Here is a 70,083-nt window from a genome sequence, read left to right as displayed (position 1 = left end):
GAGGATAGTGCTCAAGCTGTCATACTTCCCCCAGCACAGTTACTCCTAGGGCAGCGTAGCTGAAGCTGTGGGTTTATCTTTCTGTTCCTAACTACTCTGACCATAAGCGATTTCGAAGAGGAACGTTTTAAGCCTGGACTTAAATGAAGAGACTGTGTCAGCATATTTAACATGGGTCGGGAGCTGATTCCATAACACAGGAGCTTGGTAGCTAAACGCTCTACCTCCTACAGTACTTTTAGAGACTCTTGGCACCACCAGAAGGCCGGCATTCTGAGAGCGAAGAGCTCTGTTTGGATGATACGGTTCTATAGCATCTTTGAGGTAGGATGGGGCCATGTCATTTATGGCTTTGTAGGTCAAGAGTAGAATTTTGAATTTGATTCTAGACTCGACGGGGAGCCAGTGAAGAGACTTCAGCACTGGCGTAATGTGCTCTCTTCTTTTTGTTCCTGTTAGTAATCTTGCTGCTGCATTTTGAACCAGTTGAAAGCTTTTTATGGAGCTTTTAGGACACGCTGCAAGCAGGGAGTTACAGTAGTCTAATCTAGTCGTTACAAATGCATGGATAAGTTTTTCGGCATCACTTTTAGGCAGGATTCTTCTGATTTTGGCGATGTTGCGCAAATGGAAATAGGCTGTTTTACAAGCTTGATTTATATGAGCTTTAAATGAGAGCTCCTGGTCAAATAAGACTCCAAGGTTTCTTACAGTAGAACTGGAGGCTACACTGACATTGTCCAGTGTGACTATCTGCTCAGATAGAGCGTCTCGTAGATGCTTAGGGCCAAGCACAATGACCTCGGTTTTTTCAGGGTTAAGAAGCAGGTAGTTTAGTGTCATCCAGGTTTTTATCTCCTTCACACAAGTACTAAGTCTGTCTACTTGATCGCTCTGATCAGGTTTCATTGATAAATACAGCTGAGTGTCGTCTGCATAGCAGTGGAAGTTAATGTCATGCTTTCTGATAATGTTGCCTAATGTCAGCATATAAAGAGTAAACAGAATTGGACCGAGTACCAAACCCTGTGGCACACCGTAAATTACTTTAGAGGTTGGTGAGGAGCTCTGGTTTACATTAACAAATTGGAACCTATCAGATAGATAGGATTTAAACCAGCTGAGGGCTGTTCCTCCAACACCTACATCACATTCTAACCTCTGCAGTAGAATGTTGTGGTCAATGGTGTCAAACGCTGCGCTGAGGTCCAACAGAACCAGGATTGAGACCAGTCCATCGTCAGCGGCTAATAACAAATCATTTGTGACTTTAACTAGTGCAGTTTCAGTGCTGTGGTGGGCTCTGAACCCTGACTGGAAAACTTCAAATAAGTTATTGTCCTGCAGGTGGCGACAAAGCTGTTTTACTACAACTTTTTCAAGGATTTTAGAGACGAAGGGAAGATTTGAAATAGGTCTGTAGTTTACCAATAGGTCGGGATCTAGATTAGGCTTTTTCAGAAGAGGTTTAATGACGGCATGTTTGAAGGACTGTGGAACATAGCCACTTTCGAGTGAAGTATTTATTATATTAAGAATAGGGTCTATAATTAGGGGAAGAATGACTTTGAGGAGTCTGCTTGGAATGGGGTCTAGGACACAAGTTGAGCTTTTAGAGGACATAATGGCTGAAGTTATCTCTGCTTGATCAACAGCTGTGAACCTTTCTAGGTTTACAGGTGGATTTATATGGGACGTTAGATTTACAGCTTGGGCTAGTTCAGGGCTAATAGCGGGGGTAATTTCATCTAATTTATCTCTGATTGTTTTTATTTTATTATTAAAAAATAGGAGGAAATCATCAGAGCTAAGTGTAGCTGGGATTGAGGGCTCTACTGCACTGTGACAGTTTGTTAGCCTAGCTACAGTGCTGAAAAGGAATTTAGTGTTACTTTTGTTGACTTCTATTAGATTTGAATAATATCTGGTTTGGGCCTTACGCAGAGCCTGCTTATAGGACAGCAGGCAACTTTTCCATGCTTTTAGGGATTCTTCGGTGTGAGAGCGACGAAATAATCCCTCTAACTTTCTAACTCTTTGTTTATGTGAACGCAGTTCTTGGTTGTACCATGGGGAGGCGCGCTTTGGCCTAATGACCTTCTGTTTTAACGGCGCGACAACGTCAAGAGCAGACTTCAGAGAATTCATGGTCAAGTCGACACATTGATCACTTAAACTGGGACTAAAACTGTTCTCAGCAGGATCACATGACATGTCACTGAATATTGGCTCTATTATTTCTTTGAATTTTGAGATAGATTTTTCAGATATTGTCCTTTTCATTATAACTTTATTTTGTGGGACTGGATGATCTTTAAGAATAAACTGAAAGGTAATTAGGAAATGATCTGACAATATAGGGTTTTGAGGGAGGACAATGAGGTCACTAATCTCTGTTCCATACGTTAGGACAAGATCCAGAGTGTTCTTGTGAGTGTGAGTCGGTTTATTATACCTTCCTTCCTTTGTAGAAAAAGACTCAGTTGTAGTCATCTGGACTCTTTTACTGTTGCTGACCTCAGTCACTCAGTGTACGCTCAAAATGTGTTCACTTTTTTTTTTCTTTAATGTATTTGGGCCTTGTCTCTAAATACATAAAGACAAATTCAAAAAGGCACGACTTACCCCTTAAACTAGACCAAATTATTTGTAGCTTCCCAATTAAACTTTTTAGAACATAAGTAGCTCTCTTTTGCATAATAAAGCTTTAGATAATTGTCATCCCACACATGCCGGCAGTTATTAATCCTGGAGGAAGGCAGAGGGCACCAGAATGAAGACATGTTTTAATAAGACTTGATTAATTTGAGTACATTCTCCAGTTCATCCTCCACAGTCACATCCACAACAAGAAATATCCACAATTATATGAAGCCATCAATCTGTGAGTGTTTCCCTCAGGCAAATATGGTCAACTCCAAAGCATGTGATTTTCTTCTAATTTTATACCACAAACAGGCTTTCTGTGGCAGAAGGATAGCACTTTCAAATACATTAGTAACTTCTGTCAGATGGCACTACTTTGCACAGAGTTCTGGTGTGATTGAGTTTACCTGTCCTGTTCAAATTAAATGGACTGCTCATCTAATCACGTGTTCTGTATTGTATATGATATGCAACATAGTGAAGTCATTGAATATTAACAGTATTGAGCACCAGTCTGTGGCCCTCTGCTTTGTGTACAGCTCTGGATGAAAATGTTTACACGTGCAATACACTAACTATACACTAGTCAACCAAAAAAATACCCAATACTTTTATTAAAACTATGATCATATATTGCTTTGAAGGGGTAGCTTTTTTGCAGTTATTTCACAATGTTGATGTATTAGAATCTATTTGAATTGTGCAGTAGCTTTTTCCTTTTCAGGTAATAAGGATCCAAATCAAGACTTTTATTCAGTATCTACAGCACCATCTAATGTGCAGTAGCGTAGATGTCTGCAGTTGGATGGATGTCAAGGGAGACCAGATCAATGTGCGTGTTTCTCCAAGGAGAGAGATTAATGTGAGACCAGAAACCCCTTGAAAGGCAGTTAAGTAGAACACTTCCCCGAGGGAGATTGTGCATGTCCTAATTAGCAGCTAATGGGGGGACACAGTGACATAACGCTTGTCACTTCTACATATAGACCAGCTTTAATATATACAATGTAAACACTTATGTGGGCCACAGAGAACTCGCACTTCATCTTGAATCGTCAGTTATATATCTGAGCGTGTGTGTGTGTTGTGTATTCACCGAAAGGGAATTATTACAAAATCACTTTATGACAAAGGCTTGACCAAACACTAATCAGAAAAGTACTGTACTAGAGTGACATAGTAAGTACACCGTCCATCAGAAGTCAGAATCTCAAAAGTAGTCACAAAGTAGAGCCTGGAGACATTATGTCATATGTCATTTGACATCATCATGTCAAATGCGAATATTGGTGGTAGTTTGTCTCCTTTAATAATCTTTAAATTCCCTAAATAATGTCAGGGAGCTCTTTACAGCACAGCACCATGTGACTCAGTGAGAGTGTATCATGATAATAAACATCTTAAAATACATTCAATATTTTAAATGACCTAAACTGAAATGCAAACAAACACATTTTAAAAATGTGAAAATAAATAAAAATTGGTTTACACATATATATATATATATATATATATATATATATATATATATATATATATATATATATATATATATATATACTGTATATATATATATATATATATATATATATATATACAGTATATATTGTGATATCATATTATTATACAATATTAGTGACGTTAACCACTCATTTTTCTGAAGTCCCTTACAATGTGGAGAGGTATAAAATGATGACTGCATATTGTGCATGAGGGAGACTTGAGTGTATTGTCCCTGCATCAGGGTAGAGCTTCCTGTTGCAGGCCACAGAGCAGAGAGTGGGAGGACACTCCACTGTTTGGTTTGTCAGACAGCATTAGTCAGACACTCATGTTGTGCTGGGGTTAAAACATGTCTTTGTTTTATTTCTGTTCTGTTTATTTCTGTTGTTAACAGGGGTCATAACACTAATTATTGCTTTGGGAAGAATATGAATTGCACCAGCACCACATGTTTGACCTCTTTTGCACTGCCATTACATTGAGTTTGTGCACTGAACATGGGCAGATTGCACATGATTAAACACAATTTACACTCTGATTTGGCGCCATCGGGAATTCTGCCTATTTGTGTGTCCAGATATTCAATAAAGATTAGATTAAAGAATCTTCATCACAAACGTCATGGCTTTTAGCAGGTTAGCACTAGATAGTAAGCTCCGGTCAGTCTGCTGTGGTTGGTCATTTGAAGTGATTAAGAACACTTTAAGTTTAGGAGCCTGAGCCGACTATCCAGCACTAACCCTTATATCCAAATGTAAGTTTATCTTGTGACCCATTTGGACATCCCAATCTTTAACTCTTGATAATATTAATATTCTATAATTAATACCTTTTATTTTGATATAGCGCTTTTTAAGACACTCAAAGACACTATCTAACAGACACTAACAGTAATAAAAACAGACAATTTAAAGAACACTAAGCAACAATAAATGGAAGACACTACAGGTGAAAAGGAAAGGATCTACCATAGTTCACTCACATAAATGGAAGAAAATGTATTACAAGTTTTTCTTCATGTCATTTTTTATGGATAAATAAAGCATTTTTATATGTAAAAAATGCCACAATATTGCACTTAGTTGGGACATTTAAATCTAAAAAATGTCCAGGACCAGGTTTAAATCTTCTTGCTTAATTTTTTTGACATGGACATTTACAGAGGGGATTTTGGATATCTTTTTGAGTTTTTTTAATAAACTACTGACTGAAAATGTGCCTGAGATTTTTTTTATTTTGCCTCATTTATTACACTTAAGATTAGATTCTGTACGTTCTGTCAAAATCTTGTTCAGTCCAAGATTTGTAAAGTTTTGTGTTTGTAGGTTCTACTTTAAGGCCTGATCTTTATGCAGATCAGGCCTTATGCATTTGGAGAAAATGGCCTTTGAAGTTACATTGCTCCAGAAAAGTGTATGGATGAAGATTCAATGAAAGAATGAAAACAAATTGATTGAATAATTTTATTGTTTTGACATGAAATGTCGCGAGTATGTTGAGAACGAAAACTGACCAAAAAATGAAAAAACAAAACAAAAGCAGTGTTTCACCTTAAAACTGCTCAGAGCAATCACAGAATTGGTTCCCAGAGTGGGAAAGTTACTGCATTAGATGATTGTGTAAGATTGTGTAAGAGGTATGATTTTTGTTTTTGAATTTGAAAGCAAATTAACTTTTCATCAATATGAATATCTGCCTGATCTTAGAAAGGTCACAGATTCAGAATCGATTAACAGCATTATAAATAAGTCAAGTACGGCAGATGCATTGGAGCTATGATGTGGCTTGAGTGACGTTCCCATGGGGTGGTGTGTGACAAGAAGAAGTCGCGAACACTGTTCTGTACTTTTCGAAGATGTTTAATACAGAAGAAACAGTATCAATACAGACATGGTCTGGGCCCCTCCGAGATTGTGAGAAAGCAGCCCCGTCTCTGGGCGTACATCGCCTTATATACTGAAACCGCACAAAGAACCCTAAATAATACCTTGACAGCTATGATATCATCCATGTACAAACTGTTTAGCCAATAAGAGATCAGATGTAAAGAATATCCATATTTGGGTAGGATGAGGACCGAAAAGCCCTCCTCTCTAAAACTGGAGAACTTACAGAAATGAGATCATGAGAAAACACAGATGTATACGAGGCATCTCAAGGCCTCGCAGCCAATGGAGACATTTCTCATTCGGTAGTTAATCAGATGTGGGCCCCTTACATTCCGTGGAATAGACATTTTGGTAGAAACACACATATTCCTAAAAGCCAGCCTCAGAATGAGGCCTAACCTTGCATGGACCTTGTTTTAATACACTTCATATTCCTCCCTTTCTGAGTGATTAAGCTCAGATCAATTAATTAATTAGACACGATCAGCGACAAGCGAAAACCTGCTTGTCGATGCTTACTTTTTTTTAGCCGGAAAAATTCTCTCGCGGCACCAACCGTCAGTTGTTCTGACCGATCTTGGCTACCACCCCTTCTGGCTGTCCTTGATCGTGTTACCTAGTGACCTAAACAGCCTCACTCCTTTAATTATCATTAACTTTAAGAGTAAATTTGTCTTCGATCTTAAGTTATTATCCAATTGAATCAGTCCTTAATCGCTACTGTGTGAGGATATTCGTGTCGCCGCACAACCTAAACATCAGCACTGGATTATCAACAACACCTCAACACATCAACACATCAACACAGGAGTATAATTTATTTCATCAACCCTTTACTTATTTACCCCAATCATTTATTTAACCCTTTTAACATTCTATTATAACTCTTTTCACCACTCCTCTCAGCGATGATTATGTTGTCTTCAAAGGTGTTGGTATGTTGTGACGTTTGGCTCCAGCGTTCTCCTCTGATATTCTCAATGTCCACTCCAGTTATTGTCCATGTCCATTGTCCCTTTTTAACAGCATTTCAGCAGCATCCTGGGAACAAAAATAACTGAACAGTATCTTGTATCTTGCAATCTTTTCATGTAAAAACATCCTCTAAAAAGTATTTTTATTTTTTATGTGAACAGAATATATATATATATATATATATATATATATATATATATATATATATATATATATATATATATATATATATATAAATGTGATAATATAATGGTTAACCAAATGTTATAAGTAAAATAAATCATGGAATGTATAAAACAAAAACAATAGAAAATAAATGTAAAAATGTATGTAATGTAAGGTAGTGTAATGTACTGTAATGTACTCCTCCCTTAAACCAGAACACCCTATCACACACTATGTGTGTGATAGGCTAACCATCATTCATGATCATGTGCATGCATCCCCTTTAAGGAACCATCACCATGAATGATAACTCCTGTTGAGTTAAGCTAATTTACTATTAACTAAATCTAAACCCCATTTCCATTTTAGCTGTTGATGTAATAGTCAATGTTCTTGCTGTTATAACAGACAACTTCATCTTTGGTGTTGTCCTAGTTAATGTTGATGTCAACGTTGACTTTCACTCACAGAGTCATCTTGTACTTAATCATTAATGTAATCATTAATGCAAATATTTCTAAACAGCACCAATCTATAATTTTGTCTTCACCTATAATTTTCTACTGCAACACGCCATTCCTAATTTTTTCTAATCTAAGTATTTCTCCCATTATTATAAAGAATATATCTTCTCTGATTATTTCCTCTTCCGTGGTTTCCCTTAATTCAAGATTTCCCCTTTTTAGTCACTACTAAATTTAGCTTCCTATTTGGTTTTGAACCCAGTTATCAAATCAACTTCGTCAGTGGAAATTGCTTAAACCCTTAGTATAGAGATTAATTTCTGTTGTAATGTCACCACTGTTTTCCCCATTTCAGACCGATTTGTCTGCAATGTCTGTAGATAATTTCTCATCAAATGTACCCTCATATATTAACATCTGTTTGCATCTTGTTCTCTAATAGCTTTAAACTATGGTTCTTACCTCTTGTGCAAACACTGCGTTGACATATGTCCCCGTCACCACTCATGTGGTTTCATTTGAAATTGTAACTCACTTGAATGTTGTCAATGTCAGTGGAAGCTCTTCTCCCAGTTCAAACCTCTATTTTGTTAGATGATTTTCCAACACGCTATTTCTAATTTGTTTCCTACATTAATCTAGTCTTTAATCTAGTTTAATCTCCTTAAATCCAATCCAATTTGATCTAATTTTATTACATTTCTAAACTTATTCAGTTTTTTATTATTCACAAATTCTGTCTTTCACCAGAAAGATTCTGTTTGACAGGCTCCACCTCCTTATGATTTTCTACACAAAACTTCACTACACACAAATTTGGCAACAGATTATGCATCTCTTCTGTTCAAGTTTTGAAAGTAGTTCAAAGTAAATATTGTCTCTGGTTGGTGTCTAATTTTCTCTTAACCTCCTCCCTTGCACCATGCGCTAAGCCATGTGCTTCAAGAATTATTAGAACCAACAGTCTAAAATCAAATCTTTAAAATCTTTAAAATCAAAATCATCTTTAATTTAATATTTCCTTCAAATTCACCTAATATGTGACTTAAAGAACTTCTCCTCACTGCATTTTCACCGGTCACAAGGTTTGCAGCTTCTTCGGCTGTTCTGTTTACTTTGTGAGGCTTTTAGCTCTTAATTTATGTAGTACATTTAGCTATTGCTATTTATCTATTATTTATTATTCTTATATTTTCCAATTCTTCTTGCAGTATAGTAACTTCTTCTGAGACTTTGTCTCCCTTTTTCCCAATAGTTTCTGTAACACTTGATAGAGTCTTTATGACACATTTCTTTATTCAGTGAATAATTATCATGTCATCCATGTCTTGAATGATCGTCCTTTATAGATTCTTGTTCAATTTCAGCCAAATTTTTTCTTCAAAAATGTTCTTAAAAATTTTTAGACTCCGTTTTAGTCCCATGGCCAGTCTTTCATCAATTGTAATCTTCATGAATCCTTGATCTTCCTCTCGGATCTTCAGGGCATCTCTTAAACCCCAAACCCCAGGCCCCTGTAAGGGTTTACCAGGCCTCTCTGTCGTATGGCTGGGCTGTTGTATCTTCCTACGAACCCGCTTCTGAAACCTCCTCTGAAGTCTCCTCTGAAGCTTCCTCTTTCTTTCCTGCACTCACGGGTGTAATGACCAAGCCGTCCGCAATTGTAACATTCTGCTGAAGATCTCTTCGGGTTTCCTTTATTGAAATTACCTCTGTTGTAGTTTTCTCTGCCTCTATCGCCCCAGGTTTGTTGCTGGTTAAAGGCTGGTTTGGTGAAGACAGTCTGTGGTCCCCATGGCCCTGTCTGTGGTCCCCATGGCCCTGTCTGTGGTCCCCATGACCCTGTCTGTGGTGGCAGATTCTGAACCTGGTTTGGTTGTGTTTGAGGCAATGGCTGGTTCACTTGAGGATGATTTTGTATCACCATCGCTTGTCTCTTTTCTTTCTTCTTAGTGTCAACCAAATGCACTTGATCTAGCTTTTCCATCACCCCTTGGTCTTGTACCTTTTTCCGATATAGCTCCACGTGATGAGCTATGTGGTCTGAATAAACACTAATTGTCATGCTTCCAAGGCCAACCACTTTTTCCAATTTCCTTCTTACTGGTGCCGGCAAGTCTTTCTGAATTTTAGCTCGCAAAATGGACTGTTCCATTGGGTTTGCCTCTGGGTTGTTGCCAGTAACATTTCCCCACACCTGATGAGCTTTTGATACGTATGCTCTTGGATTCTCCTCCTGCCCAAGCGGTTGGAGAATGATATTATCTGGATGAACGTTTGTTGGAAACATCTCACTTAATGTTCTCCATATTGTCCCTTTTCGAGCGACGAACAGCTCTGCGTCGTACACTGCTGTCTTCGCATATCGGTTCAGTCCTGCTTTTGTCAACACTTCTTGCATCCCTGCCATGCCAAGGATATTTGCTAGTAGTCTCTTCATATATCCCATTGCAGCTTGTGTCCCTACTAACATACTAACATCTCCTCCAGTTTAGCTATCCAGAGGTGTGCCCCATCTTGGAGTATGGGCAACTTTTCCATCAAATCTGACATATCGACATTTTGCCATGGCTTGTATTCCAAACGTTGTCCTTTTATTATTATTGGGCACATCTTCTGGTTTCTTCCTTTTGGCACTGTTCTGTTGTGCAGTTCATAATGTGAAAGCTCTGAGAACGAAAGTCGATGTTTACTAGATGCTTTTGGTCTGTTCTCTGCATCTCTCCAGGATGTTGAATCAGAATCATCACTCTGATCTTGAGTCTCCTTATTTGAATCCGTTCCATCTTCTGACTCTTCATCGCTGTCCTCTGTTTCAGTGTCATTGTTCTCCTTTTGTGTTTTGTATGTCACCTTTAATGACTTCTTTCCTTTTCTCGCCGCGGCAGCCAAAGTTCTCTTCACAACTGGATCGTATCCACCTGCTGCTCCTTCTTCTTCGTCACTTTTATCATCTTTGGTGGGCATTTTTCTGAGTTTTTGTTCAAGGGTTTTCAAGCTTGACTTCTTCTTCTTCTTGTTTCTAAGTTTTTGATACATTGTTACAGTTGTTGTAGCTTTACCAGTCTCTATTACTTGTTAATTTTCGTCTTCAATTTTGTATCTTCCATCTTGAGTCATCACTGGGAGCTGTGGATATTCTTTTGCAATATCCTTTAATTTCTCGTAAGGTGGAGGCATCTTCACTGTTGCCTGCGTATATGAGGATGATCTATTGATCTCTTCCCTCACTTTGTCCACTATTGGCGTGTTCTTTTCACTCTCCGTCTTCATTTTATCTCTTCGTTCTTTGTTTTTGAACCATTTGATCCCTTCCTTTTCGAACAACTGCATCACTTCCAATTCAATTCTTCTCTTCTCTTTGCGTTTCCGTCCAATTCTTCCTCTCTTTTGGTTGGCTTTGTATGTTTCGATCAACACCTGTAGTATTTTAATTACGTCCTTCACAAGATGATTGTTTATCTTACACCAAATCCACTGTAGTATTTAGTCTTGATGTCGCCATCATGCTATATTTCTTTCTTTAGATTTATTTTATTAAATTAATTTACCTCAACGTAGTGTTTTCTCTAACACTTCCCAAATTATTTAGTCCCTTGGTAACAACTTCAAAGATCGTTTGCCAATCTCAGCGGATGTGAAAGAAATTGGTGTTCAATGTCAATCAAAAATCTGAATTATAACTAAAGAGTAAAAATAAATCTAAATATTTTTATCTAACTAAAGAGTAACAATAAACAAATTCAAAATTATACCTTATCCAATTAACCTTAAGATATGAGAAAATCAAAGCTATATTTTGATTCAATTGAAGTTAAATTTCAGCAAAATCTCAGGATTCGCAGTGGACCAACTAAAAATGTAAAATTCTTAATTCTAGTACTATGTCTTATCGCATGGACAACATCAACAATCTGAAATTGGTGACCAATGTAAATCAGGTCAAAGTTATTTTCTATCTGACTTAACAATACACAATTCCAAAATGTACCTTATTCAATTCAAATTAGGATATTGTAACACTGCTTATTCAAATTAGGATATATACATCTATATATATATATATATATATATATATATATATATATATATATATATATATATATATATATAACTTAATTTTTATCCGATTAAGTAGCATAAAACAATTCTCTTAACTCACAATGGACCACACCAATGCAACAGTTTTCAATTGTAGAGATACGCCTTATCTTATGTAATTATGTGTACCCCAAAAATCAGTCGTTGCCAAGTTTTTGTATAACAGAAGTATGTGATTATAAATGTGTAATTACACAGTGTTTTTTTAATGCAAGAGTTTGTGAATAGAAACAAAAAACTGGCCTTTTCCAAGGTCTTCTCCTCCAGTTGACTGCTTTGTTTCGTCAAACTGTTCCGCTCCGTTTCCTGTCTCCTGTCACACGATCTCGTATGTTGTCGCAATAACAGAAAAGAGAAAACAGTGATTAGTTCACGTTAATCCTTTGCCAATTCAGGTTATTTCAAACAATTATCATAACATAATTTTCATCATAAATAATTTTCTTAATCATCCAATAAGGTATCTTATTTTTGTAATACCATTCATTATTTTTTTCAATTTTCTCGTTAATTAACGTCTTTTGATTTCCAACTTCCTCCCTTTTATTATTAATCCTATAATAATAAATCGAGTACAGCCTGTGATAACAAACGGTCGAGATTGCCTCTTAATCCGATGTATCTAACAATCTGCTTTTTTCTCTCTCTCTCTTTTGCTGCTACTTTTTCGCACCCTGCTCTGCCTCACACACACGTAGGAGGAGCCAATAGCTCCGCCCCCAATAGCGTTAACCTGCTCAGTCTCTCTTCCTGTCCTCTGTCTGGGCACTTCCGCCGTGCCTTCACTCTTTCTCTGTCTTTCTTCACACCCTGTAGGAGGAGCTAAACTCCGCCCCCAACTTCTAAAACTTGTCTGAGACGGGATCAAGTCTTCCCTCTCTCTTAACGGACACCACAAAACGGAAAAATGCAACACCCCGGACCGACAAACACAAATACAACGTCTGCTTCAAGTTTCTTCAAACTTAGAAAGACTATCTGTGTCCTCTTTCTGTGTCACTCTGAAAACACAATTTTACTCTGCAAACAACTAAAAAACGCACAAAGACAAAATAACCTTTGAGTTCCAGCCTCAAAGATAACTAACAACGCGCTCTGGATTCACACACACAAAGACAAACAAGGTAACTATATCTTATAACCAAAAAATGCAAAATCCCACATAAAAAACAACAAACAAACAACAAACTCGAGTAACGTAAAACTTATTGCATGCTTTTTAATCTCAACTTTAAACTGTAACAGCGCTAAAAACTAAATCTTCTCTCTTCAGTTAAGCAATTTGCTCCCCTCCCCTTTCTCCTTCTCTCTCTCCGACACTCACTGACACACCAAAACGCAGCAGCAGAAAGGAAATTTATTTCTGCCAATTCAACAAATTTGAGACGCGTTCCCCTTCTACACACACGCACCACTCCACGGAACATCCACCGCACACAGCTCTTTGCGGGACAGGCATTTAAGAACCACCAGCATCCAAACAGCACCCGGATCAAAGTCAAAGGACGAGTTTGACTCACCTAGACTCCGTTTCGCTCTAATGCCTGGACACTGGAACTTCCTCCTGCAGATCCGACCTGGTTTTTGTGACGCCATTTGATGTGGCTTGAGTGACGTTCCCATGGGGTGGTGTGTGACAAGAAGAAGTCGCGAACACTGTTCTGTACTTTTCGAAGATGTTTAATACAGAAGAAACAGTATCAATACAGACATGGTCTGGGCCCCTCCGAGATTGTGAGAAAGCAGCCCCGTCTCTGGGCGTACATCGCCTTATATACTGAAACCGCACAAAGAACCCTAAATAATACCTTGACAGCTATGATATCATCCATGTACAAACTGTTTAGCCAATAAGAGATCAGATGTAAAGAATATCCATATTTGGGTAGGATGAGGACCGAAAAGCCCTCCTCTCTAAAACTGGAGAACTTACAGAAATGAGATCATGAGAAAACACAGATGTATACGAGGCATCTCAAGGCCTCGCAGCCAATGGAGACATTTCTCATTCGGTAGTTAATCAGATGTGGGCCCCTTACATTCCGTGGAATAGACATTTTGGTAGAAACACACATATTCCTAAAAGCCAGCCTCAGAATGAGGCCTAACCTTGCATGGACCTTGTTTTAATACACTTCAGCTACACATTGCTAATGCACACACACGCCCCCCGCATATGCACACAGACACACACGCACGCATACACACCCCCATATGCACACAGACACACACGCACGCACACACACACCCATATGCACACAGACACACACGCACGCACACACACTCCACACACCCCCATATGCACACAGACACACACGCACGCACACACACTCCACACACCCCCATATGCACACAGATACACACGCACGCACACACACACCCATATGCACACAGACACACACGCACGCATACACACTCCACACACCCCCATATGCACACAGACATACACGCACGCACACACACACCCATATGCACACAGACACACACGCACGCACACACACTCCACACACCCCCATATGCACACAGACATACACGCACGCACACACACTCCACACACCCCCATATGCACACAGACACACACGCACACACACTCCACACACCCCCATATGCACACAGACACACACGCACGCACACACACTCCACACACCCCCATATGCACACAGACATACACGCACGCACACACACTCCACACACCCCCATATGCACACAGACACACACGCACGCACACACACCCCCATATGCACACAGACACACACGCACGCACACACACACCCATATGCACACAGACACACACGCACGCACACACACACCCATATGCGCACCGACACACACGCACGCACACACACTCCACACACCCCCATATGCACACAGACATACACGCACACACACACACACCCATATGCACACAGACACACACGCACACACACACCCCCATATGCACACAGACATACACGCACGCACACACACACCCATATGCACACAGACATACACGCATGCACACACACTCCACACACCCCCATATGCACACAGACACACACGCACGCATACACACTCCACACACCCCCATATGCACACAGACACACACGCACGCACACACACACCCATAAGCACACAGACACACACGCACGCACACACACACCCATATGCACACAGACACACACGCACGCACACACACTCCACACACCCCCATATGCACACAGACACACACGCACGCACACACACCCCCATATGCACACAGACACACACGCACGCACACACACACCCATATGCACACAGACACACACGCACGCACACACACACCCATATGCGCACAGACACACACGCACGCACACACACTCCACACACCCCCATATGCACACAGACATACACGCACACACACACACACCCATATGCACACAGACATACACGCACGCACACACACACCCATATGCACACAGACATACACGCATGCACACACACTCCACACACCCCCATATGCACACAGACACACACGCACGCATACACACTCCACACACCCCCATATGCACACAGACACACACGCACGCACACACACACCCATATGCACACAGACACACACGCACGCACACACATCCCCATATGCACACAGACAAACACGCACACACACACACACCCATATGCACACAGACACACACGCACGCACACACACACACACCCATATGCACACAGACATACACGCACGCACACACACTCCACACACCCCCATATGCACACACGCAAAAGCATGCGCACACACACACACACACATACCCATATGCACACACAAGCACACGCGCACACTCACACACACACACCCAACACCCCCCATACCCCCATAAGCACACACATGTACACACACACACACACACACACCGTAAGCGGCTGCTGTAATAAAGTGTGTTTAGACTCTAGAAAACGCGGTATTAATCCTTGTTATTCCTTAGTCTAATACAGTTTTTTACGATTGAACAAACACTCAAATCTAAAGTTTTGCCCAATTATCAAAACCTTACACTCAAGGAGCAAAACTCGGCCTCAGATTTGCACTACTGTAAACACAATAAGTCTGTTCACACTTTGTGCAAAACAATACACACAGTGATTTGTAACACTGAACACACTTGTATGTATTTAGACACAAAAGTATATCGAGATGTCACTTCCTTGCAACTACTATCAACAAAGTACTATTACTGTAAAATGTAAATTCACCAAACACTACACAAGACCAATGTTGCAGACTGAAGAAACTCATTTATTTTGAACAAAACGTCACTTTAGGTATTGTAAAAATTAAAAAAATAAACACTAGACATAGTCTCTTGGCCTAGCTGGATCCGGCCAGAGAATTTCATCCACATCGCAAGCAATGTTGTCTTTTGCAAGACACCTCGGAATGAAACGTCTTGAATGACGAATCCATCCTTGGATTGCTGCTGCCTCCATCTGGTCACATCCTCCATGGGTTGGATGAGGGGCACCTCAGCCTGGAGACGGAGATCATATACTTTCCACCGCCGAGAAAACCTCTTCTATAGGGCTGAGGAATGGAGAGTTTAGTGGAAGATATAAGACGGTGAAATTTTGATGTTGCTGAAACCAGGTCTGGACCAGAGCAGAGCGGAAAGACACATTGTCCCAGACAACAATGTATTGCAAATTATTGATTTGATTGGCTGCTGTTATGTTGTGCAATTGGTCCAAGAATGTAAGTATGAGTGCTGTGTAGTAAGGGCTCATACGGGCATGGCGCTTGTGCGGATCTCATTTGTCAGATTCGGTCCTCTTTGAGCACCTTCTTGTCTTCCTCTTCCTCTTCCTCTTCCTCTTCCTCTACCTCTACCTCTACCTCCATCTCTTCCTCTTCCTCTGTTGATTCCTCTACCTCCCCTTCCTCCCCTCTTCCTCGTCTTCCTCCTCGTCTTCCTCCTCGTCCTCCTCGTCCTCCACGTCCTCCACGTCATCTTACTCTTTCTCTTTCCATTGTGCTTGAAGACCGATGAACTCACCTGCTGCTTTTTATAGTGCTTTTACACCTGATTGGTGTGTCTACAATTAAGCAAAGGAGTGTTTGCACACCTGATGACTGTTTTGAACCATTGAGTTGGATTGTGTGGTCAGTGCTTTGATATTGCAAGGAAGTGACTTCATGATAGATTTTTGTGTGTAATGTATGTTAAGTGTGTTTAGTGGTTTGCAAATCACTGTGTAGAGTTTTGCAACAAGTGTGAGGTTGACAATGTGCTTGTAGTTTTGTAAACATGGGCTGATGTCTTGCTTCTTGAGTGTAAGGTCTTGCTAATAGTGTACTACTTTTAATTTTAGTGTGTAAGCAATCCAAAAAAACTGTATTATGTTCATGAAAACTGGGAAATGTTTTTTTGTTGCCATGTTGGCTTGAGTATATGGACAAAAGTAAATGACGTTGTCAACAGCATTAGTCTTGTGTCCTGTGTGGTGTCTACAGTCATGCATACAAGTGTGTGTAGTGTTCACTGTGTGTATTGTTTTACAAAAAGTGTGAACAGCAGACATTGTGTTTCCAGTTGTGCAAATCTGAGCCATGTTTTGCAAATTCACCGTGTACTTCACCCATACGACTCTATGCACTTAGAAGCAGGATTAGCCGAAAGTGTTTAAGGTTTTCAACAGCAGCGTGTAACTGGTGCAAACATAGTTAAGTCATATGCAACGTGTGTGTTTCATATGGTAAGAAAATATGGTTTTGATCAATTAGTGTAGAGTGTTTTGCTAATTGGGTTTGTGGTTGTGCTAATTGAAAAATACACCCACAGTTATGATCCACAAACCTTATATATATATTTTTTTTTATATTTTGCCTATAGTCTCTATTAGACAGGAAAAGACAGTGTGAGATGAGAGAGAAGGGAGGACATGCAGCAAACTGTGGAACTCACGACACTGCATCCGGCTGCACTTGGAGCCTTACATATGTGTGCTGTGCCTTAACCATGCGACCACCGGGAAGCAACCACACACCTTATCATTAGGCCTATTTGTTTGAGACTGACTCCACAAATGTTCATATTGATTTTATGGCTTAAAGTCTTTTTGACTGACAACAATCACGTATTGAGTGTTAAATAATGGCACCACTTTCTGAAGCAATTGTGAAAAAACAATCTTATTTTTTTATGCTGACAGAGACAACAATGTAATTCATAGATCTCTCATTTGTTTGTTTATTTTGTATATAAACAATATATGATTACAGAAATATGACATAAACCAGGCCATCCAATCTGCAATCCAGCAAATTATATCATAAAACCTTCAGCTCTGCAGGGATTCTACGATGTTGTGCTGTCACATGAACGCCAGGGTCAGAAGAAAACCTCACCTGCTTCTCACATAAAGACAAGCACAGTGACAAAATGTTTAATCTATACATTTTATTCGGTGAAACACATCCATACATTTCTTAAATCAAAATGTAACTTCCAAGCAATCCTCATCAATAAAAACAAGATTCTGCTGGTCAGTTTTCCAAATAAAAAAGCTGTATCTGTGGTCAATATATTCCAATAAGTCAAAGCAACATTATACATATTGTATATGTATTGTAGCTATTTGCAGTTTTCTGAGGCACCTTCACTTCACTGACTTTACTCTCTTCCAAATAAATGTCTAATTATATATATATATATATATATATATATATATATATATATATATATATATATATATATATATATATATATATATAATCTCACCAGTAGAGGGAGATATATATATACACATATACACAAACACGGCTCCCTCAACTGGTGACTGAGGGGCAAATGTATATTCATTTATGAAAGAAAACTAATAGTCTTTTGATTCGAGGCTTTAAATGTACAACTCTAAGTTATTTTATAGTTATAGTTACAATTTTGCCATTTTGAAAAAGAAACGAAATCCAACCGGAAACACATGCCGGTGACGTCACGATGTGAAAACAAAAACAACTTTGCTCTTGCTACATCTGCCTCGGTGATTATTTGCTGGGTCCGTCACTTTTCTTTAAAAACCGTGTTATTCTACAACGTTTCGATTTTCATGTAATTTTAAGTGTGGGCTATTCTTGTCTTTTTGTTCCGTGCTAACATGTGCTAGCTAACTCGCTCTGGCAAAGCATAATACAGTAGTATCAGTGTTGTTGTGGTTGAAGCTCAGGGATGTTTTTAACACTGTTTATCTCCTCGATTAGACCTGCGTTTACCCGGCCGTGGCTGTTATGGCGCAGCACAGAGGAGTGAACAGTCTGCAGTTCAACCAGGACCAGAGTAAGAGCATAATAGCTCTTATTAGTAGGAGGCCTAACTAGATTTGTAATGAGACCTTTTCGTATCTTATCATGTTAAGGTTGTTTCTGTTGTGCGATGGAAACTGGAGTAAGAATTTATAATGTGGAGCCCTTGATGGAGAAGGGTCATCTGGGTAAAAACATTATATTTTAACAGGCAAATGGGTCAAATACTGTAAATCAGGAAATGTGTGTTTTCAGACCATGAACAGGTGGGCAGTGTTTCCCTGTGTTCAATGCTGCATCGCTCCAACTTACTGGCGATAGTAGGAGGAGGAGTCAGTCCAAAATTCTCAGAAATATCTGGTAATATTTTCATATTGTGTTGCAACTCTGTGCATATTTTCACTTTTTTCACATCATTTTTGATGAGTGTGTTTCATTATCAAAATGTTCTGTTCTAGTTCTTATTTGGGATGATGCTAGAGAGTCACGAGATCCTAAAGGCAAGCTTGTTCTGGAGTTTACCTTCACTAAACCTGTATTAGCTGTTCGAATGAGGCACGACAAGTAAGTTGTCAATATAACACTCCTTGCCCACGTTACATCGTTTAATTTTTCATTTTCATTTTCAGGATTATTATTGTACTGAAAAACAGGATATATGTATACACATTTCCAGACAATCCAATCAAGCTTTTTGAGTTTGACACCAGAGATAACCCTAAAGGTTGAAAATATATATATATATATATATATATATATATATATATATATATATATATATATATATATATATATATATATATAAAATACACTATTCCCTAATCATTTAAAACAAGTCGTTTTACAACTTCTTTCAGGTTTGTGTGACTTGTGCCCTAGTACAGAAAAACAGCTCTTGGTTTTCCCTGGACATAAATGTGGCAGTCTCCAGTTAGTTGTACGTTTGTCATTGAAAGTATTACACACTAAAGCTGTGGTGTGAACTATACATACGTGCATATATTTTTCAGGATCTGTCCAACACAAAGCCGGGTACATCGTCTGCCCCATTCACAATAAACGCTCACCAAAGTGAGATTGCCTGTGTGGCATTAAATCAGCCGGGAAGTGTAGCTGCATCAGCGTCTCGTAAAGGAACCCTGATCCGTCTGTTTGACACAACGACAAGAGACAAACTCGTAGAGTTGCGCAGAGGAACTGACCCAGCAACTCTCTACTGGTAAACATTGTTACTGCAGGTTTTGTCGTGTTTCTCTAAGCTTTTAATGTTTTTGTTTCTGGTTGTTGTTTTCTAGCATCAACTTCAGCCACGACTCCTCATTTCTATGTGCATCAAGTGACAAAGGAACAGTGCACATCTTTGCACTTAAAGACACCAAACTGAACAGGCGTTCTGCGTAAGTTAATCACTTGCTCTGTTGCGCTGAACAGAAGAGTACTTGAGTCACAGTTGTGTGGTTCTTACAGATTAGCACGTGTTGGAAAGGTTGGCCCGGTCATTGGTCAGTATGTAGACAGTCAGTGGTCATTGGCCAGCTTTACGGTGCCAGCTGAATGTGCCTGTATTTGTGCCTTTGGGAAAAACACATCTAAGAATGTGAACTCTGTCATAGGTGAGAATAATTCTAAAAACGTAACCGGTAAACCGCTCACAAACTTAACAAGTTGTCTCATCTCCTACAGCTATTTGTGTTGACGGCACCTTCCACAAGTATGTCTTCACCCCCGACGGAAACTGTAATAGAGAAGCTTTTGATGTTTACCTGGATATATGTGATGATGATGACTTCTAAGTGTTATCAAAAAGACCCAAAGGATTGTTTTCTTTCTTTTAATGTTGTACTTTATTTACTCTTGTAACTTGTAACTGTGTTCAGTGTTCGTCATCATGTAGCTTATGTAACCATGGAAACACTTTAAAATACAAATAAAGTTAAATACGAAGTTCATCTTCAGGGGAAGTTTGAAAGTTGTCAGATTTGCTAAAGTAGCAAATTATCTACTTTGACCAGAAAATTGGAATAGTTGAAGTTAAGACTTAAAATGCTCATGTTTTGGCCTCTACAGAAATGAGGCCAGGTCTCTCTTCAGCTAATCCAGAATCCCCAACCTCCAAAAAAGCCACTGCATGAGAAATATGTAGTCAATGTTGAAGGTCCAACACATTAATATCTACACGATAACAAAATGCTCCCCTTGGGTTTGAATAATGCCAAACACAAAACAGTGTATCACATTTCGGAGGATATCCTTTACGGCTGTGAACCAATCTGTGTTTAAAGCCTTTGGGCAAATCGAACCACCTCCAACGGAGCTGCCACAATATTGTGATTGACTTGTCACAAAATCCACTGTATATATGAATATGAAGTCGCTTGCCAAATGACTGGATCAAATGTGAAGCCATCAACCCATTCATGCAGTTTATGACTTGGTTTTTAAACACAGTAATAAATAACTGAAAGTACTACTACATAAGTACGATTGCATTTAAAGCACATACATATATAATTTGTACTCAAACACATGGAAATTGTAACAAGCATTTAATGAACAGTAGAAAATTCAAGTTGACTGCGTGTCCTCTTCACTGCTATAAAATATGTCATTTTAATAATTACCATTGAACTGACAATTAATTAAGTCAAAACTACAAGAATGATGACTTGAATAATATGTAATTTAGTGCTCCAGAGACAGCCACAAGTCGTTGTGCAGCATCTCATGTCCATTCTGTCACGTATCCATGTGAACAAACAGGCCAAGTAAAGGAATAATATTCATTATGAAACTGGCAGACTAAACATCTCCATAGTCTCTAGTACGAGTGATAGATGATCCATAAATGAATTCACAGAAACACGGAGAATACGGGCTTCATCTGCACTCCACCTCCTGAAACAGAAGAAACATACAACATATAACTACAATTTGATGTAATGATTTCAGACTGTGTAAAATCTATGGGAATTCAATGTTTTCAAATAATTATTGAAACAGAAAATACATTTGTCATATTCATCTGTCAACAATCACATTTTTGAGGTTGAATAATGGCACCACTTTCTGAAGCTAAAACGTAATTTCACTTTTGTGTTTTTACACTGTGGATAGGCCCAGAACCATAAAGCATTTCAATAAATCATAGTCATATGTAGGTTCTATAGTTGCATGTTGAAGCTCTTACACAGACAGTGTGTGGCCTTGGACAGTGAGGTCTTTGGTGATGCCTCCTTTGCGGGGCTCTTTGTCTGGAGACAGAGACCGCAGAGCCACCACAGCTTCACGATTAGACGGGAAAGGCACATCCAGACAACTGCGTGCCAGTCAAGGAAATCTACCAGCATATATTTATATATATATATTTATATTTGTATATGTAGATATACAGGCCTAAGTCATAAGCACACGTTATCCCTGTACAAGTTCCACGCGTGTCCAACAGCGCGTGGGGGACAATCTTTGAAGGATACAACTCTAGTTTCCCTGTGTCCGGATCGAGCCGCGGCTCGTGTTGCTTTGTCGTCGCCATTTGAGTTCACACAAGTCAATAAACGTAACCGGATGTAGTTTTCCTGTATTTGACTGAACTGGTCTAATGTCGCCCTCATGCGGCGGTTTGCCGCTATTCCATTGTGTAATAGAATTGTTCAATATAAGATGAAAATAACTGTTGAGTGTATCTGAAGCCTGACCATGTCTAAAGCACATATGTTCTATTGGACATACAGCTACAGAACATCTCGTGCATGTGCCTGATCCAGGGCCACGTGACTTCTGTGTTTGAAGTGTTGGGTTCTTTTGCTGAAGTGAGAAAAGCCAATAGTCAGACTGTCAGGGTCAGCTGTGCGCGCCCACTTTGTGCTGCCGCTTCATTTCTCACAAGTGCATTTCTGCTTCAGCCTCACGGATCCTCTTCTCGCTCCTTGTGTCAATTTGCCATTTGGGGAACGGATTTATATAAGCAACAAATCGCGATGACTTTTGGTCCACTCTTTAAACGCTTGTTTGCGAGAGTCATCGGTCTGGACCTATCGTGTCTGTGACAACTCCTCCTAAAATATTTATTGGTCCGTTATTCTTGTGACTCTACTTGGAAGGCAAACTTTAGGGTCCGTCCATGGCCGGGTCCAAGTGCACCGGGACACTGAGGGACCTCCAGCTCGCTCTGCAGCTGAAGATCGAGGAGCTGCGGCAGCGAGATGCGCTTATTGATGAGCTGGAGCTGGAGTTGGACACGAAGGACGATCTGATCCGACAGCTGCAGAAAGAGCTGGACAGACACCGCAAACTGTCCCCGACAACGCACACTACTAACTCTGGTGGTGAGACAGCTAACACCCTCTGATTCTAGCCATGTTCCAGGGAACACAAAAGGCACTTTAAGTCGAATAGACTATCCAGAAATATCCGTTTCACTCAGAAGTTAGGGAAAGTGCGCTGCCTTTTAATACTCATCAGAGCAGAAGAGATTGAGTTCACCCCAGTGTTGCTTTTTACCTTGTATCATGTAAAATGTTTTGGTAATATGAGCCAGAGACTGAATGATGCTAAACAACTAAAAGTGTCCTGATTTAGCCTAACTCAATTCCACTTGATTTAATGTGAGTGGCATGTCTAAAGCCAACACTGCAAATCCACTGTGCACACGTCCAGAGGAACCTGTCTGCAACTAAACAGATGCAGGATTCAGCACTGAACTTTACTGCAGGGAAGTGTCTGTTATCTGGTTGACAAGAAATGTGCTTTTAGTGTATGTTTTCCTGTGGAGGTCGTGTGCTCATCAGGTAAATGCTATTGAATGAGAATAAAATGAAAATTCTCTTAAAATATGTTTAAAATTAAGTGTTTTCTCCTAGCTATGTTTCTACTCTGCCTAATTAGATTTATTTTACCTTTATTTGACCTCTTTTCCAATGGAACCCTGGCCAAGAGGCAACAGTTACAACAAACAACATATCTTTACAATAACACATATTTATAGCGCATATTTTATGCTGTCTACAATGATTTCAACTTTTTAAATAGTATTTACGGAGAGGAAAACTATTTCCAGTCTTTCTGCAACATGTTCCACGCAAACAGAGCTGAACAAAAGCTTTCTTCTCCAGCTCTGTGCGAGCGAAAGGAACAGAGGGCAACAGTGGATCGTTTGATGTAAGGAATAGAGGTCAACACTTCTCTGTGTGATCAAAGTACAAATGTGCGGAGGCTGTAATCCAAGCATTGCCTTAATGTTTCCTTGCTTCCTACCACCTAGTGGCTAATGAATATGCCCTGTTATCATCACCAGACAAATCAAAACAGCTGAAAAGGATCATGTGGTGTTTGAATAAGTTTACAGTGTATATTTTATTGATGAAAAGTGCTCCTCCAATCATGGGTGGTCCCTTTTACCTGACTTCACCCTCGCTGTTTATTGTGTTTTCAGGGACTCCACTGCCATCCCCTGTGATGCCAGATGAGCCTCAGCGCACAAAAAGACAGGCTATATCAGCAGAGCCCACTGCTCTGGACCCCTCCCAACTGTCAGATGTAACTCTGACCAGTTACTGTAAGACACAGGAGTAAGTATGAAAACACACACTTTAGCATACGCTAAATGTGAGTCCTGAGTTTGTACTTGTGCAGGTCCAGGGAGCTGATCCAAAGTGCTCTGATGGACAACGACTTTATGAAACATCTGGAGCATGGACAAGTAGACACCTGCATGCAAACTATAAGATCAATCCTATTTGTTATCAGTTACATTGATCCAAACCAATGCTTTTTGAATACAGATCGTTACAATCATGGACTGTATGTATCCCACAACTGTTGCCAATGGCTGCTGCGTTATCCAGGAGGGCGATGATGGCTCCACTGTGTATGTTTTAGAAGGTAGGCCTCATTTTCTAAAAGAAATGTATTTTTCTTCAAAATATTAAATTCTTGTTTAATAATATTCTACAAATCAATTATAGCTGTAAATATGAGAGAAGGAGTTAAAGTTAATACTCTTTTCTGTGAATGTTTTGACAGTAAAAAGTAAATTACATGTTGTTTCCCATATTAGACAAATCCCCCTTATTATTATTATTATTATTATTTATTTAATATATAATAATCATTCTGCCAGAAACTGATTTAATTTTTGAGCCAGCATGATAATCTATAGTATCAGAAATATTTTCTTTTCAAATAGCATCAAACATGTAATTATTTTACAATTAATTAATCTCTTTAAATCTGTGTTTATAGAACAGGGATAACTCATATGCCAGCCCTACATCTTACCAACACTTACTCATTAAAACAACAACATGCATTTATAAATCAAACTCTCAATCTCTCATTTACAAGTCAGACCTGTTTAATAGTTAGCAACAAAATGCCCTAAAACAGAACGCAAAGAAAGTAGCAGCAGGGTCTGGAGTAGCTCTGAGCGAATTGTTATGTAACACCAAGTGAAGTTGATATTATTGTAAGTGCAATACTTGATCTATATTAACACTGCATTGTGTGTGTTTTCAGAGGGGACGGTTGAGGTGACAAAAGAAGGGAAGAAACTGTGCAGGATTGGCCCAGAAAAGGTGTTTGGTGAACTGGCAATTCTGTACAACTGCACCCGAACGGCCACTGTCACAGGTACTTCATGTGCAGTAAACATTAGTGCCATCTGCATTTGTTTATTCTGACATGAAAACCGCCGAAGATAAATTACTACTGGCTAAATATGTTCTGTTAGAGTTTACATTCTTAGTTTATATTTTGTATATGAACGTTTTATAGATTTTAAATGTAAATAATGCCATTATTGATGTATTTTAGCATTGTGTATCATTTACATGCATGGTTTGCATGATTGTGCTTATTGCACATCTCACAATAGAATTGTAGATGGGTTAGTAGTGTAGATACAATTCCATTGGCTTTAAAATATCTATTGTTATTTTTTAGTTTCTGAAAAATAAACCAAACGCAGCTCAAATGATAGATGGAAGATGTAATAAGTAACTGCACAGAGGATTTTGTGGTATGGTGCAAGTAAAGGCCATAAGAGAAGGTGGTGCTCAGTTGTCTGGGGAATATTTGTGTAAATGCAAACCATTAGGGAATATAAAAGCTCGATGTCAATATAGACAGGCATCAGGAGGTTTCAGAGCTGCTCCTTTGAAGCTGCGCTGTGAGCTGTTTCACACATACACTGTGATGGCAATGATAAACCACCTTTGAAATAACATTTTTACAAAGTGAGATATGAGTCAGTTTCATCTGTGTGCAGGTGGCTGAGTAAATGGTTATTCATGGAACTATTTCCCTAAAGTCAACCCACCTAAAGCAGAGTGGATTGATTACCTTCTTTTTGAAAAATATTATCTTTTTGAGTGATTTTGTTTTGTCACTCATCCATGTAGCTTCTTCACTCCTGACAGGGCTCTGGTAAGGAACTTTCTACAAGTACGCCAAAGACCTAAACATGTTCTTGCCAGAGCCATGAGAAGCGTTTTAGAAATGAAGACAAATTATTTTAGGGCTGATTTACAACAACGGACCTAGGACTGATCCCTGGGGGACACTATACAACAATAGAGTACCGTCTCTTATTTATGCCCGGATTGGAGAAAAAACACTTCAGGACAGTTTCAGAAAGGCCAAACTCATTATTTAATCTGCGTTTCAATAATTCATCATCTCTTTTTCAGCTCTGACTGATATCAAACTTTGGGCAATAGACCGGCAGATTTTTCAGACAATCATGATGCGGACCGGTCTCATCAAACACTCTCAGTACACTGACTTCCTGCGCAGGTATGACCTTGTCTAAACTTAGCGTATTTCCATATTTTTTTCAACTTTACTTTTGTTTTTAGCGTCCCCTCCTTTCAGACCTTACCTGAAGATGTACTCAGTAAACTTGCTGATGTCTTGGAGGAGGTGCTCTAAAGTTTTAACCACATATGTATTTTTTTTCTGAACAGTTAAAGGCTTTTTACTTGGTATTGACATACATATTTGTTCTCTAACAGACTCATTACAATGACAGTGATTACCTGATCCGCCAGGGAGCCACTGGAGACACATTCTTCATCATCAGTGAAGGACAGGTAGGCAAAATATGAGTAAACAGAAGGATAATGAACCAAGAAGAAGAGATAACCCATGGGAAAACTGAACTACCATCATTTCTGCTTTGCACAGGTAAAAGTGTCCCAGCTGAACTCGAATGAAGAGCAGGTGATGGAGAAGATTATGTCCAAAGGAGAATGGTTTGGAGAGCAGGCTCTGAAAGGGTGAATTATCTGGCATATAAATAATCATAAATATAATTCATAATTAATTTCCAACACTAATCAAGAGTTGCTCTCTCATTACATCTCGTCAATCTTCCATCTGGTCCATCTCTAGTATATTTCATCTCACCACCTCTAACAAAAACATTCACTGTGTCACACATTTCCACTAAAACCATGTCTAGTGTTTAAACTTGCTGTATATGTAACAAATGGCCACAGCATCGTTTATTCATCGTATTGTATGTCAATTGAAAACTGTATATCAATTCTACACAAGGCTACTTAATTTTCCCCTTATTTTGGTGATTTTTGCAGTGAGGATGTGCGCACAGCCAGTGTTACAGCTTTGGGGGATGTCACGTGTCTCGTCATTGACCGAGAGTGAGCCAGATTGGTTATAACTGTGATACACTGGTTCTTTCATCATTTCTGTATTTGGTGCTAATGCTGTGGTTGTGTCCCAGGTCTTTCAAGCAGCTCATTGGAGGACTGGATAGTGTTAACAATAAACAGTACGAGACTGTTGAGCTCAAGGCCAAGTGAGTCACCATAAATCGATGTTGTTAACACAGTCGTTTGAAGGCATTTTGTGTTACAACTATTCGTTTTTATTGATTGATTTCCATAGATTACAGGCAGAGGCAGATTTCTTCTCCAGTGTGACTCTCAATGATTTTAACATCATTTGTACTCTGGGGATGGGAGGATTCAGTCGTGTGGAGCTGGTGTGTAAGATGATAAAATGGTACCAGTATTTGATGTGTAATCACCCATGTAATACCAGATATTTTGTGTCCAGGTGCAGCTAAAGAGTGACCCAAATCGATCATTTGCCCTGAAGGTGTTGAAGAAGAGACACATCCTGGACACGAGCCAGCAGGGCCACATCCTGTCAGAGCGGCGCATTATGATTGAGGCTCATAGTCCATTCCATATTAGGTCAGACATTTGCAGGGCTCAAAGCGTCTTTATTTATGTAGCAAGATTAAATTGTTACAGCACAATTGTGTGTGTTTATTTAAAGGTGCACTATGTAACTTTTCTGGTAAGGTCTGCCTTACCTGGGATCTAGAATACACACTTTTTCATCTATTACGAGTGAGTCTGGTCACTCGCTCCGTCAAGCCTTGTGTCAAACACAGACGTAGCGGATTTGTTTTAAAATTTAGTGATTAGCTCATTGACTACAATGTTGAGTCAGGTGGTGTACCCTCCACCAGAAAAGGTACATAGTGCACCTTTAACCTTCACACTTAAAAACCTAAAGGTACTGACTTAAATCCATACTTTAAATGCATTCATTCCTCTTTACCATAAAGAGCATATTGCACAGGGAAAACATGAGCAATTACTACTCATCTCTTTAACTGACGCAACACATTACGCAGTCACTATTAGTTTGTGAAGATATTTATTATTATAGAGACATATTATAGAGTTTTTTGGACCATTTCCCGGGTTGCAGTTCTTGTTTGATTTTCGTCATTCAAGGTTCTTTTTGTAGATATTTTTCGTGTGATTCTTGCTGTTAAGATAAGATAAGATAATCCTTTATTGTCCACACATGGGGAAATTTTGTTGTTACAACGCAATAGATACAGGGGGAAAGGACAGATTATAGGAAGTTTCAAATTATAGAAAGTTTCAAAAAAACACTCTTAATAGAAGAACTCTTATGAACAAAACAAAAAACTCTTATTAACAAAACTCCTCTCATATCTTAATAGGGAATGGAGGGGGAAAAATAAAATAGATAAATAAAATAAAAAGATAAAGATAAAAATAAGATAATAATAAAATAATAATAATAAAATAAAATAAAGTAAAGTAAAAAATAGCTAGCATAAGACTAAATAATACTAATAGTAAGTAAGCTGCTTTTGGTTTTCCTCTGGATTTGTCAAATTTGCAATATTTCTTATCTTTTAGAGTGGCGGAATTTCAGTTATTCTTCCAGAGGTTGGACTTTGTAGTTCTATAACTTCTAGCATTTGCAGCGTATGCATGTGTTTTCGTCATTCAAATACCATGGCAACTATACAGAATTTGGCCATATATTACGTAGTCACTTGCAATGGCTTCTTGCCATTGCACAGCTTCTAGTTGTATTTTAATGTCTCTCTTTTACTTACAATAAGTGTCTCACTCCTAATTCACCTTATTCTTCCTCTAGGTTGTATCGAACATTTAGGGACTCCAAGTATCTATACATGCTGCTGGAGGTGTGCCTTGGGGGAGAGCTCTGGACTCTACTGAGAAACAGGCCAGTTCCCTCACTGTGACTTTTGTCAGTGACAGTGACTGCACAGAGTCATTAAGTCTGGTATTTACCTTCATCACAGGGGTTCATTTGATGACGGCACCACTCGCTTCTACACAGGCTGCGTTATTGAGGCGCTGGCCTTTCTGCACTCCAGAGGCATCATCTACAGAGACCTGAAGCCAGAGAACATCATCTTGGACCACAGGGGATATGCCAAACTAGTGAGAACAGCTTGTCTATCATGCAGAGCATATGTGCATTTGTCTGTTGCTAATTGAACCTTCGTTCCCTTAGGTAGACTTTGGTTTTGCAAAGAAAGTGGGCTTAGGTAAAAAAACATGGACATTCTGTGGAACCCCAGAGTATGTTGCACCTGAGATCATATTGAACAAAGGGCATGACAGTTCGGCCGACTGCTGGTCTTTAGGGATACTCATCTTCGAACTCCTGAGTGGAAGGTATACACACATTTCATTTCTGTAGGTAGGTTATTTGATGATAGCTCTTTTTATTACCACATAAATGTCAACACACAATATAACAGCTTCTAGTTTCTGAAACAACCATGTGGAAAGACAAATTCCGTGGCCATGGAAACAATGTCAGTTTGCTTGAGAAGGGTCAAATCATTGGCATCAAGCAGAAAAAACATCTAAGAAACTAATCTACCACAGATCTGAACCTCAGTGAGTGTGTTTGGGACGAGCTGGAGAAGGCTTTGTGCAGTGGTCACTCTCTCACATCATCAATACAAGATCAACTGGTGAAAAATAATGCAACACTGAATGAAAGTATTTATTTTTAATGTCGCAGAAGCTTATTGAAATTATGCCACAGGGAATGTGTGCTGTCATCAGAGCTAGAGACGGTCCTACGAGCGTGTGCGTGTATATTACATAGAACTGTTAGTATGGATTATTTTGGTTGATAGGTTCTTGTTTACAATATTTTGATCATCTGTTTGTTTTACCAGTCCTCCATTTTCAGGCTCTGACCCAATGAAGACTTATAACATCATCCTCAGAGGAATTGACATGATTGAATTCCCCAAAAAAATCACCAAGAGTGCAGCCAACCTCATCAAACGATTATGCAGGTGAGACTTACTCTAGGACTATAGAAGTGTTCATTGAATGATTGCTAATCCCTTTCATAAAACACAAACATGGATCTATCACAACTGTATTTTCTGACTGCTGAAATTTTACAGATGCGACATGAACATGAACATACAATGTAAATATGCCAGAAGCTCATTGGAAGCTCATACTATCCCTGTGTAGTCCCTGACAGGTCAGGACAGGAAACAACATAAAACACATGCACAGCACACATGACAATTTAGAATCAAACAACACGTCAGGATCAATGATAACAGACCTGGTTCCTCTTGAGCCAATGTTTGAGGTTTGTCTTAAATGAGTTTAATGTCAGACTGTCTCTGCGAGCAGCTGGGATGCTGTTCCAAATCCCTGTGCCTTTGACTGACAGCACTTGTTAACTGAAAGCTGTGCATCTCAAATTAACTGCACAGTCGCCTCGCTAGAAGCAATGGAGTAATAAACTCGCTCAGGGGTGGCACAAAAAGACCATGTAAACTGAACAAGAAAATCAAACAGGCAATACTTTTATCTCTTCATTCTGAAAAGATTCTGAAAAGGCCAAATTGTCATTGTACAAGTGACAATGGTATTTTAATAGTTCGATATCATTACATTATGTCATTTGAATTGAATTGATATTGTAGAGGAAGATAATACAAACTGATCTGAATGTGTGTTTTCATAGAGACAACCCATCGGAAAGATTGGGCAATCAGAAAAACGGCATAAAAGACATTCAGAAACACAAGTGAGGTTTTCAATCGAAGTGTTCTTCCTTTGCTCAAACTGCAGTCATGGAAACAGTGTGTTCTGTCCTTCAGGTGGTTTGAAGGCTTCAACTGGGAAGGCCTTCGTCAGGGAACAATAGACTCTCCATTTACACCACCAGTATGTATCCTCGTGTCCTGGTGGTACCCTATGCCGAGGGCAGCTGTAATTCTGTCTTTTTTCACGTAGTTGGACGGGCCGCTAGATAACAGAAACTTTGACTATTTCCCAGAAGACACCGAAGAGCCTCCTCCCGATGAGGAGTCGGGCTGGGATATTGAGTTTTAACTAAGAGTGGAAACAATAAAGTGACTTAAAAAGATTTGTTTACCTTCACAACCACACAACATTCCCGTCAGAACCCCCGAATTTATACCAGAAGCCTGTCTGTGAACAGCTCTCTTGTATTGGAATAACACTAAAATGTCAACTTCAGCAGAACTGAGCAAAATTGTCCAGTTCATTTAGTGATTTTGGATGTAAACATTGCATTTTTAAGATATGATCAATGAAATATGTTGTTGTTTTGTTGTTGTTTTTTCTTCAATAAATAAATACGTACAATACTAACCACAATTCTGTACAGTCCTTTGTCACTTTGCTCACTTCTTAAACACAGACACAAACAAGAACATCTGACCTCAAAAAGCCCAAAGTGAGAAGGATATGATGTGAAAAATATTAAACTTTGCCCATGTTTTTGTACTTTTCCTGGTGTCGGTTTATGCTCCCTCTTTCCTGATCCTTAGTTTTAAAGATGTGCTTTTGATTCAATTTCCTCTGAAACCACTTCCGATTTATTACAAATTAAAGTCTACCAAGGTTTCACTCGCTTTGGCTTTAGGCGAGGACATAACAACAACTTAAACCTTTCCGTTTCTTTCCTTGGCTTACCGTTTTTTTAATATGTCGGATTGCAGTGGAAGTACTTTGCAGTAACATGTGCTTAGTGATTGCAGAATATTGCTTGTTTGAGTGACTGATGTTGACAAGCTAATTATCAGGGCGTTTTTTGTTTAGTTTTCTTAATCTTGTTTCTGGTGTTTGTTCAGGGTGTAAGGGAGAATTGTAAAAGTGAAACATGAACGGTGCAAGATGGTTATTACTGTCTATTTGACCTGTGCTACTGAAGTAACCTGACATCTCTATGGGTCACTGGGTTGCTGTAGTAAACAATGCCAAGATGGAAACAGCCACCTACGCTAATGACTCTCTCACAATTTACGGACACCCGACAGAGATAAGACACACTGAATTTTCCATGTCTCAGTAAGTTGCATTTATCCATTGACAATTTCATTTATAACATGTCATTATACTGTATAAATATGTAGATTTGGTTTTCAACGTGCAAATTTCCGGGGGAGGTTTACTTATTATTAGTGTGTAAGGAAAAATAGTGAAATAGAATTGACCATTGTAAAGAAATATATATATATAGATAAGCTGAAAGAAAAACACTTACTATGGATATTACATGTAAAGGAATAATGAATCAACAGAATAACAAAAATAAAACATAATACAAGTCATAAGTTGCTTTACTGTGATCAGTCAAAGTGATCAGATTGTTCTACTCCACTGATCCACCACAGGAAAAACTTAAACGTGACTGGAATGGTAAACACATCCGTTTCCCACGGGGTCTGCTATTTTAAGACAGTAAGTTAGTTCTGCAGACTAATTAGTATTAGTAGACTTATTCGTTATTTGTCCTGCTTTGATAGCCGGTCCTTCACTTCTAACTTTTACAGCAACTATTCTATAATAAACCTGTGCGTTTATGCCTCATTGGAAATTCCAGGGTGTCTGGTATGTGGACATGTTCAATTAGTTGTGTGGGTTAATTACTGCATGAATAAACCATTAACTCGGAGCGGAAACGACGCGCTCTGATTGGACAGTGCTGAGGAGGCTTCATATAAATACAAGCAAAGCAGAGACGGGACATGCGAGGATCACAGAAAGACTGCACACGTGAAGCACCGCGCGGAGCCTATTTTGACTGACAACATGCACACCAGCTCGGCTTTCATCCTTCTCTGCGCCCTGGGCCTCGCCACTTGCTTCGAGTTGCAGCCGGAGGCAGCCGCCCCGCGCCGGGCTCGCTTTTCCGCCAACAGCCCGAGTGAGTGCTCCACTTTCCACTAACTCTGCAGTTTGGCGTTATTATCTGAGCCTTTTCAGGTCATTTGTGAAGGTTAAACGTGTAGAATGACGTAGAAACAATGCCTGGAGTAGGGTTTTTAAATAAGACCACCGGTAGACTATTTGGGACATAAAACTACTGCAATGGAGACAATAGACTGATCATTTTGTAATGAACATTTGGCAGCAGGGAAAAGGCTATCGCAAATAAATGAATTACACAGAATGAACACACTGTCAACAATGGACATTTGTTAAAGCAATAATGATAACATAAAATGGACTAGGCATAAATCATTGGTGTAAGTGAGACATATATGGCAATCGATACATACAAGACCTTAGAGAATATTTAACCACTCTTTTGTCTTGTACTTTTTCCTAATTTTTGTAGGTTTCTTCCTTTTTATATTAGTAAGAAGGGCCATTTAGTTTAAAAATAGATAAATGGCACTGTGTTTAATGTGGACTATGTCAACTTATATTGTTCAAATCCAATTAAGCTTGGTCATTACCGATAATTGAAATCTCCAGTTCATCTCATATTTCTCTTTTTCCGCCTGTGTTTCAGATGATGTGGCCAGATGCTTGAATGGTGCTGTGGCCGTTGGGTGTGGATTCTTCTCCTGTCTTGAAAACTCTACCTGTGACACTGACGGCATGCATGAAATATGTGAGCTGTTCCTCCACACGGCAGCCACCTTTAACACAGAGGTCAGAGTGGAATTCAGTCCATGTAACTTTCACTTACTGCTGATGTGTCTGACCAGTGTCATGTACTGTACCACAGGGTAAAACCTTTGTGAAGAAAAGCCTGCACTGCATCACCCAAGCAATCAATGCTAAAGTATTCCAGACCATTCGCCGCTGCAACATCTTCCAGAGAATGATTGCAGAGGTATGTGTAAATATATATACAACATTTTGTTTTTTGGAGCTGTTTCACATCTGACTTGTTATAATAGGTGCAAGAAGAATGTTACACCAGTCTGGACATTTGTACAGTGGCCCGTACAAACCCTGATGCTTTTGGAGAGGTGGTACAGGTGCCGGCTCACTTCCCAAACAGGTAAGGGACAATGTCATAAAATGCGCGACAGACATAATTTTAGTATTCCAGGATTTGGTATATTATATTCCTTAATGATTTGTTGCTTAAAAAGTAGTTTCAGCTATTTCCATATAGAACAGCAGATGGCAGTAACACATAAAAGGAAAATTAGATCAAATATTTTTCAGGAAGTGGCAAAGGAAAGAAAGATAATGCACCGTATAAGTGGGCCCAGTCCAAATCTGATTCAAATCAAATTTTATTGTCATTATTATTATTAGCAATAATATGACAAAATTATTAATGTGCTCAACTGCTGTGTCAATACCTTGTTTACCTTTATACAGGTACTACAGCACTCTGCTGCAGACTCTCCAGGCCTGTGATGAGCAGACTGTGGACATAGTGAGAGCTGGACTCTTGTCCCGCTTAGGTCCGGACATGGAAACTTTCCTGCAGCTGGTGCAGAATAAACCCTGTTCCACTGGCTCTGACCCTGCTACCTACAACAACCCGTCCAGCTGGAGGAACATGCCTGTGTTCAACATCCAGCCGGGCTTCAGAGGCAGAGACCCCACTCACCTGTTCGCCAGAAAGAGGTCTCTGGACGACAGCGATGCTCAGGCTCCAGAACAGAACTAAAATCAGACCATATTTACACAATTGTTAACATTTAACATTCATCACACAGATATGCTTTTGTTAGGTCTTGTTTCCCACTATGTTGTATTTACAAATTCTAGCCTATTTTTATGCAAACACTGAATTAATCAAAGGAAGGTTGTATTTGTGTTGTATTTAGTTTAAAATCCATTTTTTTCTATTACGAGTTTTAATTTGACCAACAAAATACTATAAGCTAGTAGTGTTAAAAAGACTCTGATTGTCTCTGATTGTCTCTGATATTTTTGTTTTATTTATAGGGCTGTGACAATGAGGGCATTTGCCCAATTTGTGTGTTTTATCTGGAGAAAATGTTTCTTTTGATGAAGATGCTGCCATGCTGGTCATGGAGCTCTTTCATTACGCAAACATATTGATGTCAGATTGTGTTTTGAGAACAAGTTACAACTATGCAAGTAACATGAGTGAAGTGATTTAACCACAAAAAGGCCTTGAATTGTTTAAAAATGAGATTAAAGTTAAAGTTGTTCAAATGCAGATGGGTATAATTCAGTCGTCTTTTATTTGCTTTAGTAGATTGACAGCCAGTAGTTAAATGTGTAGGTAAAATCTGTTGGTAATAAAAAGAAGGTCTCCATCGATGCTTTAATACATTTATTGCTCATAGTACTTGTCAAAGGCAGCGTGCTGGTGGTGAGAGACAGACCGGACCTCTCTGTATCACCTTGCCATCTGTCCACCAAGATAATGACTGACCCATAATGGCTCCTCACCTCCCGTGCTATGGGCCATTAACTCTCATTGAGCTGAGTGAGAAAGAAACGCATTTTCCCCACTCCCCACGCAGGCCAGGTAACCGAGGTGTCAAAGGGACCAGCAGTGTTGACATTTCCAGGAATTACATAAACAACATGGTATTTACCCAAATAGTTTGAATTATGTGCAAACATTGCAGCAAATGCTGAAGTTCTTTTAGTGCCTGCTTTCACCATTCAAAATAGATTTGTAGATTCTTACTTAGGAAGCAAGAATGAGAATTGAGAGAAATAGTGCTTGCCAGAGGCGGTTCTCAAGATTCCATGATTCAATTTAGTTTTGGGTTTGTAACACAATACACTGCACACAAGGTATGCATTGGAAATGTTGCCCAGAGGGTAAAGACAGACATGATCGAGAATGTAGCTTCCTGTCATTTGTAACACAGCATTTTGTTTCTGTTATCTCTGTGGGAAGAAATGCATGTTGCAGCAATGAGCATAAAGAGTCTTAAGGCTGCGATTTACAACCGTCTAGCACCATGATCGATGATACAAAGATGCTGGCCAAGTTTTCTTTCCGCTATAGTATATAGTAGCATTGTCCTGCACGTAACGCACATGTGGGAAATAGGTTTTCTTTCTGAATGAGCAGTTAATACAGACTTGGAATAGAACACAAATTGTGTTAAAAAAAATGTTTAGAAAATTAATAAAACATTAAACTATAAGCATTTTGACCAGACTTGCAGCATTCATCGATCAAGTAAGTGCAAAGTTGCTAAGTTGCTGCTATTAAAACAATATATACACATATAAAAGTATAATTTAACTGATATGTTCTAAACAGACTGAGGCTGCTAAAAAAAACTAAAAAAACATTCAAGTAAAAAAAAAGTTGCTACATTTTTACATTCATATTCAGATACATTTTGATGTGTACTTCAATATAATTTCCCCAATTTTTCCATAACTGGTGGACTATTTCATACATTACAAAAACATAATTTACAACATATACAATGACATTTTTGTGAAGTATATACAGTGAGCGATTTACAGAACAAGTTCAAAGGTCGTTGGTGGTTGAAATCAGTTTTTAAGCTCTTAATGAAATCGTGCTTCTTCCTGAGGCCTCACTGGGGAGTCACCGTTTTGGACAGCTGTTCTCCACATCACCAGTACCAGAGCCAAAGACGACCGAGAAGCAGCTCACCCTCATCAAATGCACCAATGTTCAGCCAAGAAAATGGGATAAAGGTCATTCAGGAAGAGAAGCTCCCAGGATGCTTATGAGGAGTTAGAGCAAAGAGCCACTGCCGATGTGTCCATGCTGATTGGGGAATACTGCTCTGAGGGGACAGTCAGGTCTAGGTATTCCTGTCAAAAAATAAGAACAAAGTCAAGATTGAGTCCAACAACTCTAGAGCAGAGTTGCCAAGTCCGCTTCTTTATAAAGACTTTGGGCTTCTTTTTTTGGAAAGTCGCTTGTAAATTTAAATTCTAAAAATGACAGTTGCAGGCTGTGTTGTTGTGCTTGCTCCTGACAGGCACTTTCATGTCATAAACTGGGTGATTGTTAGCCCTTTTTTCAAGTCGGTTTCATGATAACAGACCCAGTTTTGACTGAAATACAGGCTGTTAACAGATAATAAACATTATAAAGCAGTTATTATTGTTAAATATGAATTTTAATCAAATATGCACATCTCATTACAGCTCATTCAGAGACGACACACAATGTTTAACTAATTGCTTACTTTATTCATTTTTGTGGGACTTGGATCATTTGTTGCTCTCTAAAAATCTGGCCACCCTGCTCTAGTGTTGTTGAGGGTTGTAAACAAAACAAAAAAGTACCTGGTTGGCCATGAGTGAAAGCACGCGGTCTAAGTCGTCCACCAGCTGTTGGAAAGTTGGCCTGCGCGATGGGACAGCGTGCCAACAGTCCCTCATCATTTGGTACCTGATGACATGCATGAGAGGAGGAATTACTACATACGAATATGTGCTTTTACTTTTTAAGTCTGAGGTTCAAAAGGAAATATCGCCCATATCCCTGAAACATAGGCACAATCTAAAATGTCACTATTACAAAAAAAGAAGAGCATTTTCTTTCAAACAAACAGCTCACAATAAACTGGGACTGGGACTCTGACCACTTATTAACCCGAGTACATTTGTTCCTTTTAACACAAAAGAATAGAACGGCTTTAAAGTGTTAGTAATAGTCCAGGCTTAAGAGACTGAATCAAGCTTCTGGGAATTGTGTTTATTTTCCTCAAACCATTTGTCATTTCACATCACTCATGCAGGACAGCTAAATATGTAGGTGATTATCAGAGTAGGACAGGGATCTCCCACGGGCCCCGTCTACTGTTTTTAGCAACCAGCTGCTTTAAAGAATAGACTGACCAACAAGTGGCTTCACATACATTACGGTAAGTCTGCCTGAAGCACAAAGGATAATAAACTACTATTACTACTCTATTAGTTATTTAGAGCCTAAATGCTAAGTTACAAGTGCTATATTTAGAGGTGTTATTATGCCATTGTTATGCATGTGGGCAGATTTGGGGGGCAGGGTGTCGTGCGCAAACACTTACATATTCTGAGTACATGCGGAGGGCTTTTCCATGCGGTGACCCTCCTTAAGCAGCTTAAAGAGTTCCTCCACTGGCACTCCAGGATAAGGAGACCCCCCGAGGGTGAAAATTTCCCAAAGCAGGACCCCAAAAGACCACCTGAAGGAGGAAACATGGTAACAAACGCAATGTAAAACAAACAGTTTTTGTACCAATACCAAATTAGTTTTTGGGATAACAATAATAATTATATCAACTTACACATCACTTTGATGCGTATAAATGCGGTCAAACAACGCTTCTGGTGCCATCCATTTCACTGGTAAACGGCCCTATGAAAATATTTAACGATTAGCATTAGCTTTCTCACGGTTAATTTTTTGAAATGGTCTAATCTAGGGTAATTACATTTGTTGTCTTCTTGTAGTAGTCGATGTGATGAATGTCTCGGGCAAGACCAAAGTCAGCTATCTTCATCACATTATCTTCTGTGATGAGAACATTCCTTGCCGCCAGGTCTCTGTGAATACACTGAACAAATGCAACACACATTTTTATAGACATTATAATAACTATAATTGTAATGTTATGGTTATACAAATGCACCTTTTTGGATGCGAGATATGCCATCCCTCTTGCCACCTGGTAAGCAGCAGACACCAACTCCTTGATCTCCAAACTGCCCAAAGAAACATGCCTGGGACCACTCCAGTATTCCAGTCCGGCAGGCCGCTGGGCACGGAGGTATTCCCTTAGGTTCCCCTGTTCTGCATACTCTACCACTACATACAATGGCCCTATAGGGTACATGGACAGTATGAGCTATCATCCTTTGTATAATTAATCAAAGGCATCCACTATGTTTAAGTGTAACCTACCATCTTGAGTACAAGCACCCAACAAGTTGATGATGTTTTTGTGTTTGCCGATTGTCTTCATCATTTCCATTTCAGAGATGAGGTCAGACAAGTCCTTTTCTGTGGCATCGGCTAGAGAAAAAGAGAGAAGATTCAAATGTACACACTCTATTTGGGTTTTTCAATCAGTTGTACATTGTGAGTGAGATATGTGTTACCTTTGAGCATTTTTACAGCCACCTTTGTAACACGTGTGGGTTTGTTTTTGTCAATGCCAACAGCTTCAGCCAGCACAACCTGACCAAAACAGCCTTCTCCCAAAGGCTTCCCCAGACTCAGTCTAAATGATGGAAAGAAATTTTGATTAATTCACATTTGTGCAATTAGCCAGAAAATGAAAGTAGTGGAAAAAGAAGCCAAAGATGCACAAACACTGGCACAAACTTCTCTAGAACTAACTTGTCACGAGGCAGCTCCCATGTGGGATCATAAGGCAGTTCATACTCCAAAACTCCAGGCAGGAGGCTGGTGCCTGCACTGGACAAACGTGAGTGCCGCATCAAAAACTTTCCTGACTGAAGAGAAGCTGAGTCCACTGACACCTGTAGATGCAAAATGTGATTTAATGAAAGTTTGACCTACTAAAGAGACAAACAGATACAGAGATACAAGGATGTTACCTGTCTTCTCAGAGGAATGCTTTTAGCTAACTTCTGCACTGCTAACTGGCTAGTAAAACCACTCTTTTTGGGAGCACAACACACTCGACATATAATAGCTGTGGAAATGAGCATGATGACAATAAAGAACCCAAGGCAATAGATGAAGATCTCCAAGTAAGTCTGAGAAGGCACAGGGGAGGGAGGAAGGTCTGGAGGAAAAAAGATGGAACATATTAGTGCATAATCATTAGCAGACATTCAAGGATTAAGGCAAAACCAGAATCAACTCTATAATGTTCTTGACTACGTCCACACACCATCAACTACAGTGAGCCAAGCAGAATGATGTGACACGCCTATGGAGTTTCCTGCAAGGCAAGTGTACTCTCCAGAATCTTCTGCAGTCACATTCCTCAAAGTTAGGACCTCCATTTCTCGATCAGTTGTATTTAAACCAGCAGTCTTAAAGAAACAAAGTGTACCAAATGAAGCACAACACATCTATATGCTGTTGACTATTTATCCTACAGGTAAAGTACCTTGAGGACCAGCACATATGGGTGCCCGTCGGGTCCGTCCCTGCTGCCGTTCACTGTGATGTGTTTGAGCCACTGGATGTGCGGCTGTGGGTCGCTGAATACGCGGCAAACAAACTCCACATTGCTCCCAATAACTGCTGTTTGGTTTGCAGGCAGACCGGCCTGTAGGATGGGTCTATGAGGGGAACGCTCTGAAAAAGATCAACACTCATTCAGACATGATATCCAGGTTAAAGTGATGTAAAAAGCATCACTTACCAACTACATCCAGGAGGTAGGTGTGTTTGAGGCTGCCGTGTTCATTCACTACAACGCAAGTGTAGTTGCCTTTATCAGACGGGACAACTGACTCCATTATTAAGGTCCACATGTGATCTCTAATCTGGGATAGAATAGAAACAGGAATTATTTTGTGTTTTACATTATAGATACAAGACAGCATGTAACTTACTTTAAAACCCCCAATTCTCTGGTCTTTTTTGAACTCCTTTCCGTTCTTGTACCAGTGCAGAGTAGGAATAGGATTCCCTATTGCTTGGCATCGAAACTTAACAGTCCTACTGGCAGGAACAGCATGAAGCTGCTTCTCCATTTTTTCTGGCATCACCCATTGAGGCGCCAAAGCTGGTGAAAAATGTCAAAAAACAGTCAACAAACTTTTTCTTTTCAGTAATTTTTAATATGAAACAGCATTGTAAACAAGAGAAATATGAAACTTACGTGACTTCTCGTTGCTTGTTGATAATTCTTTTGACAGTTTGTTCTCTTCTGAAGAAGACTCATCCTCATCTTCATCTTCAGATGATTTAACTGGCTCCACTAAAAATAATACATAATGTAAACATGTCCGATACTATAATGTTCTACAGACAAACTGGACTCTTATAAACTCTTATGAAAACATTTGTTTTGTGTTGAGGCTGAGCAAAATAATATGTCTGTTTGCCGTAAACCGACCAACCCGGTATAAAACTAGCCAACAAAAAAAAACTTGAATGAAAAATGAATGAAGTGAGCAGGCAGGAGTTGTCGCCCACACACAATATTACACAAAACTACCGGCATTTCTGAGACTTCTTACCCTGACTTAAACAGCAAGCAAATACACACATGTCACTCTGTGTCCTGTATTACATGAGGAGCGGTGTACTACGACTTCCCACTGGCAGGATTGTTGATTTTGACACAGGCCTCTGTTGTGGCACAGCTAAATAATCAAGAAGAAATGTAAAACTACTATGCCAGACTTTAATGAGGGTTTAATAAGCCAATTAGCCACAATCTGTCTGGTTGGATGAGATTAGACAGAGACATTTTACAAGAATTGGGCAGTACACTATATCCTCAGTGTACTATGTCAGGTCTACTACTGGGGCTTACAGACATATAGAGTGAGAATGTAAATGTTGATTATTAAAAGCAGCTGCAGTAACAAATTTGATGTGCTGCAGAGAAAAAATAACATCGATAAGCACACAGCTGTAGTCCAGAAACGTAAATTCCTATATACGTACAATACATCAAGAGACTGAAGGGACTAAATGGTCCAAGGAGGGATTGAGAACGTGGATGTTTTTCGGAAAGTGAAGCCTGTGTTTGCGCAAGAGTTGATTACTCTCAGCCACTACAGCTGTTAGTGTGCAGACAGTCTACACAGGATATAGAGACCATAACTAGCAGACTATGAGCTAACCCTTGGTCACACCAGGAAAAATAACCAGCCAAACCATAAAATGTTCTTCAATGAGGAGATTTTCTCATTTAAAATCTTTAAATAAAATGCCAACCACAAACAGTCACAAATATGAAAAAAAGCCCCAAACACTTGTACTGAAGTAACTGCAACCAGCAACCAGCAGTGTGAATGCTTAAACAGCCAAAAGCAAGACACTGTTTGGACTTGAACAAAGTCCTCTTACCTGTGTCTAGGTCTTCGGGGGTGGGCCTGGACCAGACCTGAGACGAGTAGCTCAGAAGGAACAGGAGGATCCAGTAAAGCACCAGAAAGCAGCGGAAGGAAGACATTTTGTCCACAGGAATTAACACATCAGTTTGACCAGGGCAATAAGCCTTAGGAACAAAGATGAGAGAAGTATTAGTATTACAAACTCAACTGCTTGAAATAGACAAATGACGAACGAAGTACATTTAAAGGTGACCAAAGAAAAAAGATCTACAAATACAATACAAATAGATTATAAGAAGGCTAATACTATTATTATGTTTTTGAAAGTGATGGAAATTATAGCACACACAAAATATTGTTGTCATTAACTTAAACAGTACTACTTGTTTACATTTGCTATACATCTAAATCAGTGGTCAGTCACTTTGTTTTAAGCTTTATTGCTGCTAGCACTTGTGCAGCTGTTTCCCTCAGAGGTGTGGAAAAACTGATAGGGTGCCAAAAACCTTCAACACGTAAAGTAACCTCCCTGACTTCACCTGTGACTACTAAATATCTGTTGGGCGTCAAACAAAACAGTCGGAGGCATTCCAAACAAACAAACAAAACAAACAAACAAACTAACACACACAGCCTTTGCTCAAAGAAGTGAAAAACTTGCTTTCCTTAATTACTTTACACACAGTGGGGTTGTGAAGGACTATTGAGACAAAAGGTTAAGATACTTATGCATTACATAATGACTATAACACTCATCAAACTTCTGTACCTTACACAGAACTATGGCCGTCCAATTGACAACAGACAGATGCATCTCTCATTTTCTCACACATATTATTTCTCCAAACGAGCAACACTCGAGTGTTTTATGTAGATTATTATGAGAGAAATGTTGAGGACATGCAGTATGTAAGTAAGATGTAGTCCTGACTCCTGAAACAAGCAGAAGCATGTGTGTGGTGAGGGTGGTGTCCCAAGTATGATGATCATCAGAGAGGAGCATGCCTGGATTATGATGACATAATTACTAGCTAACATAGTTCAGTGCCAGCAAAGTCTTTAAATGATAGAGGTTTCCGATACTGGAAGCTCTTTGATGCCAGAAATTAAAACAATAAAGTCATGTATATGACATGTTGAGTCAAGTATTAAGTGAACTGGAGCAGGATTCAGTTTGTGACTGGTAAAGAATGTGTTTTAATTTTAGTAAGATATTGCATAGAGTCCCACAAAACACAGTATTTGTTCAATTACAGTACTATTTAATGTGCGCATCTTCCTATTTCACTTTTCTAATGCTGAGACCATCACCTACACACCAGATTCTGCATCCCACTGGCAATTTAAATCAGTTCTGCTCTTCAGCATTTGTGCAGTCCACTGAAGGCAGGTAGAGTCCTGCTACAACATAAAGGTGAAGACTAATGCAAGTCATGGGCACATGATGGGAGATGTGCAGATGAAGAAAAGGTGTGAAAACCCAACATCTTCTTCCAGAGCATTTCAATGCTAATAGCCAGCCTCGTTGTGTCAGAGGATTAAGTAAATTAAACTGTCTGTGAAAGGCACATTGTATGTTGGGAAGCCTTGAGTCACAACTACACTGCATATTTCAGCATAGAGGCAAATTCAAAACTCAGCACTGATTGTAGAGATGGATTACATTGAAATAAGAGTTGCCACAACCCTGCACCGGACAAACCCCATTCAGGTTCTGCTGGGACAGGGCCCAGACAAAGAGTAGGAATTAATAAAACATATTTATAGCAAGACGTTGGCTATTATAACGGTATAACAAAATAATAGGCTACACATGAAAGCGTGTGAAAAGTCAATCAACATTGTAAGCATATAGCTTGTATAAGCATGTATAGTGTGCGCTCACGTCGGCGCATGAAAACATTTCTCACCTCCAAGTTTTCCAAATAAATGTCGATGCCTAAAACTGCCAAAAATGTATCCAAACGAGTTCGATGTGTCGCGGGAAAAGAACGTGGAAATGTTCTTCCCCTGAAACTCACCGGTGTTTACACAACTCTAATCGCAAAGTCTGCTCTTTGTTTTTCTGCGTCCACATGAGTCCGCGGCGGACACGGTAAAAAACGTGGGAAACACAGCGGCTCATTGACGGTATTGTGTGGATATAGGCGCAGGGGAAGGTAACGCCTCCAGTGGGTGTTTCCTGGAGAGCCCCCTTCACTGTAGAGCCCCCTGTCCCGTCACCTCATTGACTCCATTTCCCCGATGTTGCAATCTCATCCCAGCAGTCTTTCTTTGGATGTATGAAATGATCTGACGCTGTCGCGCACATGAGCCGTGCGGCCTGACCACGCACATCCCCCACACCTCCAAAGCTTTCCCTCTTTTTGATGGGTCAGGAAGAGGAAGGATTTCCTCTGCTTTCAATTCACGCTGTGAAAGGCTTTTGAAAGACCTAACTGTTGATCTGGTTCAAATTGGAACTCACGTGTCCTTTTCTCAGCGATCGCCCCGTGAACGTGCGCGTCCCACGACCAGGAACCGCGCGTTAATAAATCACTTTTATACCTCGCTGTTTGTTACGCATCATCGCACTATTTCACTTTGCCGGGACAACGGCATTTGTTAAGGAATTAAGAAAATCACTACCATATGAATTTATTTTGCGAATTAAACAAACATTTTGAGACAATTGAATATACTTTACAAATAGGCTAATCCATAGCATTTGATTATTCTTTCTGCTTGACAGTGTGTTAAATGAGACAAATTGCACGAATAATCACAAAATTGTCAAATTCCTAATCAAATGATGCAGCCTTTAGAAGAATGCCTATTGTCCCATGTTAGCATGTGCAACTATTGGCTCGTCTTGTCAATAGGCTATGTCCTTGCTTGTGTGGCAGTAGGCCCTCATAACCCCTGACAGCCTATGGCCTGTGACCTGGGCCCTTTTAAAAGGAGGCTTCCTCACCTGCGCTGGCCCTTCTCGCCTCTGACGTCACCCTCCACCTGGGAGCAATGCAAGCGGCACGAGGACCGGAGCATTCGCTCTGATCGCCCCAAAAACACCCCAAAGTTTAGGCTTAAAGCCAGCGATCACACCAGCGTGTTAACCAGGTTGGTTTGCGCATCGTGCGCTCACCAAACCCTGCTCAAACCTTGTTGTATGACTCGTGCCGCACGCTCCCCAGGTTTAACGCCCCGGTAAGCTGCCTCTCTTCCATAGATTTATATTGTAATCAAACTCGCTCTAATTTAGCACCGTTTGTAGTGCGTGACGTCACGTGCAGGCTTTGTGCGCCGGGATTCCTCCCAGCCGCGGCGCGCATAGTGCACAGATTCGAGCACCGGTATGTATCTCTTTTCCTCTCTCCCTCGCTTGTTGCGCACGGTTCTGGACATCCATCTGAGAGTTAATTTCCCAAACTATTGTACCTTATAGGATTGGTAACCCCGCGGGTCTCTCCTCCGACCCCAAACCCAGAACTTCCCTCCAAGTGCCCTTGGTGGGTTTGGGCACGTTCGCACCGGCCCCATTCTACATTGACAGACTGTAACATATCAACGTTTGGAGTTTTTGAGTGTCGGCTCTGGCCCCCAGCTGGACTGTGAGACTGTACCGGGTCCCAGGCCTGCTGCTAAGGACCAGCGCCACCTCCTGGTAGGGTAATTGGGCTAAGTGCCTTAAGGGACAATCTGGGCTGCTGTTTTATTTTACTTTTGTTATTTCTGTGAATTGTTTAAATGTGTCTACTGTTTTAGAGGTGTGAATGTGTGAATGAGAGTAGTAGTAGTAGTTTTATTATTAAAAATACAAATGTTTTATTTATTCTGTCTTTAGATTTAATAAATTGTGAACTGTTTTCCTATATCTGAGTCTCCTGGTCCACTCAATCAAAGAATTTGCGCTTGCCTTACTTGTGTATGTGTCCCTGGCATCAATCCAGGGTGGCGTTGTTGGAAACTAATAGTCAATAATTATTCATTTAACCCATAAATTGGAATTCATGTGGAAGACATCCACCTAAACATCATATCCCTATCGTAGCCACGACACTTGCCAGCCAAAAATATATTCTTTTAGTATGGTATTTATGGAGAAATAAGTAATCCTAAAATACCTTCCAAATACTTTTATCCAGGGGGGGTAAAAGAAGTGAGAAGCAACCACCTCTTTTAACCTCAGCACTTTGCTTTTAGTTCAGGATATTCATACAGCTCTGCTGTTTATGCATCTCGTTCAACCACAAAGCAGGGGTTCACTGTGCATCCAAGCAATACAAAACTGTCTGAAACTCCCAAGTCCTTGAACCCATCACTTTAAAGTAGATAGACCAAATGCACTTTCCTCCTTGTCTCCGCCTTCCACACCCTGTATCCTGGACACTTAGTCACACTTCACTATTCTCCTGTTTCTCCATCAGAGCATGCGTGTGATTAAACCATACCATGCAAAGAGAAACTCACCAATAAAAACTCAAACTGCCTCATACCTCAAGCTTTATTCATCTATTTGGGTTGATATATCACTACATTAGTATGAAAGGTATGGAAAAAATGTCTCCATGGCATTTCATCCATAGTTTTTATGCAACATCATACAATGAGACGATGAGGCCATTCCATTTGAACTCGAATTAAGGTTAAGGTACACTTTATTGTCCCTGTAGAGAAATTTGTCCTCAGCATTTGACCCATGCCGCTGAGGTATCTCCTCAGGAGCGGTGGTTGCCAAAGGCAGCGCCCGGCGCCCCTCTCTAGATCTTTGTCCTAGGCTTGGTCAGGGCTACCTTTGCTGGAGGATTTTACCTGGTGCATGTTTGAGTTGATGTGGGAAACCGGAGAGCCTGGAGGAAACCCAGTAACGCAGAGGAACATGCAAACCTCACACTGTCCAAGACCACACCAAGATCTTTGTTTAATTTCCATTTCATTTATCTTCATTTAAAATAAATGTGCCATCCAACTTTTTTATATCTTCCCAGCAATTCTTTTCATTTTTATTGGCAGATACACAAACATCATCTCTTAAATGGTAGGACATTTTTATCGAGGCTTATAAACTTAATGTATATCAATTGTACCAATGCATTGTTAATCTGGACAGCTAAATATAATAAAAACAAATGGGAAAGAGAATGGGACCTTGTTTTGACAGACGAAGACTGGTAAAATATTTGTACATCCCAGTGGAGGACCATAAATGCCTTTGTCTGGAGGGAATTTTACTGGAAAAATGTGTCAGGTTTTTTCTACAAGGAAATACTAACTGTTGGAGAAACTGGTTGCCAGGAGGCAAACCACTATCACTTGTTTTGGGACTGCCCTGTTGCAAGAAAAGATTGGACTGAAATTAATATTGCACTGCAGACTGTTTTTGACACTGCCAAGCACAGAGATTCTGAACTTCCTTCAAATGGCACAACTGTTTGTCATCTGCCAGAGAGGCCCCCGGAACATTATTAATCTCCTGTATTTTTCAATTTTCCCAGGTTAATTTGTAATAAAGACAGATTATTCCAACAGATACAACCACAGCCAGACAGCCACGTCCAATGAATGTTTTAAAAATATATATTTTCGCTCTCTGGTTATGTTCTGTTCTGTGTTTTGTGTGTATTATTTTAAAACATGTATAAAACAAGAAATGGTTGGACAATACATCTATTTCTGATGATCATACAAAGCAGCAAGATGTTACATGACACCAATGTGTTGGGGGGTGAAAATGAGTACTAGCGAGTAGCTACACTGTGCATCTCGTATATCAGCTATATTGCTCCAAAGAAATAGTAATCCATTAAGCATGGCAGCTGATCGACCTGATTATTAACATTTGCATGAAGTTTGTGAGAGTGCCTCACTTCGATTCCCACACAGTCATCAGTTCTGGCTCTGGCCCCTCAGAGACAGCGAGACTGTCCCATAGATGAATTCTGTCTTTGTCATGGACACACTGGATAATGTGTGTTTGAGAGTGTCAAGCAACGTGACAATGGTTGAGACTGTGTTGAATGTGCAAATGCCCCCAAATGTGTAGGCTGATACAGCAATCACACTGGGCATATTGTCATGTATTCTTCTAAACAGACGTGCTTCTGGATGACTGATAAACATCTGACACAGTGATACAACACTATTCACTGCAAACAATCTGCATTTACATTTATTTCAAACAACTGTTGAGGAATACTTGTCTTGGTGATTCGATGCAACACAAAACCATAAAACATTTAAACTTCTGCTGGATTCGTACAAGCGAAAGCCCATCTGCCTTTCCATCAGTGATCTGTATCTGTCTGTCTGGCTGCACAGTATATCACAATCAAATCAAAATTGCAATTTAAGTTAGGGATCATCTCAAAATAGGTTGAAGCTAAAAAGATGAAATATTTTTCGTCTGAACCTACATTTCGTCTTTTTGTTGCTTTGAAGCTTCAATACATCACTGTGGCAGTAATTATTTTGAAATGCTAAAATTCTCTCTGCAACGAGCATTAGGCCAACATCCATGACATCAGACACTCATGACTTTGCTTGTTGGACGGCGGGTGCTGGGAGCACCCTCGAGCACGGCGGGTGCGGGGAGCACGGCGGGTGCGGGGAGCACGGCGGGTGCAGGTGGGTGCGGGGAGTGCCGCCGTGGCCAGCGTGGGAAGCCGTCGCCAACGCAGCTGCCGCAAAAAAGTTGGAAAAGCTTTTTTTGCTGCAAGACGTGACGCAGCAGACTCAAGAATCAAGAGATTACGCTCTAGTAAAGCGCACTACCCGGAACAAGGACCAAAACAAAAAAAGAGCATCCTCCTGAGACTATCTCAATGTGGTCATCTCTCAATTTCATATTGTGAGAGGGGGTTCTCCACTTTATGGAATAAAGACCAAGTCAAGGAATTCCCTGTCAACAAAGATGCTGGATAACCTGATGCTCCTGGCAACTCAAGGTCCAAATAACCCTGATGGTCTTGACTATGAGGCCTGTGTCCAGTGGATGAAAAGGCCAAGAAGAGTTTATGTATCCAAATTATTTCAGCATGATACTGCCATTAGCTAAAACTGTACACATTTTCATTATTGTGTATTATACAGTGTCCATTGGTAATACATTTAAATGACTATGTCTTTGTGTTTATTGATGAATTCCATTAAGCTTTGCATAGCCAATATTCAAATTTCTTGATGGTGGATAGAACTGTACACCATGTAATAGTATGTTTAGTCTTATACACCATGTAATAGTATGTTTAGGGCGCATGTACATTTGGAAATAATGAAGGTACGTTAAACCATCCTTGGAGGAAAATGCAACCCTCCCTTTTACTATCTACCATCCATCCATCCATCCATTTTCTGCCGCTTTATCCGGGACAGGGTCGGGGGGGCAGCAGTCTGAGCAGGGCCTCCCAGACCTCCCCTCCCCAGACACTTCCTCCAACTCCCCCGGGGGGATCCTGAGGCGTTCCCAGGTCAGCCGAGAGACATAGTCTCTCTAGCGTGTCCTGGGTCTTCCCCTGGGCCTCTTCCCAGTGGGACATGTTTTTTTTTGTAGTTTTCCCTGGCCCAGAAGGAGAGTCTAAAGACAGAGGACCCTGGGACATTGTCCCTCGCCACCACAGACATTGTCTGACTCCATCGCCACCATAGACATTGTTGATTCGGCCCTCAGAGGCGACTGTTGTTGTGATTTTGGGCCTTAGAAAAATAAATTGATTTGATTTGATTTGACATGCCTGAAACGCCTCCCGAGGGAGGCGCCCAGGAGGCATCCGGAACAGATGCCCGAGCCACCTCAGCTGGCTCCTCTCGACGTGGAGGAGCAGCGGCTCTACTCCGAGCTCCCCCCGTGTGGCCGAGCTCCTCACCTTATCTCTAAGGGAGCGCCCAGCCACACGGCGGAGGAAACTCATTTCGACCGCTTGTATCCGCGATCTTGTTCTTTCGGTCACTACCCAAAGCTCATGACCATAGGTGAGGGTAGGAACGTAGACCGACCGGTAAATAGAGAGCTTTGCCTTTCGGCTCAGCTCCCTCTTCACCACAACAGTCCGATGCAAAAACTGCATCACTGCAGCCGCTGCACCGATCCGCCTGTCGATCTCACGCTCCATCCTTCCCTCACTCGTGAACAAGACCCCGAGATACTTGAACTTCTCCACTTGAGGCAAGGACTCCCCAACCACCTGAAGAGGGCAAGCCACCTTTTTCTGGTCGAGAACCATGGCCTCGGATTTGGAGGTGCTGATTCTCATCCCAGCCGCTTCACACTCGGCTGCAAACCGTCCCAGTGCATGTTGCAGGTCCGGGTTTGATGGAGCCATAAAGACAACATCGTCTGCAAACAGCAGAGATGGAATCCTGTGGTCCCCAAACCAGACACCCTCCGACTCCTGACTGCGCCTAGAAATTCTGTCCATAAAAACAATGAACAGAACCGGTGACAAAGGGCAGCCCTGGCGGAGTCCAACATGCACTGGGAACAGGTCTGACTTACTGCCGGTAATGCGAACACAGCTCCTGCTCCGGTCATACAGGGACCGAACAGCCCTGAGCAAAGGGCCCCAGACCCCGTACTCCCGGAGCACCCCCCAAAGGACACCCCGAGGGACACGGTCGAAAGCCTTCTCCAGATCCACAAAGCACATGTGGACTGGTTGGGCAAACTCCCATGAACCCTCGAGCACCCGATGGAGGGTATAGAGCTGGTCCAGTGTTCCACGACCGGGACAAAAACCACTCTGCTCCTCCTGAATCCGAGGTTCGACTATCAGTCGGATTCTCCTCTCCAGTACCTTGGAATAGACCTTACCCGGGAGGCTGAGGAGTGTGATCCCTCTGTAGTTGGAACACACCCTCCGGTCCCCCTTCTTGAACAGAGGGACCACCACCCCGGTCTGCCAGTCCAGACGCACGGTCCCCGACCGCCACGCAATGTTGCAGAGACGTGTCAACCAAGACAGTCCTACAACATCCAGATACTTTAGGTACTCAGGACAGATCTCATCCACCCCCGGAGTCCTGCCACCGAGGAGTTTGCGAACAACCTCAGTGACTTCAGCTTGGGTGATGGATGAGCCAGCCTCCGAGTCCCCGGTCTCTACTTCCTCCTCAGAAGACGTGACTGAGGGATTAAGGAGATCCTCAAAGTATTCCTTCCACCGTCCGACGACATCCCCAGTCGAGGTCAGCAGGTCTCCACCCGCATCGTAAACGGTGTTGGTGAGGCACTGCTTCCCCCTCCTGAGGCGCCGGACGGTTTGCCAGAATTTCTTTGGTGCAGACCGATAGTCCTCCTCCATGGCCTCCCCAAACTCCTCCCAGGCCCGGGTTTTTGCCTCTGCGACAGCACGAGCCGCGGCTCGCTTGGCCTGCCGATACCCGTCGATGACCTCCGGAGACCCACAAGCCAGAGTGGCCTGATAGGCCTCCTTCTTCAGTCTGACGGCATCCCTTACTTCCGGTGTCCACCACCGGGTTCGGGGGTTGCCACCACGTCAGGCACCGGAGACCTTGCGACCACAGCGCCGAGCAGCCGCATCAACAATGGAGGCGGAGAACATGGTCCACTCGGACTCAATGTCCCCAACCTCCCCGGGACATGGGAGAAGCTCTCCCGGAGGTGCGAGTTGAATACCCTACTGACAGAGGTCTCCACAAGACGTTCTCAACACACCCTCACAATGCGCTTGGGTCTGCCAAGTCTGTCCGGCTTCCTCCTCCGCCAGCGGATCCAACTCACCACCAGGTGATGATCAGTTGACAACTCTGCCCCTCTCTTCACCCGAGTGTCAATCATTGACCTCCGGCCTAGGGTGTCCTGGTGCCATGTGCACTGATGGACACCTTTGTGCTTGAACATGGTGTTCGTTTTGGACAATCCGTGGCTAGCACAGAAGTCCAATAACTGAACACCGCTCGGGTTCAGATCGGGGAAGCCGTTCTTTCCGATCACCCCTCCCCAGGTGTCACTGTCATTGCCCACGTGGGCGTTGAAGTCCCCCAGTAGAACAACGGAGTCCCCGGTCGGTGCACTGTCCAGTACTCCTCCCAAGGACTCCAAGAAGGCCAGGTACTCTGCACTGCTGTTCGGCCCGTGGGGTAAGACCTGGCCACCAGGCGCTCGCCATCGAGCACCCATCCCAGGCCTGGCCGGGGATGCCGATCCGGGCGACGTAAACGGCCTTGTTCGTGAACTCATCATAAAGGGCTTCTGAACTGATCTTTGTCTGACCCGTCACCTAGGACCTGTTTGCCTTGGGAGACCCTACCAGGGGCTTGAAGCCCCCGACAACATAGCTCCCGGGATCATTCGGGCGCTCAAACCCCTCCACCACGTTAAGGTGTCGGTTCAAGGAGAGGTTACTACTATCTACCATCCCTTAAAAAAATCCTGGGGAGAGCACTGGTAACGCGCATAGCGATTTACAGCAGCCAATCAGAAACGTTGTTTAAATGACTTCCTGCTTGAGCGAGTTGAGTCTGCATGGTGCTGGCATAGTGTTTGAATGGGATGGCCGTAGGGCCCGTGGACCATGTGGATTGAGTAAACAAACATGCGCGACAGGTGACATTATTTGGAGAGTTCGTAGCTTCTACTGATAAACATACCAAAGGATGTTCAGGGACTAGAGGTGAGCAAGGTCTAGCAAACTACCATCGTTTTATCAACACGTACGTCGTACAGCAGCAAGTGTAATTTCCCGATTGTAAAATTTTATGTGATGCCAGACATTTTTATTTTTTTGTCTTTTGAGGGGGAAATTTCGTCATTTCAGCTACAACCTATTTTGAGATGATCCCTTAGTGCAATTATAAAATGGAATTATTTAGTTAATAGAATGTCCACTGCAATGAATATAATACCCCATCTTATTAGAAAAATATCTTACTGTACATGTAGTACAAACATGTTCTACCCCCGAAAAATCAGGCAGTCCTACCATTTAGACACATTGAGTGCTGTGTGATTGATGAGCTGTTAGCTCATATTAAAATACAACACAATCAATTTGTCTCCTGAATGATTCAAATCTATTACAAAGTCAACCACATTTGAAAGTCAACAGTATTTAAAATAACAAACAATCTTTTTTGATGTACGTAGAATAACAAAGGGCACAGTTGTGATTAAAATATTACTGTAATATATTAAAACACACAATGCAAAAGTAAACAGAGATATTTGCCCTGCTAGAGAATCATCATTGCAGGGATGCCCACATCACAGTAAAGTATTTGGGCACGCCCTAAAGTGAACCAAGCAGATCCCTTGTGTGTTTGAGCCAAAACCACATTCGTCTGAGCCCCTGCCCAGAGTACTGTGTGACCTTATTCTACCACACACCGAACCCACCCACAACTACAACCATGGTCCCTAGCACTGCACACACCAAAACAGAGTTGAGCTGAGTCTGCATAGTGTGCATGAACACTGGTGCATTTTACGTTAAACTCCATAATCTAATGCATTGCATTTAAAAACTGGTGTGTCTAATATATGGCCTGACGACCAAATGTAAATCAGTGACAAATTTATGTCGGCCCTTAAAAATGCCCTGTTGAACAGTTTAAGCAGTGTCACAACCTTCACAACTCAATAACAAGCATTTAGGTGTGTGGCCGAGCTCACTTTAAGGTAACAAACATGGCCAAACATCTGAACGCACTCATTTGGATTAATATAAGGTGTTTCCTCATCATTAGTTTGCACAAAGTTGTATTTTAATTAATTCATATATGTTTGAGTAATGCTAAATTGTCCTGCAAATGCGGACAGTGTCTATTCCAAGGTACTGGAGAGTGCTCATAAAATTCCTGTTTTCACCTACCCCCTATCCCTGCCCACTTTTCTATACTTAGGGTTGGGGTATTGATTATTTGAAAAAGTAAGACTCAGATTGACACATATGGTGTTCTAAAATGTCACATAGCCAATTTTCTAAATTAAAAACATAATTGACCACGACACTATGAAGAGGCGAGGCAGTTCTACAGTTTTGTACAGGAAGTCTAGGGCTTGTTTCTATTACTAAACCATTTTAGATCAATTTACTGGTTTACAAAGAGTAATAGTTAAATGATGATCTTATGATGACCTTATGTTATACTTACCACGTACCTGACGCGACCGCCTTTCCGCGCGACCGCCATCGCGACCGCCTTCCCGCGTTTTTTGATTGCAATTGCCCCGACACTGCATTATCTTTAGACTTTATTTTTTAGACTTTATTCTTTAGAATTTATTCTTTAAACCCCCTCCTCTCTGTACCTCCGTAACCTAGCAACAGAGACCCGCCGCTAATGCTGATGCTAACACTAATGCTAAGACCAAGGCACGAGAGGAAATGTTCCATCAAAATAAATGAGGAAGAGTAAATGAAGAAATTCATCTGTAATGCACTTTTTTTCATGGCGTCTCGAGGAGAATATAATCCATGAGTGTCAAACAAATCAGACAATGTTGAGTCTTTCAAAAAGTGTTGTTTTGAGCTCGATCGGACATAAAACCTAGGACAAGTACGAAAGAAAAAAGTCAAACGTGGCAGCGCCACTTTGATTCAACATGGCTGACTTCCTGTTTATCATAGAGCGATGCTGCCAGGTGTGTTTTACTCCTCAAAGGCTCTATCACTGTCCCAAGTCTCATGTGCCTAGGCCAAAGATTAAGCGTTTCATGTTTCATGAACTAGTCGGCACTTTTGCGACGGGCGTTCTCGAAATCTCCATTTTATCCGAGTTCGGGCCGAGCCGATCGCGTCTATGTCCCCATGTGGGACATTCATCAATGATAGGGGGTCAGGGAGTTGTGGCAAAATGACCATGAATAATAATAATAAGAAGAAAATATAGCCGCAAGCGGCAATGATCGGCCCTCGCCACGCCGCCGCCACACCGCCGCCACGCCGCAAGAGGAGGGGGCGCTAACGCGCCCCAATTGTCCTTTTATTACGCTAAACATAACTAAACATTTAACCTCCTTATAAAATCTGTAGGGGGCGCTGTGGCGCCAAATTAATTTATTTCACTTCAAGTAGGTTTAGGGCAAAGAGTTTAACAACTGATTCTAATTTGACGCAATTCGGACTTTATCTGCGCAAACGGCAGAAATTTTAAATATGGGAGATTTCTGAAATTCTAGCTACAGTTTGCGGCTTCGCCGCACAGAGACCGTGAGAGGTATCAATGTAATTTGGATAACTTTTGATGTCCCACTCCTCAGTAGCATTTTCACCAAATTTCAGCTTTTTAGGGCCAACGCCCTGGGAGGAGTTCGTAAAAGTACGACGTTTGGAAAAACTCCGAAGTCATGTTTAGCCATTTTTGAAGCAATATGGCCGACATTTGGTTGGGCAGACGGCGTTGCCGTAATAATATTTTTTACTTCTCTTGTCACCATCTACCTCTGCGCCAAATTTCATGATTCTACGATCAGATTTTTTTTGGGTCATTTCCCATCTCTCAATGGATTTTTGGTACATTAGGGGGCGCTGACGCGCCAATTTTTTTTATTTTAGAAAAGGGAAATAGCCAGAATGTAGAGAGGCACGATTTTTAGAGGTGTGAACATTTTTGTGACTTTTCGTCAATGTTCACTGGGTGAAAAATAGGGGGGTTGGTCCCGAGAAGAAGAAAAAAGAAAGAAGAAAGAAGAAAGAAGAAAGAAGAAAGAAGAAAGAAGAAAGAAGAAAGAAGAAAGAAGAAAGAAGAAAGAAGAAAGAATAATATTCCGATGCGAAAACAATGTTTCCCATTTTTCAAATATCATAAACTATACATTTTCGGAAAGCGCTCGCGCTTTCCTACCTCATGGTGTGGGTCCCTGGTCACTGACGGGTACTTTCGATAATTTTGAGTGGGCTCCGCCCACTTTGTGTTTTTGGCCCTCTATACAGTAATAATGTTAAATTTTTGCATTACATGCTTATATGCACGGAACATGCAAGAGATGGGGAACGTATTCGTGAGCTACTTAGCGCAAATGAGTGCTTTATATGGGGATGACGACCGCTTCGCGGTCGTCATCTCAATGTAAAGTGCTCGTTTAGTGCGCACTTTTGCACGGGCTTTGCCCGTTTACAACGGTAATGTTCCATTTTCCTACTACTAATTAGTATGCACGGGGCGTGCATGAGTGAAGGAGTGCGTTAGTGAGTGTTTGGAAGTGGGCGAGCGCTTCGCGCTCGATTTCGTGCGCACTATGTGCGCACTTTTGCAGCCGTGCTTCGCACGGCCTTACGAGATTAATAGGCCTCTCGCCAGCTTGTGGCGCTCGGGCCTAACCAGGCGAGAACAGAGACTCGTCACATTCCATCCCATGGAATGGCTCGAGCCAAAAATAAAAGTGTCATAAGTGTCATAACCAATAGATGTATCATAGAAGGTTCTCGGGCGAAGCACTGGTGGAGAGGCGGTTCTGGTGGTTGGTATACTGAAAATTGCAAAACAGTGGATTGGCAAGAGTATAGTTGAATTTTTTCTTTAAACTCGATCTCACCCATTAGTTGACATTGTGTCCTTCTCTTTTCAGGTCCACTTCTGTCACTATAACTTCTAATAAGAGCAGACATGAGAGCTGTCTGCAGGCCTGTCGTGACTGAGCTACAACAGCATTTCCCAGCAGCTCGCGGATCAGAAATGTTTCATAGTGTTATTGCTGCTCATTTGAGTTTTTTTTTAATCGTGTTATTGTTTAACAATGGAGCTCCAAACCAAGGCACAGGGAGGTTGTTGCAGTGCTCTTGGCCTCAGGTGAATACACTTAACCCGCCTCTGCCCCAGTGTTGGCAGTGTTTGCTCACACTGGTGTATGAACGGGTGGGTGGCTTGATGTAAAGCGCTTTGAGTGCCTTGAAGGTAGGATTTTAGACGATCTCTCAAACATTAATAGTTGATAGCAATTTGCATTATGTACAAATGTAAACAAATCATAAAAAACATAAAGAGCAGTTCCATCAACACCATGAATTGTGCACACTTAAGCAGACACCATTAAAGTGCCCTGAAGAAAAACACACACTGACAGACTCCTCCCTCTATAAAAAAAAGACACAGATTCAGTCTAAAAGACAGACACACCACAAACGGAGGAATGTGGAGTTTACATGGGCAGCTTTATTTGGCTGGAGGAGAACGTTTTCTCATTCAGCTCTGAAAGCCACATCCCCAGACACACATACACACAGGCACACCCACGGTCACGTAAGAAATACAGCTGCACAACACCCCCACACTGTAAGGTCAGCAAATAGCCATTAGAATGCACCATCTGTTACATTTTAATGTTTGCAGTGTCAGCATCGTGTGGCATACGCAACATCCATTCCACGTGAAATATAAAACATAGACTTCCATTTGCCCAATAGGACTGAAGAGCTACTTAAAAAAATAGGAGCTAAAATAACAGTGTGAAAATTAATGGGTGCAATTAAGGCTCCGGGTAATGATGGGTTCATCTCAGAATGGTATAAAGTTCTAAAAGAAACACTTACCCTTTTGCTTTTAAAAACTTGTAACTCCTCCGAGCCATTATATCTGTAATACCTAATGAAGGGAAGGCTGTGCCTCATATAGAACCATTTTTTATTCTGAATGTGGATTATTGTATATACACTTCAATTATGTCCAAAAGATTGGAACATTCATTCAGTCATTCACAATGATCAGATGGGATTTAGTAATAAACAACAAACACAAAATAACATAACGATCCTTACACATAATGAGTAATATAACCAAACAGCAAAACACAGCTGTAATAATTATTTTGGATGCTGAGAAAGCTTTTAACTCTTAGCAGGACCTATTGATTTAAAATGTTAAGCACATTTCCAATAGACTTTTTAATTATGACAGTCCAACATCAAGAATTTTTTTTTTTTTTTTTAAACTTTTATATATACTAAAAACAAACATGCTCTTGTTCAGTTGTTACATTGAGATTTTAAAGGATAGCCAGAATGGAGTCAATATTATAGGATTAGCAATGTACCTACTTGAGCAAGATTTGCAGGCACAATACAGAAATGTTAACCTCCAAAGCTCTGAATTGTATCCTAAAAATCTCTTGATTACTTTGAGAGGCTTCTGTGGCGCCAGTATGGTTGATGATAGATGTTCTAATGATGCGTACATACAGACAAGGTTCTTATTGAAAACATAGTTATATATATTTTTGAGCGATCTCATTTTATTTCTCTTGTCTGTAATTTATGTTAGCAAACTTTAGTCCCAACATTAAGCAACAGGCAACAAACAATTGGGAACCATGCATTATCACTATGGTATCAAAAGAAATGACACTTCCACGTAATGCGAACTGGAGGTACTGCTTTGTCTGAAGCTTTCTCATGATAGATTTGACCTAAAAGTCCCCCCAGCAAGTAAAACTAAATATCTCAAACTCATTCAACATTTATTAGGAAAAGTAAAAAAGAGACAGCACCACATGTACCAGCCTACTTCATATAAGTATAAGTTGTGTACTGTTGTTGTTGTTGTTGTTTTATGGCGGTTGGCATCCGAGTGTACTGTGTACAGTGTGTAGGTCTTTGAAAGCTCGCAGACACGTGACCTGTTTTACCAAAGTGGATGAGCGCGTTGTGACAGAGTAGCGCCACCTGCTGTTCTGCATGTGACATCAACATACTAGTCTTGAAGCATACAGTAGCCTACAATAAATGTGCACCACAGTAACAAATCAAGCCAAGGCAAAATAGCTTACAATAAAGCAGCATGGTTCAGTAGCACTGACAGCATAGATACAAAACATTACATACAATGGTTTGTTGGGAATGAAACCTTTACTGGCCTTGTTAGATTCCTCCATTCTCATGAAATAACAATTTAGGCCAACTCAAAATAGAAGGTACATTGCTAGTCCTATAATGTATGTTTTTTTAATGCTGTTTGAGGGTGCAGGTTGATTTTTGCAAATGCCAGGAATGTTCCTTGTTTATTCAATTTAAGGAATTTTATTGTCCAAAAGGACTTAATTTGGAGGAGTCACCAGCTTAGTTTTATGGGGGAGGAGACACCTGAGAATAAATGTAGAAATCTAGTTCGGCAACCAACACTTTTCTTCTCATGAGGAGTGATTCATCGCACGCTCTGGGACATGTGCAGAGGAGTGAGCATCTCCTCGAAGATGGCGCCCTTCACATTTGAACCTCTCAGATTTGCTTCCTGAAGGTCACATCCAGATAGGTCACAGTTCTACAAGGGAGAATTTTATTTGGTATGACATGTTATGCACAACTTTTGGATAATTAAACCATTCTATAAATTATTGGACAATTACCTCCAAGTCCGTCCCAGCCAGTGTGGCTCCTCTCAGATTACAGTTCTTTAACTTGGCATTTTTCAGTGTAGCAACTCTTAGGTTAATACCAGTCATCTGACTACCCTCCATGTCCACGCCCTTCAGATTGGCTCCTATGAGACAAAACAATTAAACTGTTGTTATTTCATTACTTTTTACAATTCTATCACAACACAATAACATTGCTGATAATTAAAATGAATAATGACCTTCGAGATTAGCTTTGCTTCCAGCAGGATCCTCGAAGTTACAGCCTATGAGAGACGCTCCTTCAGCATTGGTGCAGAGCATTTTTACTCCTTGTAGATTTGCGCCCTATGGAAGAGTTGTGGTAGTTATTGAAGTTAACGGGGTACTACTTTTATTTTTACAATGTCAAATGTTGATAGAGTTTTGAGAAGGACTGTTCTTGATGCAGGAAACATTAGTGGTGATGTTAATGCAGATACAATTATAATATAATATATTAGGTCAAAATCAGCTTTGCTTTGTATAATAAAAAGAAAAAAATGCATCATGCAAAGCGAGTAGTAGAATATTCTTTCCAACCAGCTCTGCTTTTCTCAATTATGTTAAAGCACTTACATCCAAACAGGCCATTGAGAGATCGGCCCTCTCCAGATTTGCTCCACTGAGGTTGGTGTTCATCAAATTAACGCCTCTTAAATTGGCCATCTTAAAGTTGATACATCGCAAATCAAGACGAGACAGATCTGCACCCTTGAAATTCAGACCCTAACAGAATAAATAGTTAATACATATTGCACCCTTCAAGTGTTACTTGAATTGTGTTACAATTATATGAACCTGACAGCGTAGCTCAGCCTTAGTTGTTGTGGCTAACAGGTATCTAATAAATTCCTTCCGGGTCAGAGGCGAGTGGTCATCAGGAGACTGAGTGGACTGAAGGGAAATTTAGGTGAGCAGGAGGATAAACACTTTAATAATGCCCTAAATACCTTAATGAGAGTCTCGAGTTGTTCAGCCAGCTGCTGGACTCCAAAGAATCGAGCCTCCTCTAACACGCCTGAGAATACAAAACAAATATAAATATATCCATCGATTTAAACAGTCAAAGGCCTATTTGAATGTTTAACTGTTTATACCTAAAGGATTTATGCCTTTGTTGATGATGAGCTGCCCATGTCTCAAGTAATTAAGGATTGGTTCAAAGTAGTCAGGACTTCGATCAATAAGAAAAGCTCCCTGTGAATCCTGCTTGTTGTCCCACACATCTAAATAAGGTATAAGTTATAATTTGGTAAAGCTGGAGTGTATTTTTTTTGTTTTCCATTTACCTTTTTCTCTGAACATATGAGCTAACATGCTGTCAGGTTCCTTACTAACCAATGTACTCCTAAAGGAAGTAACAAAGAGTTTTATTGAGAATTATGCGAGTTGATGGCAGTGACTTAACATTACCTGGTGGTGGTGAAGTGGCGGCCACCAACATTAAGTGTCAACCAATCAGTGTGCATCTGACCACCATCATTTACTTTGTCTTTCTTCTCTGGTTCTAAGATAATAACAACAGTGTTCACCTCTTGCAAATTTTCATTGCAAACATAAACTGCTGTAAGATGACATTACCTTTGAATAATTCTCCCTCCGATATGTAGAGCACATCATCATCTCTGCATAATGCATACAAACTAATCATCTTACATACATGATGAAAAATTTGGTACATTTTTCCATTTCACTTACCTTATAATTGCTATGTCGTCTATCAGACCACCGTTGCCATTGTAAATACAGGAGGCCCTGATGCCCAATTTAGAGCTGGCAACATTCAGAAGATCGTCCATAGAGCCAAACACAGCCACCACCTGTTTGCATCAAGAAACCTGTCACTTACTGTGACGTGAAAAGCAACGTTGCACGAAACAGAAAACAACACAGACAAAAAGACCATCTGCGTGGTTGATTCCAGTAACTTACCTTTCCATTGGTATTGGACCCGCGGACACAAAGTGTGACTCTTCTCATGGTGAAAGACAAAAAATAAAGTAAAGCGATGGCGCTTTTATCATAAAAGATTGTAACATATTTTGTCCACTACCCCTTTTCTTCCTCTTTCCCAACCTGAAATGTTCCGTGTTACAGCACTAGCCAATGAAATCAAGAGAAAGAGAGGCCAACCTATCAGCTAAGCGGGGAGGCGGGCCTTCTAGTAGAAAGTAATGGTGCGTTTATGTGCTCCTCCACAACACGTTCTGATGCTATAAATACTCGTAGATAAAAAATAATAATAATTTGGGACGAGAACCTGATTTGGAACAAATATCCGTCCTCCTTCAGAAGTCAACAAAGGCAGATACGTCTCAAACGTGGTTCTGAATTTGATCATTAAAAAAAATAATATAGCAATAAAAATATAAGACAAAATTAATCTTTTTAATTATATTGCTTTACACGTTATACCCTTCACCACAGAAACAGCTGTTTAAATAGCTTAATTATTACAAATATTTTGTATATATGTATATGTGTATATATATATATATATATATATATATATATATATATATATATATATATATATATATATATATATATATATATATAGAGATATATATATATAGATATATATATATATCTATATATATATAAATAAAAAAAAGATTTTATATAGAGTCTTTGGAAATGATTCATTTGATTTAAATGATAGAGAGATTAAAAAATATATATATACATTTCCAATATAGAGAGATTTTTTAGTACATTAAAAAGTAAATGCAGCTTCAAGGGATCCACTAATTGGCAGAAAACTACTCAGTTTTCACTGTCGTCTGTGTCCTCTTCTTCTCCTGTACTCTGTACTTCCATTTCCGGGTGGTTGAGTATATAACGATTGACTTGAACAATGTACTGTTGCTGCTTGAAATATATTTTTAACGCTCCTTTAATCAATAGAAACGTGATCCCGCCCTGTGTGAAACAGGAAACATAACATTACAGTCAGCATTAAAACAAACAACAACAACACAGAACATAATCAGTTACACACTTACCAGGACAGTGCGCTGAAGATTAGAAGATACTCTATGAAACAGCACCTGACCCATTAGACTGGCCACAGAGGGGAAAATAAGAGCACCACATAGAGTACGGGACACAGAGATATGATCCCCTGAGTTTGTCCCATCAACAGGAACCCGGGGGGGGATATAGTGGCTTGAGCCTGGGAGGAAAGACACAACAAATTTACACTTGTAAATACATATTTTAATGGAGGACAATATGATTTCATGTAATACCAGCTGGGCAATTCCGATTGCAGGAATATCTTTGCCAGAGTCTAACTATATAGTCCTCCCAGCGGATCATCTTGCTCAGGACCAGCACCACTGGAATCGTGGGTAAACCCATCAACAGGAAAAGGGGATCTGCCCGCTCCATTGCACATAGACCTTTTTTATGCCCAACAACCTGTATTCAAACATAAGAGTTAATGGGGGTTTGTTTACTGTCAGTGTAACCCACTTTGTGGACTCTCTATACCTGCATGACTGTCACAGCACCATATGTAACAGCGGACCAGTACGCAGTGCCCATTACAACTCCAACAGCAGCAAAAGGACTGATCCGAGTCAAAGCACCATCTATTTGCTGTAGCAAATACACCAGTGCCCCTAGAAGTTCAACACTCAGATTCCTCTATGTAACAAGAGATGTAGGTTACGATAGCTTGTACCTACCCATCTTGGGAAAGACAATTTGATATTCAGTGCTACATTGCGGACAGCAGACTACAGCTCCAACATTTCCTTTTTGCTTCTCGTCGAGCCACCGCTGAAGACATTCTTGGTGGATCCATTTAGTGCAGCCTTTACACCTGCACGGGCTCACCCAGTCTGAAACGTAGTCGTCTTTTTCAGTGGCAAAACACACCCAGCAGTGTCTGAAGTCAAAATAAAGAGAAGGAAATATTTACAAAATATAGATTAAGTTTCAAGGTGTATTAATACTATTAGATCATAGTAAATCACAAATTTACTGACTAAATTCATATATTTCTAACAAAAAGGTATTTTGTAAAGTGCTCTCTGGATTTTAAAATTGAATGTGTTTTCTGAATGTTTATTTATTTGTACAAGGGTCCTGTGCATGAATCCAAAGGGCTACTGTATAAGGATCCTAATAAGCCATCCATTTAAACAATACAATTGCAAATGAGAAGACTTACTTTTCGGTCTGGTCCTCGGCACTGGCCATGATATTCGATTCCAAAGGACTTTGCAACCTTAAATTATTCTGAAAAGAAAAGAAAAAAAAACACTGTAATTTATACAGAGACACAAGTAAAGTGATAACTTTAATCAACAATGAAATGGGAAAGCGCCGAAGCAGTGGTGGAGGGTAACTTGGAACAAAAGTAGAGTACTTGTTTGAGTAACATTTTTGGATAGCTGTACTTTACTTATTTAAAACCTTTTTTCTTCACTACATTCAAGAGCAGATATCTGAAAATTTAAGGTGTTTTTTTTTTGCTGAATGGTTTGAGGGGGTGTACCCCGCCTAAGGCCCGAAGTCACTGGGATAGGCTCCAGTCACCCGCGACCCCAAAAGGGAACAAGCGGTAGAAAATGGATGGATGGATGGATGGGTTTGAGGGGTTATTCATGGCGACATCCTGCCAAAGGGTTTTAAGTTCAAGCCCCAGCTTTTGCGTAACAAAAATAAATACATTTTTCAAATGACTAGAAAGATTGAGGGATAAAATTAAATTCAGTCGAAAATCGACTCGATTTTTTATCTTTAATAGTTCTCAGTCTGAGTGAAATGATCTTTCCACTAAAAACACATTTTAGATGTGTTTTGAATACTTTAGTTAATATATTTGTGATGTGATACGCTACTCATATTTGTTTTCTTTTAACACTCGTATCTTCAACCACCGCTCCAAAGTGCAGTCCTTCGACTGGCTGAAGGAAACGGCCCATTGACACTACAACATTTGAGACTAAAGTTACACATGAATTCCATGTGGTGCTAAGCTTAGCCAATACTAAGTATGTATAGGCCTAGCTGAAGTCAAAAGTATATTTCAACGAATCGTTCCCAACCATTCACGGAGTAAACTTAATACAAGTCTCTTTGGAGAGTCAACCGAAACTGCTACAGCACTCACGCACTGACTACAGCGGAAAGTTCTGACTGGAAAGTAGGATTTTACAATGTTATGCGGAAACTAATTAAGCCACGTACACATAGAGTGAAACAGTAGAAGAAATACTAAATTAACGAACTAACCTAAACTTCTGTCATAACATCGACGTCCCAGTTGTTTGACATCAGAACAGCAGAAGACCCGCCTACTTGCATTTCCGACAATGGTGTCGGAAATGGATTTTTTTTTTTTACATTTTTACAAAATACAACACACTTAATTGTTGTACATGATCACGTTAAACGCTGCGTCTACTTTGCTGTGTTGTGGTCATAAAACAAATTAAAAGAAAAATTAACAGAAACCAACCCGACACAGATAAGAGCAGCGGTGATTGGTTTTTCAGACTGTCAATCATAATAGCTGGCAATCTGAAATTAATATATTTGGTCTAAAGTCCCGTCACTTACTTGTATTAACCAATGATGTTGCAGTTCTTGTAGAGGGCGGGACAAGCTGCTGAGCCACACAGCGCAGACGATCAGCGTCAGGGAGCTGCTCGGTGCACGGTGACAGGGCGTTATCCATACATGATTAAAACACAAAACGACCAAGAATACACCCATAGACCGATAGAAAGCTTCCTTTACCACTCTACCCGCAATGGATTCCTATGACATTTTAGCTAACCAGCCGGTTGTTATTGATAATGTAAGTATGGTGATGTCACTCATCCACACCCTACTGAGGCCCATGTTTTCCGATGCTAGCAAATATCTAGCTTGTGTAGCTATTGTGTTTTTGCTAGCAATACTTGTGTTATTGACCCGGACATGTAGACTTACCTTATATTTGCTGCACATGTTAAGAGTGATCTTCTCTAAATGTGATTACTCCGTGTCTGTTTGTGAAGAAATTGAAGAAATTATGCAGGAATCCATGCCCCCCCCAAACTGAAGCTAATACAGAAGCTAACACTTTCAACCGGCCAGATATGCTTGTAGCTTCATACCCGGAGTTCTAGATCTGTGTTTAGCGTTAGACTTTTTATTTATGACTCGGAGACTTTTACCCCAACCATGTCAGTGTAAAGACCAAAACAAAACGGTGCATTTTGTTTTTGTGACCCACCGCGGGTTGATGATGTGGATATCTGTAGTAAAAGTAAACAGATACAGCAATAGCTTTTGTATTACCATCAGAAATATTTACGTTGCAAAGTCTAAGTAAAATACTCGCTGAAGACACTGTTATCCCTGCAAGTTGTGCTATTTTGGATGTGCTCACAGGATGTCCTTCTCAGGGCTGGTGACTGCTGTGGCCTTAGGCTGTGTCTCATGACCTCAATACAGAGAATGAGACCATTTCTAAATATAGATATTCATGTAATTGTTAACTACAGATTCAGCTTTTAGTTAATGTCTGTCTTTTGTAGGGTTCGGGAGTTATCAAGGCTGGTTTTGCAGGTGACCAGATCCCCAAATACTGTTTTCCTAATTAGTAAGTCTTTCTCATCCTCACTGTTGATGTTATAATTTTATACATTACATTTTTTATTCCATTCCAATATTAACCTTTTTATGTAAATTTTCCAGTGTGGGACGACCAAAGCATACTCGTGTGATGGCAGGAGCACTGGAAGGTGATCTCTTCATTGGACCCAAGGCAGAGGTACCCGAGAAATGCACAAATAATAAAAGTCTAAATTAAACCACATTAAGATTTTATGTTCACCATACTAAACCATCTGTGTCAATTGTCTAATAAAACTACATAGATCACAGAAATATTTGATTGACTGGGACTATATTTCTCATATTTGATAGAAAACGCACTGAGAATTAAGGATTTTTTGGCCCAAAGGCTTTATTAGACAGGACAGTTTAGCGTGAAATTTGGAGATGAGAGAGAAAGGCGGACATCCAGCAGATTGTCGAAGCCTAGCAGATGTGCTATCACTTTAACCACTCGGCCACCGGGCAGCACGTAAAGAGTTCCATGGCACTTTTTATAATAATAATAACAACAACATTTATTTATTTGATACGGATATAGCAATTGGACAAACCAACGTGATGATGATAACAATACATTGAACAATTTACTGTACAGTACATTTATTGTAACTACTCACAACTAGTTGCAATTTAGTTAATTTAGTAAATTGTTTTTTGGACTATACTATACCAAACATGCAATGTACCGAGAGGAAATGTTTTTATAGCTCAGATATATTTTTGTGAATTCTCAGGAACACAGGGGCTTATTGTCAGTGCGATATCCCATGGAGCATGGCATTGTAAATGACTGGAATGACATGGAGAGGATTTGGCAGTATGTGTACTCCAAGGAGCAGTTACAGACTTTTTCTGAGGAGGTGAGTGTATTATTATTACCATTATTTAGTTTAGAATGTTTTTAGTTTGATTAGTAACTTTCCTTTCTTTTAGCACCCTGTGCTGTTGACTGAAGCCCCACTCAATCCCATTGTGAACAGAGAGAAGGCTGCAGAGGTGTTCTTTGAAACCTTTAATGTTCCTGCTCTTTACATCTCCATGCAAGCAGTACTTAGCCTGTAAGAAACTTATTCATCATTGTTATATTTTATGTAACTTATGTAAACAATTGCCTGTGATTGTTATTACTATCACTTTTGTGCAGTATTCTTTTGGATAATATGATTGGAAATGGATGGATGGATGATTTAGCCTTTTATCAATGGCTGATGCTCAATGAGTTTCATTGGAGAAAAGCATTTTTCAGTGTACATTCAAATGTCTCCCCCAGATATGCCACAGGCCGCACCACTGGTGTTGTATTGGACTCTGGCGATGGAGTGACTCATGTTGTGCCTATTTATGAGGGTTTCGCCATGCCTCACTCAATCATGCGAGTCGATATTGCTGGAAGAGATGTTTCACGATACCTGCGCTTGCTCCTGCGTAAAGAGGGTTACAACTTCAACACCTCGGCAGAGTTTGAAGTTGTCCGCACCGTCAAAGAGGTAACGTGATATCATATTTCTGTAAACTATTCTAAATGGACAAATATTAATTATGGTTTTATATGCACAGAGAGCCTGCTATCTATCTCTGAACCCCCAGAAGGACGAAACTTTAGAAACAGAGAAGGCACAATATGTGCTGCCGGATGGAAGCACTTTAAATGCAAGTCTAACATGATTATTGGACATATTGTCAGTTTGTTATTGTAACTTTATATATTTAACCTTATTTGCAGATTGGTCCTGCTAGATTTAGAGCTCCAGAGTTGCTGTTTAGACCTGACCTTGTCGGAGATGAAAGCAATGGCATTCATGAGGTGTTGTCTTATGCCATCCAAAAGTCTGACATGGACCTCCGACGAACACTCTTCTCCAACATAGTATTATGTGGAGGTTCCACACTCATCAAAGGTTCGTGCCCACAAAAATATTTCACATTTAAAGAAAAGGGAAACTATTTTACCTTTGCTGTTGGTTTGGAAACGGGGAATATGTTACTATTTGTAACCTGTTTTGTAATTACTGTTTTAGGTTTTGGGGAAAGATTGCTAACTGAAGTCAAGAAGCTTGCACCAAAAGATGTAAAAATTAAGGTATGTAATGGTACTTTTGGATTCGTATCTAATCTAATACTGAACAACCCTATGCGATTTGTGATTAATTTAAAGGTACACATTTCATATTACATATTATATTTCATATCATATATTTTAGAGGTCTAAACTACAGGGTTAATATGTGTGCTCATGTACACGGGATATGTTGTGTGCAGAGGGCATGTTATTTCTTTAATTATTTGCTTTTGTATACTTAAGACATATGTTTTTTGTTATGTAGATCTCTGCTCCTCAAGAGAGGCTTTACTCCACGTGGATCGGGTAAGAAAATGTTTTTGCACATTGAAATGAAAATATCCCTAGTGTTCCTAGTTGTAAAAACATGTTCATCATTCCCCTTTAGTGGATCTATCCTGGCATCTTTGGACACCTTTAAAAAGATGTGGGTGTCAAAACGGGAATATGAAGAAGACAAAGCACGTGCCATTCACAGGAAGACCTTCTAGACGATCACTCCCAAGAACTGCCCCCAACATTTCTGATATCATACCATTGGAGACTCCCATTTACTGCACTTGTCTTCTCCGGGTACCATCTTTTATCAGCCTGACAGCTTCTCAACTACTGTTGGCTCGTATTTTACCTCAATTCCCTTTTTTCATTCGGTTGTGTCGGTCCAGCCTCCTGCTTGATGGTTGGGCCATTCCAAATGTACTAAAAAGGGCCATGAAGGTGACTCTGCGGTCATGGCGCTGTGGACGCTTGTTGAAGATTATTCCATATTTGGTCCACTAAAATATTGTTGTTGCTTTCAGGGCCTCACAATGTGTAGAAATGTCAGTTATTATTATTTTTTGCTATTGTTAGTCCATTCCAGTCCCGAGGCGTTTTTTGTCTGCTTTTGTACTCTGACAGGGAGTTACTAGTTTTAAATATTAAGTTTTAAGTAATATTGCTCTGGTAAGTGGTTAACAATTGAACTATATTGGATCAAAATTGCACATTCACCCTTGGAAAAAAAGCGAACATCTGTAACTGTAAATGCAATTCAGAGTGTCCTTATCAATACATTTTTCTCATTAAAATGCCCCCTGTTCTCTAATGTATTTAAGATTTATTACCTTCATGTCTTCATTTGATAAAGGCCTTTTTAATCCACCAAAGCATTTGTTGCATATTGTTTACAGTGACACTGATGTAAACACTTTCATTTGTGCAACTCCCAATTAGTATTTAAAAGCTATTTAGCTTCTTTTTTTGTTTAGCTGTTTTGTTGTAATATTTCACCGAAGACAAGCTGATGGTGATCGTAAACATTTGGTCACACAAATCCAAATGACTGATAAAACTTTTTTGTACAACATCCCTTTCCTATCTCTAAATCTGTTGTAGGAGTACAATATGAGAGTGGCAGGAAAGGGTTCATGTCCACACCTGTCAGCCTTATTCCAATGTGTTGGCACTGGAGTGTCTACGTCTGCTTCTCGGGTGTTCATTGTCCTAAGCCTTGTGTTCAGTGGAGAGCATTTCAACCACAGCCACTACCAAATGGGGTAAAGACTACAAATGTACAAAACTGTTTAT

The 70,083-nt window shown here is 40.4% G+C and overlaps 8 protein-coding genes across 8 annotated transcripts; 4 read left to right on the top strand and 4 right to left on the bottom strand.

The window, feature by feature from the left end:
- Positions 1–18,733: 18,733 nt before the first annotated feature.
- wdr45 (WD repeat domain 45) lies at positions 18,734–20,803 on the top strand. The gene is made up of 11 exons (XM_072454188.1): positions 18,734–18,751; positions 18,954–19,029; positions 19,109–19,183; positions 19,251–19,355; positions 19,454–19,559; positions 19,625–19,719; positions 19,853–19,932; positions 20,006–20,214; positions 20,291–20,392; positions 20,463–20,608; positions 20,679–20,803. The coding sequence occupies exons 2-11, from the start codon at positions 18,981–18,983 to the stop codon at positions 20,786–20,788; spliced, it is 1,077 nt and encodes a 358-aa protein (XP_072310289.1). The 5' UTR covers positions 18,734–18,751; positions 18,954–18,980; the 3' UTR covers positions 20,789–20,803.
- Positions 20,804–21,549: 746 nt separating this feature from the next.
- Positions 21,550–22,556, bottom strand: LOC140367638 (L antigen family member 3-like). Its single transcript, XM_072454189.1, has 3 exons — positions 22,469–22,556; positions 22,183–22,311; positions 21,550–21,890 (listed from the first exon to the last, which is right to left on the bottom strand). The coding sequence occupies exons 1-3, from the start codon at positions 22,525–22,527 to the stop codon at positions 21,779–21,781; spliced, it is 300 nt and encodes a 99-aa protein (XP_072310290.1). The 5' UTR covers positions 22,528–22,556; the 3' UTR covers positions 21,550–21,778.
- A 444-nt stretch (positions 22,557–23,000) lies between these two features.
- Positions 23,001–31,721, top strand: LOC140367866 (cGMP-dependent protein kinase 1-like). The gene is made up of 20 exons (XM_072454605.1): positions 23,001–23,320; positions 24,427–24,562; positions 24,627–24,693; positions 24,776–24,875; positions 25,509–25,622; positions 26,681–26,786; positions 26,849–26,912; positions 27,005–27,082; positions 27,177–27,268; positions 27,587–27,652; positions 27,736–27,810; positions 27,900–27,996; positions 28,071–28,210; positions 29,445–29,534; positions 29,614–29,755; positions 29,829–29,992; positions 30,508–30,630; positions 31,323–31,385; positions 31,459–31,525; positions 31,595–31,721. Exons 1-20 carry the CDS (start codon positions 23,116–23,118, stop codon positions 31,691–31,693), a joined length of 2,088 nt encoding a protein of 695 aa, XP_072310706.1. The 5' UTR covers positions 23,001–23,115; the 3' UTR covers positions 31,694–31,721.
- A 1,631-nt stretch (positions 31,722–33,352) lies between these two features.
- On the top strand, positions 33,353–35,726 carry stc1l (stanniocalcin 1, like). The gene is made up of 5 exons (XM_072454186.1): positions 33,353–33,533; positions 34,125–34,267; positions 34,344–34,451; positions 34,519–34,622; positions 34,952–35,726. The coding sequence occupies exons 1-5, from the start codon at positions 33,419–33,421 to the stop codon at positions 35,244–35,246; spliced, it is 765 nt and encodes a 254-aa protein (XP_072310287.1). The 5' UTR covers positions 33,353–33,418; the 3' UTR covers positions 35,247–35,726.
- A 1,369-nt stretch (positions 35,727–37,095) lies between these two features.
- fgfr1b (fibroblast growth factor receptor 1b) lies at positions 37,096–42,693 on the bottom strand. Its single transcript, XM_072454181.1, has 16 exons — positions 42,546–42,693; positions 41,347–41,445; positions 41,078–41,250; positions 40,885–41,008; positions 40,627–40,817; positions 40,405–40,549; positions 40,106–40,296; positions 39,885–40,027; positions 39,644–39,765; positions 39,447–39,557; positions 39,175–39,365; positions 38,977–39,099; positions 38,830–38,900; positions 38,590–38,727; positions 37,844–37,949; positions 37,096–37,363 (listed from the first exon to the last, which is right to left on the bottom strand). Exons 1-16 carry the CDS (start codon positions 42,649–42,651, stop codon positions 37,274–37,276), a joined length of 2,124 nt encoding a protein of 707 aa, XP_072310282.1. The 5' UTR covers positions 42,652–42,693; the 3' UTR covers positions 37,096–37,273.
- Positions 42,694–59,595: 16,902 nt separating this feature from the next.
- On the bottom strand, positions 59,596–61,903 carry kctd9b (potassium channel tetramerization domain containing 9b). The gene is made up of 12 exons (XM_072454293.1): positions 61,767–61,903; positions 61,533–61,654; positions 61,416–61,459; positions 61,248–61,341; positions 61,124–61,182; positions 60,932–61,060; positions 60,785–60,852; positions 60,633–60,728; positions 60,411–60,560; positions 60,035–60,140; positions 59,805–59,938; positions 59,596–59,719 (listed from the first exon to the last, which is right to left on the bottom strand). The coding sequence occupies exons 1-12, from the start codon at positions 61,812–61,814 to the stop codon at positions 59,603–59,605; spliced, it is 1,167 nt and encodes a 388-aa protein (XP_072310394.1). The 5' UTR covers positions 61,815–61,903; the 3' UTR covers positions 59,596–59,602.
- A 665-nt stretch (positions 61,904–62,568) lies between these two features.
- On the bottom strand, positions 62,569–65,101 carry marchf5l (membrane-associated ring finger (C3HC4) 5, like). The gene is made up of 7 exons (XM_072453565.1): positions 65,082–65,101; positions 64,015–64,082; positions 63,527–63,729; positions 63,330–63,460; positions 63,086–63,257; positions 62,840–63,009; positions 62,569–62,756 (listed from the first exon to the last, which is right to left on the bottom strand). Exons 2-7 carry the CDS (start codon positions 64,041–64,043, stop codon positions 62,601–62,603), a joined length of 861 nt encoding a protein of 286 aa, XP_072309666.1. The 5' UTR covers positions 64,044–64,082; positions 65,082–65,101; the 3' UTR covers positions 62,569–62,600.
- A 347-nt stretch (positions 65,102–65,448) lies between these two features.
- actr1b (actin related protein 1B) lies at positions 65,449–69,339 on the top strand. Its single transcript, XM_072454179.1, has 11 exons — positions 65,449–65,649; positions 66,374–66,438; positions 66,534–66,609; positions 67,190–67,315; positions 67,389–67,513; positions 67,726–67,942; positions 68,013–68,105; positions 68,179–68,353; positions 68,474–68,535; positions 68,780–68,820; positions 68,903–69,339. Exons 1-11 carry the CDS (start codon positions 65,602–65,604, stop codon positions 69,003–69,005), a joined length of 1,131 nt encoding a protein of 376 aa, XP_072310280.1. The 5' UTR covers positions 65,449–65,601; the 3' UTR covers positions 69,006–69,339.
- Positions 69,340–70,083: the final 744 nt, after the last annotated feature.

Source organism: Eucyclogobius newberryi, unplaced genomic scaffold (assembly GCF_026437365.1).
Source record: "Eucyclogobius newberryi isolate DKJ021-1_F unplaced genomic scaffold, fEucNew1.0.hap1 SCAF_2, whole genome shotgun sequence".
NCBI lineage: Eukaryota > Metazoa > Chordata > Actinopteri > Gobiiformes > Gobiidae > Eucyclogobius > Eucyclogobius newberryi.
The sequence above is the reverse complement of the archived record's forward strand: the minus strand, read 5'-3'. Positions and strand labels throughout refer to the sequence as shown.

Coding starts and splice junctions, on each gene's coding strand:
- LOC140367866 (XM_072454605.1), top strand. CDS start 23,116: ATGGCCGGGTCCAAGTGCACCGGGACACTGAGGGACCTCCAGCTCGCT. Junction 24,876..25,508: donor CACTGTGTATGTTTTAGAAG/GTAGGCCTCATT, acceptor GTGTGTTTTCAG/AGGGGACGGTTGAGGTGACA. Junction 27,083..27,176: donor TCATCATCAGTGAAGGACAG/GTAGGCAAAATA, acceptor TGCTTTGCACAG/GTAAAAGTGTCCCAGCTGAA.
- actr1b (XM_072454179.1), top strand. CDS start 65,602: ATGGATTCCTATGACATTTTAGCTAACCAGCCGGTTGTTATTGATAAT. Junction 67,316..67,388: donor TACAGACTTTTTCTGAGGAG/GTGAGTGTATTA, acceptor CCTTTCTTTTAG/CACCCTGTGCTGTTGACTGA. Junction 67,943..68,012: donor TTGTCCGCACCGTCAAAGAG/GTAACGTGATAT, acceptor TTATATGCACAG/AGAGCCTGCTATCTATCTCT.
- fgfr1b (XM_072454181.1), bottom strand. CDS start 42,651: ATGTCTTCCTTCCGCTGCTTTCTGGTGCTTTACTGGATCCTCCTGTTC. Junction 41,009..41,077: donor AGAGAATTGGGGGTTTTAAA/GTAAGTTACATG, acceptor ATTCTATCCCAG/ATTAGAGATCACATGTGGAC. Junction 37,950..38,589: donor TCCGCATGTACTCAGAATAT/GTAAGTGTTTGC, acceptor GCATGTCATCAG/GTACCAAATGATGAGGGACT.
- stc1l (XM_072454186.1), top strand. CDS start 33,419: ATGCACACCAGCTCGGCTTTCATCCTTCTCTGCGCCCTGGGCCTCGCC. Junction 33,534..34,124: donor CTTTTCCGCCAACAGCCCGA/GTGAGTGCTCCA, acceptor CCTGTGTTTCAG/ATGATGTGGCCAGATGCTTG. Junction 34,452..34,518: donor TCCAGAGAATGATTGCAGAG/GTATGTGTAAAT, acceptor TTGTTATAATAG/GTGCAAGAAGAATGTTACAC.
- kctd9b (XM_072454293.1), bottom strand. CDS start 61,814: ATGAGAAGAGTCACACTTTGTGTCCGCGGGTCCAATACCAATGGAAAG. Junction 61,183..61,247: donor CGCCACTTCACCACCACCAG/GTAATGTTAAGT, acceptor TACTTCCTTTAG/GAGTACATTGGTTAGTAAGG. Junction 60,853..60,931: donor CAAAGGCATAAATCCTTTAG/GTATAAACAGTT, acceptor TTGTATTCTCAG/GCGTGTTAGAGGAGGCTCGA.
- wdr45 (XM_072454188.1), top strand. CDS start 18,981: ATGGCGCAGCACAGAGGAGTGAACAGTCTGCAGTTCAACCAGGACCAG. Junction 20,215..20,290: donor GACCCAGCAACTCTCTACTG/GTAAACATTGTT, acceptor GTTGTTTTCTAG/CATCAACTTCAGCCACGACT. Junction 20,609..20,678: donor GAATGTGAACTCTGTCATAG/GTGAGAATAATT, acceptor CATCTCCTACAG/CTATTTGTGTTGACGGCACC.
- marchf5l (XM_072453565.1), bottom strand. CDS start 64,043: ATGGCCAGTGCCGAGGACCAGACCGAAAA. Junction 63,730..64,014: donor GCCGAGGACCAGACCGAAAA/GTAAGTCTTCTC, acceptor TTTTGACTTCAG/ACACTGCTGGGTGTGTTTTG. Junction 63,010..63,085: donor CAATCGGAATTGCCCAGCTG/GTATTACATGAA, acceptor CTTTCCTCCCAG/GCTCAAGCCACTATATCCCC.
- LOC140367638 (XM_072454189.1), bottom strand. CDS start 22,527: ATGGCGACGACAAAGCAACACGAGCCGCGGCTCGATCCGGACACAGGG. Junction 22,312..22,468: donor GACACAGGGAAACTAGAGTT/GTATCCTTCAAA, acceptor ACTGGCACGCAG/TTGTCTGGATGTGCCTTTCC. Junction 21,891..22,182: donor CAAGGCCACACACTGTCTGT/GTAAGAGCTTCA, acceptor CTTCTGTTTCAG/GAGGTGGAGTGCAGATGAAG.